At 33.0% G+C, this 72089-nt stretch overlaps 6 protein-coding genes and 1 long non-coding RNA gene across 19 annotated transcripts in view; 3 read left to right on the forward strand and 4 right to left on the reverse strand.

Annotated features, from left to right (window-relative positions):
* LOC107924219 (nuclear pore complex protein NUP62) overlaps nucleotides 1-2525 on the reverse strand; it is a 6414-nt gene extending 3889 nt beyond the window's left edge. Inside the window, exons 1-6 of one of the 2 annotated variants that reach the window (XM_041081229.1) lie at nucleotides 2351-2511; nucleotides 1687-2073; nucleotides 1510-1599; nucleotides 1180-1398; nucleotides 298-1059; nucleotides 1-52 (exon numbers count right to left, since the gene is read on the reverse strand). The exon at nucleotides 1-52 is cut by the window's left edge and continues 45 nt beyond it. In XM_041081229.1, the coding sequence (XP_040937163.1) occupies nucleotides 1-52; nucleotides 298-1059; nucleotides 1180-1398; nucleotides 1510-1599; nucleotides 1687-2073; nucleotides 2351-2378 (1538 nt within the window). In that variant the 5' untranslated portion in view covers nucleotides 2379-2511. Of the gene's footprint in view, nucleotides 53-297; nucleotides 1060-1179; nucleotides 1600-1686; nucleotides 2074-2350 lie in introns of both variants that reach the window. The other variant, XM_041081228.1, reaches the window with a different exon arrangement.
* A 15636-nt stretch (nucleotides 2526-18161) lies between these two features.
* On the forward strand, nucleotides 18162-22312 carry LOC107924480 (E3 ubiquitin-protein ligase RNF4). Of its 8 annotated transcripts, none has more exons than XM_016854949.2 (6): nucleotides 18162-18442; nucleotides 18956-19239; nucleotides 19356-19410; nucleotides 20237-20355; nucleotides 20564-20815; nucleotides 21118-22312. In XM_016854949.2, the coding sequence occupies exons 2-5, from the start codon at nucleotides 19009-19011 to the stop codon at nucleotides 20786-20788; spliced, it is 630 nt and encodes a 209-aa protein (XP_016710438.1). In that variant the 5' UTR covers nucleotides 18162-18442; nucleotides 18956-19008; the 3' UTR covers nucleotides 20789-20815; nucleotides 21118-22312. The 8 variants fall into 8 exon arrangements, with proteins under 8 accessions (XP_016710438.1, XP_016710441.1, XP_040937167.1 ...); XM_016854952.2 differs by having other exon boundaries at nucleotides 20258-20355; XM_041081233.1 differs by having other exon boundaries at nucleotides 18180-18442; nucleotides 20567-20815; nucleotides 21118-21369.
* Nucleotides 21254-29423, reverse strand: LOC107924479 (ethylene-responsive transcription factor-like protein At4g13040). Of its 5 annotated transcripts, none has more exons than XR_005904895.1 (8): nucleotides 28929-29423; nucleotides 28010-28117; nucleotides 27662-27792; nucleotides 26030-26114; nucleotides 24696-24876; nucleotides 23971-24092; nucleotides 23601-23881; nucleotides 21254-23498 (listed from the first exon to the last, which is right to left on the reverse strand). XR_005904895.1 is itself a non-coding variant. In XM_016854944.2 (7 exons), exons 2-7 carry the CDS (start codon nucleotides 28050-28052, stop codon nucleotides 23742-23744), a joined length of 702 nt encoding a protein of 233 aa, XP_016710433.1. In that variant the 5' UTR covers nucleotides 28053-28117; nucleotides 28929-29423; the 3' UTR covers nucleotides 23529-23741. The 5 variants fall into 5 exon arrangements, 3 of the variants coding, with proteins under 3 accessions (XP_016710433.1, XP_040937165.1, XP_040937164.1); XR_005904896.1 differs by having other exon boundaries at nucleotides 21254-23502; XM_016854944.2 differs by lacking the exon at nucleotides 21254-23498 and having other exon boundaries at nucleotides 23529-23881.
* A 13525-nt stretch (nucleotides 29424-42948) lies between these two features.
* On the forward strand, nucleotides 42949-44422 carry LOC107922992 (wound-induced basic protein). The gene is made up of 2 exons (XM_016853193.2): nucleotides 42949-43167; nucleotides 44071-44422. The coding sequence occupies exons 1-2, from the start codon at nucleotides 43100-43102 to the stop codon at nucleotides 44126-44128; spliced, it is 126 nt and encodes a 41-aa protein (XP_016708682.1). The 5' UTR covers nucleotides 42949-43099; the 3' UTR covers nucleotides 44129-44422.
* Nucleotides 44423-48781: 4359 nt separating this feature from the next.
* On the forward strand, nucleotides 48782-50633 carry LOC107924583 (uncharacterized). The gene has a single exon (XM_016855097.2). It carries the CDS (start codon nucleotides 49055-49057, stop codon nucleotides 50381-50383), a length of 1329 nt encoding a protein of 442 aa, XP_016710586.1. The 5' UTR covers nucleotides 48782-49054; the 3' UTR covers nucleotides 50384-50633.
* Nucleotides 50634-52802: 2169 nt separating this feature from the next.
* On the reverse strand, nucleotides 52803-53987 carry LOC121209781 (uncharacterized). The gene is made up of 3 exons (XR_005904897.1): nucleotides 53688-53987; nucleotides 53244-53389; nucleotides 52803-53153 (listed from the first exon to the last, which is right to left on the reverse strand). It is a non-coding gene; the product is annotated as an uncharacterized lncRNA (long non-coding RNA).
* Nucleotides 53988-61925: 7938 nt separating this feature from the next.
* On the reverse strand, nucleotides 61926-67305 carry LOC107924113 (nuclear transport factor 2). Its single transcript, XM_016854407.2, has 10 exons — nucleotides 67007-67305; nucleotides 66575-66645; nucleotides 66336-66473; nucleotides 65588-65876; nucleotides 65277-65500; nucleotides 64967-65150; nucleotides 64696-64817; nucleotides 64561-64620; nucleotides 62860-62923; nucleotides 61926-62457 (listed from the first exon to the last, which is right to left on the reverse strand). The coding sequence occupies exons 2-10, from the start codon at nucleotides 66629-66631 to the stop codon at nucleotides 62186-62188; spliced, it is 1410 nt and encodes a 469-aa protein (XP_016709896.1). The 5' UTR covers nucleotides 66632-66645; nucleotides 67007-67305; the 3' UTR covers nucleotides 61926-62185.
* Nucleotides 67306-72089: the final 4784 nt, after the last annotated feature.

A 72089-nucleotide genomic window follows, 5' to 3' on the forward strand; every position in this document is an offset into this window, starting at 1 on the left:
GTACTAATGGAAGTTGAAGTAGTTGAAGCAGAAGAACCGGAAGCAGTGAGACCTGCAGGATCAGAATTCACAATTGCATTAAGACTTCAATATATTATCACCATTACTTAATCTAGGCACTTTAGAATTCTATGAAGCGACTGATTACAGGATGAAAGCAATTTGGAGTAAGAACTTAATAATTATTAAAGGCAAAATATAATAAAATAATTATTAGAACTTAATGTAATATATATAAACACAAATTAAGCATTAAACAAACAAACCCAGAATATTGTAGTATATAATAAAACTCACTGAATACAGGAGCACTGGCAATGGATTGTGCTTGTGAGGATGAAGCAGGAGTGGATGGTTTTGTTGATAAAGAAAAGCCAGAGAAAGAACCAGAACTCCCAGATGCAGCGGCTGCATTTGTCACACCAAATCCAGTCAAAGAACTCACAGCAGCTGATGTAACAGCTGAACTAGCAGGTGCAGCTGATGAAGCTGTAGCAGAAGAAGACGAAGAACTTAAGTTAAAGGCTGGGAATGCTGGAGTTGAAGCAGTAGTAGTACTAGCTGCAGGGGTAGAAGCAGTTGTGGTTGTAACAGTCGAAAACAATGGCGCTGATGATGTTCCAAAAGACAAGGAAGCGGGTTTTGACACAGCAGAGCCAGACAATGTGGGTGCAGGTGTTGATGCTGAAGTTGCATTGCCAAATCCATATGCTGGTTGAGAGGCTGAAGGCGAGGCAAATGAGAAGCTTGAAGAGCTTGACGAAGAAGAAGCTGCTAAAGAAGGTGCTGTAGTAGAGGTGGATGCTGGTGTTGAACTAGCAGTGCTCTTCAAAAATGGTGAACTACCCCCAAAAGAGAATCCCGTAGAAGAAGCTGAGCTCGATGATGATAAGCTTGGAAAAGATGGAGTAGTAGCTGTAGCAGTAGAAGGTGAAGATAAAGAACCAAAAGAGCTCATAGCAGCAGTAGTGGTAGTAGTGGTAGCCGGTGCTTGTGAAGATGAAAATAGAGGGGAACCACTACTGGCTCCAAATGGGGATGAAGATGTCCCAAATGTCCCTGATAATTAAAAATTAAGGGAAAAAAAAAGGAGAAAAATGAAAATCTTGGTTAGCTTTACCAGATCAGAGAACAAAAGCAGATGAGACAACAACGAAGCAGGTTTTGACAGGGCAGAACCAGGGACTGTGGATGCTGATGATGACGACGAAGATGAAGCTGCATTGCCAATACCAAATGTAGGTTGAGAGGCTGAAGAAGGGAGGGAAAAAGAGAAGCCTGAAGAACTTGAAGAAGAAGAAGAAGCAGCTGTTAACGAAGGTGCTGTAGTAAAGGTTGCTGTTGTAGTCGAACTTTCAGTGCTCTTTCCAAAAGATGAACCACCCAGGAAGGAGAAACCTGTAGAATATGAGAAAGGTGAAGTGGTGGTAGAATTTGAAGCTGAGCTCGAAGACATGAAGCTTGAAAAATATGGGGCTGGGGCTGCCGCTGAAGATGAAGACGACGAACCAAAAGAGCTTGAAGTAGCTGCAGGTGAAGATGAAAATAAAGTTGAACCACTGCTGGCACCAAACGGGGAAGATGATGTCCCGACCTTTTCTGAGAAACAAAAATTGAAAAAAGGAAATGTTAGTATAAAGAGATTGAAGCAGATACAATAAAGAAGTAGATTTGACAATGCTACACCAGAGAATACGGATGCCGGAGATGATGATGAAGCTGGATTGCCAAATCCAAAGGAAGAAGATGGAGCAAAAGAGAAGCCTGAAGTGCTAGAAGAAGTAGAAGCTGCAGCAGTAGAGGCTGCTGTTGTATTCGAACTACCGCTGCTTGAAGAAAATGGCGAACCAACTGAGAAAGGGAACCCAGCAGCACCGAAAGGCGATGTAGTGGCTGAATTCGAAGCTGAACTTGACGAAAACAAGCCTGAAAACGATGGAGTTGTAACAGTAGTAGCAGTAGAAGCTGATGAAGACGAAGATGCAAAACTAAAAGGGCTAGTAGCAGATGAAGATGAAAATAGAGAAGAACCACTGCTGGCTCCAAATAGGGATGAAGATGTCCCAAACCCTCCTGAGAAATATAAATTTAACCCAAAAAGAATAGGTAACAATTTGTTAGTTTAATCAGATCAAAAAATAAGAGAATCAGTTACAATAGCGAAAATAATGAAGATACAAACATCAGTCACACCAAAAGATGGAAAAGAAAATGATATTATTCTTTGCTAAGCAATGTTGGCTGTTATAGTGTTAAGTAAAATACTAAATGAATTCCAAAATGTCCAGACAGATCTCATTGATATAAACTAAAAAAAGAAAATAAAAAGTAAGAAATTAAAGAAACAAACCCGAAGGATTGAAGGGATTATTGGCCATCTTCGTTTCCCGGACTCCGCAGTTTGGGGTGCAAAAACCAGCGGACACGGCGGTGGGTGAGAACTGAGATGAGAAAAGAAAACTGATTTGCAGGGACGAGAGAGAAGACTATTCAAATATATGAACCGGTTAAACCCTACATTTCTATTCGTAAAATACTCAGTTAGTCACCCAACTTTAAGGTGCTTTCATTTTGGTCACTTAAAAAGGAAAAGGAAATTTTTACAATTTTATCACCCAACTTTAAGGTGCTTTCATTTTGGTCACTTAAAAAGGAAAAGGAAATTTTTACAATTTTATCATCCAACTTTTAGGCTACTTTTATTTTTTATTACCCATGTTCTAAGTCACTTCCATTTTGGTCTGACAACAAATACTTTTTTAAGTATTTATCAATGTAAAAAAAGTATTAGACATTAAAAAAATTGTCAAATTGTAATTGTTCACCTCTATTGAGTATGTCTTATAATTTAATCAAATTTGAGAGATAATCTTTCAGTTAAATTTTGTTTATTTGTTTCAATCGAACTCTGATTAGTCTAGATTGTTTTATTATTATTTGACCTTCGAATTTAGCCTATTTTGAAGAGTGTTGTGTTTACATTATGAGTTTCAAGTTTTAAGGTTTAGTTTTTATCTCTATCTTTTATACTATTTGTTCTTTTACTATCATAGTAAAATTATATTTGCTCGTGATTTTGATAGTCTTTGGAGAGATTTTTTCACTTTAAATTCAAAATTAATAAAATAAATTATTGAAAATTGTTTATTCCTTACACGTGTCAATCGGTTTGTAAATATAATATTGAAATTAATTAAATTAATTTGTTTATCTCCTTCTAAATTTTAAAATTTTATTTTATGTTTTCAAATTAAAATAAACTCAAATAAATAATTTTTAATAATTGTATATGAAACTCAATTTTTTTATTATATAATCTTGAATCTTCCATTCTAACTTAAAAGTAAAAGGAAAAAATTATTGTTATTAATTTAATTAGTTAATTTTATTTTTCACTCCAAATAAGACCTCGAATAATTTTTCATTACTTCTTTACCCAAACGAAAAATAAGCACTTAATTTAATTAATTGTAAATATTTTTCTTTGCTTTTGGCTTAGCATGTAAGATTTAAATTATTATAATAAGAAGAAAATTAAGTTTCGTAGACAATTATTAAATACAAACTATATGAGTTGATTTGTAACAGTCCGTTTTCAGTGAAATCGGAACAGTGGTTTTGGGACCATAAATCCGAAGTCGGAAGAAAATTTATTTTAATATTATTTTATTAGTCTACATTATGATAGAAATATCGTATAAAAATTTCGTTAAGAAATTTTACTGTTTACATGCCTAGCTTGATAAAAATGACCAAATTGCATTAAGTGTAAAAGTTGAATTATAGTAGCTAAAGGTATCAAATAACTATGAAATTTAAAATTGGAGATCCTTATATGGCAAATAAACCATTTAGAGGAGTTAGTAGATAAGAATGATTATTCATCATTAGAATTCAGTAAATTATTAAGATTAATTTTGGAAAGTAAATGATAAAATGATGATAAATAAAATAAAATAAAACAATTTTTCATCATTTTCATCATCTTTCGTAAAACAAAAACATGGAAACACTAGCCATGGAATTTGAGTTCAACCAAGCTTATTTTGCTTAATTAGGTGAGTATTCCTGTCCCGTTTTAAATGATTTTTATATTTTCGAAATCATAATAGCTTAATCTAGCTATCTCGGGTATTAATTTGCAAAGTTATTAAAGTACCAGGGCTTTGCCATGGAGGAGTTTAGTTGAATTTTGAATTTTATGGTAGAAAATGAAAGGTTATTGTTAGATAGACTACTTTTGTAAAGAGAATTTTGATAAAATTACGATTTAGGGACTAAATTGAAAAGATAAAAAATTTATGAAAAAAATTTGAATTTTGCGAAATACATGGGCTGTTATTAATATGTATAAAAATAGACTAGGCTTGGAATAAGGATTAAATTGAATGAATTTCATTTTCCAAGCCTAGGAATAAAATCGTAATTAATTAAATGTATATGGGAAAATAGTAATTTTTCCAAATATGTGTGTTGGATTGAATTGAATATAAATTGTATTAAATTAAGTTAAATTCATTCGTATAGATCTGGATAGACCTAATATGAAATTAGATTGAGGAAAAGAAAAAATATCAGATTAGTAGGCTTTGTATATATGTACACTTGTTGAGATAAGTTCGTGTAACTAAATTGTATATTTGTATGATTTGAATTAAATATTTTTGTGTGGGTAATTTATATAAAATGCCATGTATATTATTGACCACATATTCAACAAGTAACGAGTCCCATTTGAACCTTAAAAATTCAAAGGATACAAATGACATGTCATTAGGGTTCTCAGATTGATTATGGTCCTGCATGTGTTGTGGACACACCACAGCTCTTATGAGCATCTTGATATTTGGCTTTCATGAGCTTCCCTATTAATGGCTCGCATGAGCTTCCCGATAATTGGCTCGCATGAGCTTTCCGATATATAATTCACATGAGCTTCCTGTTATATGGCTTGGAAGAGCTTACCGTTTACATACTCGTATAGGTATGCCTGTATATGAATTGATGAATTACAGATTTGTACACCTCGTGTGTACTACTCGTATATCCAACAATATTTTAAATGGTTCAACGGGCTAAATTCTGATATGAGATAATATAAGTTTGAAACAAACTATTACCTGCATATACATAAAGTACATGGAAATGATATTACTTGATATAATGAAGCATGAAATGATTGTTACATGTATGTGGAAGTTGTTCGATGACTTTGTTCATCCATGATGATAGGCTATTATATGTGCTTACATGGCTAACGTGTTGAAGATATGTGTTTAGGCTTTTGGCCAAGTTGATTGGAATATGTTTTGTATGCTTACCTTAAATGTAATTGAGTGGTAAGTAAAACTCCATGTTATACGAACTTACTAAGCTTAAATGCTTACTCTATTTTATTTTCCCTATTTTATAGTAATTCAGAAGCTCGATTTGGTTGGAAGCTGGTCAGAGTTACTTCACACTATCTATCAGCCTATTTCGGTATATATAGTAAATCAATTTTGGTTATAATGGCATGTATAGGTTAACTTAGCCATTGACGGCACATAAATGTTTTGATGAAACTAGCCATTTGAATGCCTTATGTGTAACGTCCCCTAACCCTATACCGTCACCGAAACAGGGTTACGAGACATTACCAGTCAGTACAGTCCAATTTCGGTCATTAATTAAAATAAATATTCACACACATCCTAGTTTTAAGATGTCGTCCCTTTAATGGGCCCTCGCGGTCCAATATGAACAATAAATTCAATTCGGGACTAATTTAGAATCACTACGAATTTTTAGTAAATTTTAAAATTCATACTACATACCATTGCCAACCATAATTTACTCATTTCATCAATACTTTTACAACCTAAATGACTCTCATTAAACATCTTGGGTACATGCCATTATCAATACTCAACATACTATACCTTAATGAATTCGGGATCGTCTTGGGATGCTGATTCAACTTACTATCTTTACTTAACCTGCGCACGGAAACAAACCGTACGCTGAGTATGGTATACTCAGTGGTATTTCTATAATCCGAACAATTAATAATATAACAAATACTTAATATCATAATAACAATTACAATTATTCAATTATTTATTCATAGATAAATTTCAACTACTTACCATATAAATTTTACACAAATCATATAATAAACGCAATAACATAATTGTTCAATTTTTAACTAAATCCATTATTATTTACTCCATTCTTTGACTTACTACTCGGTATAGCTTTCCTTAATTTACTCACAATTCAATATCATTAAACTATATTCAACTATACACTTATCAATCATATTCCATTTTAATTCATTTCAATAACAGTCAATTTCATTTATATCATATCAACTTACTATCCCTGATAGCTTTCAGTATATACATACGATTCATATATCTCAAATCACATTTCAATTCATCAAGTGGCATCATATATCATCAATTCAAACTCCAATCATTTCATGAACCTTTGGTTCATATTTTCAATTTCATATCTAAATTTTCAATTCTCAATTCAATTTCTCGTTTCATTTCAATAGCTTGATCAATCAAATTTATTCGATTTATCTTTCACTTATTTACCCCTATTAACAAACCCAGACTTTGACGGATACACGGATTCCAACCCAAACACATCAGTACGGCACATTGTGCCTAAAACGGTACATAGTACTTGATCAGTATACGACACATAAAGTGCCTAAAACGACACACGAGGTGCCTGATATGACACACGAGGTGCCTGAAATACGACACATAAAGTGCCTGATAGATAAAGCCGGCAAATCCCGTACACTTCCAGATCCTATGGCATGCCAATTATATCCGACTCAGCCCGACTAGTTAATAGGGTATTTCATTCACTTTCTCAATTTAATAATTCTTTCATCAATATCTCATTCCGATAATTACACATATTTACCCATTTTCACAATTCATACAATTTCATTCAATTCAACAAATATATTTCAATTATGCACATTAATTCATAAATCAATACAATTCAATTCACTTTTCAATACCAAATATTCAAATATCACAATCTCATATATTCATATCAATTTCCTCATATTTCCAATCAATATATTTTTCAATATAACATTCATTCAATATTCAAATTTCTACATAATCATATATATTATATAATTCAATCAATATAAATTCAATCAAAATAATTTCAATCAATATAAATTCAATAAATTCATCGCATACCAAAATCAATCCATTCCAATTGTAAAACATCATAATTCTAACACTAACAATTGCCATATGTATATAAATATAACAAATAATAGCTAAGTTCAGATTATAGAAATACAAACCGTAATTTTCGAGCTAACTCCCGTTGACTTTGTCTTGTCCTTTCTTAGCCGAGATTTCCGGTACCACATTGACTACGAAATTAATACAATTCATAATCATTAATACATTACTAATTCATATCTTGAGTTACAGAATTCTAAATTAAGATCCGCTAATTTCTCCTGAAACTAGACTCACAAATCTTCTTACAATAAAATTTTCAGAATTTTTTGTTTAGCCATTAAGTACAGTTTATTCTTTAAATTCACCCCTATTGCTGTCTGACAGTTTCGTCCCTTCTTCACTAAAAATTAATTATCTTACAGTACAGAACTCGGATAATATTCTCGTTGATTTATCCTGAAAATAGACTCATTAGGGATTCTAAACATATAACTTTAAGCCTCTAATTATTTTTCTTAAATTTTTGGTGATTTTCCAAAGTCAGAACAGGGGAACCCGAATTCATTCTGACCTTGTCTCACAAAATTCATTATATCTCATAATTTACAATTCAATTGCTTATATTGTTTCTTCTATAAGAAACTAGACTCAATAATCTTTAATTCCATATTTTACTCATCCTCTAATTTAATTTCTAAATTTTTTGGTGATTTTTCAAACTTAGACTACTGCTGCTGTCCAAAATAGTCTTAGTACAAAATGTTGATTTACTTTAATTACAATTTAATTCTAACTAAATTCACTTACTTTTCTATCTTAATTCATACTTTATTTCTACTCAATTTTTAACCAAACTTAGACATAATTATCTATTTTTCATCATAAAACCATAATTTCGAAATTCTTTCAATTTAGTCCTTAAAGCATAAAACTTATGAATCACTTTACAATTCAATCCTTATATCATTTTTAACTTGAATTTCTATCAATTTAGCCCTTAATTCATCATTTTATTTAACATGGACAATATCTAGAAATCTAATAACTATCAAAATATCAACTTAATTTCATCAAAACTTTGTTCTAAAACTTCTAAAACATCAAAATTAAGTAAAAAGGGCTTGATTGACTTACCTATTAAAGCTTAAAGCTTCAAACCTTCAATTTCCCTTTTCTCCCCTTCTTTCTTTCTTTTCTCCCGTGCTCTCTGTTTCGTTTCATTCTGTTTCTATTTCCTTTCATTTGCTTCTTTAGTTTATATATATAATATAATATAATATAATATAATATAATATAATATAATTAAAACATAAAGTATCTTTATTATATAATAATATAATAATATAATAATATACTAAACATAAAAAAAATCTTAAATTTTCTTCACGATAAACCGCCTCAATTTATACTTTTTGTATAATTGCCCTTTTAGTCCTTTTTATTTTCTTTTAATCTATAATTCAACTTTCACACTTTATTCAATTTGCTCCTTTTACTTAATTACTCTTAATTAAATTAAATTCACTTAATTAAACTCTAATTAACCACTCATTTTACTTTGTAAATATTTTTAATAAATATTTACGAATCCAATTTTCAGAAACGGAGACCCGAAAATACACTTTTTCGGTAACGGTAAAATTCGGGTCATTACATTATGTTAGTATATTTTGATGTGTATATAAGTGGTTTTATCATGTTTGAAGTGTGAGTTTGATTATGCATATATATATGCATTTGGTTATCTAGATAAATATGAATATTTGGTTGACATGTCTTTAAATTGTTATTTGAGGTGTCTAAGAGCACATTGGTTGTATGTGGTAACATGTCATGTTTAAGACATGATTTTGGCTTGTTTTGATTGATTTGTTATGGCTTAATGATGTCCAAAAATATTGATTTAGGTGGATGATAAATTGGGTAAGAAATATGGCTAGGAAAATGACATATTTTTGTCTACACGGGCAGAGACATGAGCGTGTGTCTCAACTATGTGTCCCCTGTATCTTAAATTAGCATAAAATAGAATGCTCACATGGCCTAGCACACGAGCGTCTAGCTTGGCCGTGTGACCCAAGTCAGAGAGCTCATAAGTTTATACACGGGCTGGGACACGACCGTGTGTCCCTATTTCGAATGCTCACACGGCTTAAGACACGAGCGTGTCTCTTGATCGTGTGAGACACATGGCCTAGCCACACGGTCATGTGTCCCATGCACATTTGAAAAATTTTAATGTTTTCCGAAAAATTCTTTAAGCACCCAATTTAGTCCCGACTTGTTTCTAATATGTATTTTGGGCCTTGAGGGCTCACATAAGGGACATTATGCTTGATTTTGATAAGTTTCTGATATGAGTGCTATATGATATGAAATATCTATTTATTTGTTTTGTAAATTTCAGTAATGCTCTGTAACTCTATTCCGGCGACGGATACGGGTTAGGAGTGTTACATGATTTCATTAAGTATAATATGGTAACATAAAATAAAATTTAAAATTTTATAAGGAGATTGAAATAATTAATTTTATTGATTTCAATATTATACGAACAAATTGATTAACGTTATTGAGGAATAAAATTTTTTTCTAACAATTTATTTAATTGATTTTGATGTTTTAAATTTTAAAATGTCTAGATTGATAAAAAAAATATCAATTTTTTGGCAATGGGATGAACAAATACAATTTAACAAAATTTTAATGCATCATTATAGTTTTTACTGTTTTTTTACTCGGATAAAGACTTAAAAAATTTTAGTGACCAAAATGAAAACGACTTAAAAATTAAATGATCAAAATAAAAATGTAAATATGATATGGACATGATCTTGTGTGTACAATTAGTCATTGTTAAGGACTTAATGTTTGAGTGAATAAAATGAAATTACCCTATAAGTTTAGTGATGAAATTGCAAGATTTTTTTTGAAATGACCAAAATGAAAGTACTTCAAAATTTTGATGACTAACTGGATAGTTTGCCCTGTTTATATTTACATGGATAGTTTTAGAAAAGAGAGAATAATATATATTAGGTTTAAATATGCCAATGCTCCCTATATTGTTTTGAAATTCAAAATTCAATGACCCTATTTTTTTTTAAATTAAAAATCTTGGTCCTTCCATCAATTTTGTTGTTAAAGAAGTTGACGTGATTGTTATAAAAAATGTAAAATATTTTTTTTAGCCTTTAAAATTTGCAATTTTTTTTTGTTACTTTGGTAGTTATTTTTAAAAGTAGCTAAACATTTACTAAAAAGTGTTTTTAAAGAAAATAAAATTTGTTTTATATTTTAATAAAAATATAAAAATTAAAAGAATATTTAAAATTAAAAATAAAAATATTTTTTAAATAATTTAAAGTTTAGAAAATATAAAAATTTCCAAAAAAATTCATAGATTATGTTTTTTACCCCATGAATGGTAGTAATCTCTCTCCAAAATTTAAGCTATTTGTTTGGTTAATATTAAATCAATTTTAAATATATATATATATGTTTTTAAAATTAGATTAATTATATATCAAAAAATGTGAAATTAATTATAAAAGATCATGCGAAAGTTTAAAATGGTGGTTCACCTTCCAACTATCTATAAAATATACTAAATTTTATCACACCCATAATGTGGATGGGCGAAAATATTTTATGTTAAAAAATATATCATTTTAACAAATTATTGTTGATAAAGTGGTAAGAGATTTTCATATAAATTTGTTGGCATTGTGTTTGATTCCTAGTAATGTTTTTCAATTATTCTATTTGAATATTATATAAAAAATACGAAAAGATAAAAATATTATTATAACAATATCAATTACCCTTTAAAATAAGGATGTTTTGGTAATTTTATAATTGAGTTGGTGTCGAGTTAACTTGTAACATTAATTTAGTCAACCAATTTATATATATTAATATTCTTATCACATGCGTATGCGTGTGAGCATGATGTATTTGGAATACACATGTGCATAATAATTGTGAAAGGGCATTTTTGTAATATATATAATATTAAAATAAAAAATTAAATTAATTTATTTATCATAGTGTTGTCATCAATTTTGAGTTGATTTCAGGTTAATTTGTGACACCAACTCATCAAATACATTATTAATATATATACATTTGACGGATGTAAAGAAGCGTGAATAATAAAACTAAAATGTATAAAAATTTTGTGATAAAGTTTTAGTTAAGTTGAATTTCATCACGTGCATATTTTTATTGTTTTTTTTAATAAAGAGATATTCTAAAATAAAATATTTTACTTTTAATATAATTTAATTTTTGCATTTGCATGTAGGGAAGTGTTGATACAATAAATTAATAAGGAGGAGAAAGTGATGGTGACTCGAGGGTTAATTTACCTATGAGGCTAAGGAAGAATGAGAATAGAGAGAGAATAAAGTAGAAGATTGGAGGCTTAGGGTTTTTTCGAAAGGAAGAATGATCGATCCCATGTTCCTCATGCTTCAATATATATATCGGGTCGTGTTATGTCACTGACAATACAAATGGTAGGTTTGTCTAGGTGGTCGGCTAGGTGGTAGATCCGTTGCATGTTAGTTATCGTCATGCATAGCATTATGTGGTCATATTCTGACATTCTCCTTACTGAGGTTGTACAAGATTGTTATACCTTAATGGTCCCTCAGTGGTCACTGTGGAGGGTATGTAGCAAGTGGCTAAAAGCGGGTTGTTTACAACGAATTGTTGGAAAAAAAATCCAATTCAAAAATGGTTTTCTTACACAATGTAAAATTAAAAATTTTGAAAAACGAGTTGGTTTGTGATATTTATATCAATAAACTTTTTCCCAAAATCTTAAATATTTTTTGGACTAGACGGATCCTAAATATTTTTGGCTTTCAATCGAATAACCTTCTTCGTTATTTTTATACCAAGAACTGTTTTGAGTGTAGGCTCGAACAAATTCGAATTAAATATAGAATTATAAATAATTTTCTTACTTTCAGTAGAAAAGTAAATCTCATTCCTACAGAAACACGTAGAATTGTTATTATTGAAAAATACAAATTATTCTTAAAAATAAATTCTCACTATTTTTTGGCAAAATAACAATATCTCAAAAGTTGTGTAACTTATTCTTTTTTTAGTCCTGTTGATGCCATCTATTTATAGGAAAAGAGTGAAACTCTAGTTGAATTAGTATAATGCATTTAAAGCTTATTTAATAGAAAAACAATGCTCTAACTGAACTAGGAGAGAGATGGGCTAATAGGGTGTTCTTCCTTTCATATGTGTTATGATGAGGATTCAGGTTTCTCTTGTATTGAGTCCGATTATATGTGCTTCTTGGACATTTAACCCAATATTTTATAATTTAATTCAACCCAATACATGTTTTTGTTTATATTTATCAAAATAAACATTATTTATTAAATTAAATTTTCAAATTAAATAATTTTCTCAACCCAATTCTAATTCCGTTAAAATCAGGACAACTTTTCTGTAGAAAATATATTTAGTTTCTACATTCAACGGATTCATAATAACCAATTAATTGAATTTCATTTTCGAACTTCAATTAATTAAATAATAATTCAAAAAATTTAAATTAATTCTCAGATATTTCCATATTTAGTAAGAAACTACATTCATTTTCTAATTAACTCATTTATCTAATTTTTGTCATTTCTACTCATTTCAGTTCATTTAATTTTTTATGTAATTCATTTCTAGTTTTAACAAGCTAGCGAATGGACCGATTTGATATATGTTATAATGACCCAATTTTTAGTGGCATGAAAATAGCGGTTTCGGGACATTATTTTCGTAAACTGAGCCCATAAATATTAAGTAGTGATATTTACGGAGTTAATGTGTAGATGATGTAACAACTCGATTTTTAGTGGTGCCAAAAATGATGATTCTGGAACCCTGTTCTCCGATGGTTGAACCCGTAAATATTATTAAATAATATTTACGAGTTTATTATAATGTTATACTGAATTTTGACAAAATATAATACTAATTGGATAGTTAGTTAAAGTACAAGTGGTTCGACCCTAAAGTTAGTGGTTTTGAAAAATGAGGTATAAGGACCTCGTTTCTGCAAGCTGAGCCTATAAGTATTTTTATTAAATATTTACGGAGTTTCTATATAGGTGATTTAAATTTTAATTTGAAAATTTTAGTGATTTGATGGATAATTAATGTATAATGACTAAATAGTAAAAACTGTAAAAATTGATTTCTATTGGTTTTATTTGATAATAGGGTTAAATAATATTTAGATAAGGCCTAAATGAAAATTAGACCATTTTATTTTGATAATGGGTTGAGAGATTATTTAAAATAATATTAAAAAAATATTTTTATAATAAAATATTTAATAAGTTAAGAAACATAAAGATGAATATTTTTCACTTCTTTTTTTCTCCATATCCGAACCTTAGAGGAGGAAAAAAGCTTGAGTTTCAAAATTTTCATTTCTTTGCATGGAAAGTAAAATTAAGCTCATTTTTCCATAAATTTTATGTTTTTGATATCGTGGTAGTTTAATTTAGTTAATTCGTGTGTTGATTTTCAAAACTGTTAAATTTTGAGATGTTTTCATTGTTGAATATTAAAACTTTTAGTGTTAAATTGATAAATTTGGTGTTTAGAGATGACTAGAGACTAAATTATAAAGTAAAATTTATTAGTTACGAGTACAAGGACTAAAGTGTAATTATTTCAAAATTAGCATGAAATTTCTGTAATTATAGATAATAGAGAGTTATAATAGGATGAAATAAAGTAATTGAAATTGATAAATTGTAATAAATTATTATATATTGGAGGTTAGTCGAGAAAAAAGAGAAATTATGCATTAATCCCTACTGTTTTGTGGTGGTTGTTTTCCCAAGAAAGTTCATATGGAACTTACTATAATATTTTATATTATGTTGAATTGTATACTATAATATTTTATATTATGTTGAATTGTATGATCATATTTATTAATTTATATGTATGTGAAATTTTAATGATTTATGGCATTAAAAAGGACTAAATAAAAAAATGTGAGATTTGTGATAAATACGAATAGATACAGAATATCGAATGGATGTAAAATTTGTTATACAAATGGATGATAAATACATGGTGATGTTATATGGTTTAAAGATGTATATGAATTGCTATTTGGAATATGTAAATGTATGTCTGAACTTAGTAAACAATTGAGATAAGAATGTCATGTTATTAAGATTCCAAAAAAGGACATGGGTTTTTGATCAAAGGTTGATTCGATGACTTGAGATCCGACATATGTTGTGGAATCTTTGAAGCTAGTGTTAGCAGCTTCGAACTAAACTGGTGTTAGCAATCGTGATCAAAAGCTAGTGTTAGTAGCCCGAATACGTAAACTTGTATAAACAAATGGGTGTTACAACCAATGATTAATTCGATGGCTTGAGATTCAATATTTGTTGCAGATCCTCTGAAGCTAGTGATAGTATTGTCGGACCAAGCTAGTGTTAGCAACTATGATCCAAAGCTAGTGTTAACATCCCGATAATGTCAGTATATGTGATCAAACTAGTTTTGTATATCTGAGCTTAAATTGCTTCAAACCTCTGAGAGGAAAATAGGAATTGAATATGACAATTTAATGCAAAATGAAACGATTGAGATATGTGATCATATTATATATTAATATGTTGCAAAGTGAATATGAATTGTATGTAACATGGATAAGAATTTAATATAATTGCTATGAATTGAATATGAATGTGATGACATATCTCATGCTATATGAATTGTTAGATATGTATATGTGACATGTTATATAAGTGCTTGATGTATAATCAAATTAACCTATTGATTGTTTTATTGAAATGTAAATGAAAGATATGGATGCCAAAGGATAGCATGATCATGCTAATGTCTTTTTAATTGATTCGTTGTTATATTATCAATGTAAGTTGTGTAATTTCAGTGAATTTATTAAACATATAACCAGCAAGTTAATATTTCTTTCATTTGCTTTGCACGCAAAAAACAATTGAGGATAATATACAAAGGGTATTAATGTACTTCATGAATAATGTTATTAAATTATTTTGTTCGAATAAATACAAATGCATATAGACAAAAATACTCTACTTAAGGTACCTGAGCCAACACAGTTGCCCTCTCAGTTGACTTGCGTGGGTTCGCAGGTGTCTGGTCATGAATGATTAGACAAAAGGGCACCATGAAGGGTGTGGCACGAAGGGCCACCCAAGAGCACCTAACTAGGCTCTTGCCAAGTCATTCTTCATTCTACCCCGTGTTACTGCTGAGATAGGGGTATAACATGAAGCTAACCTATTATAATTAGGACAAAAATAATAATAAAGGGTGTTGAAAAAGGATTTTATATAATTGGCATTGTAAAACATATTTTTTAGTATTATGTTATGATTTTATATTATTTATTAAAAAAATAAGCTTTTTTCAAACATCCGTTCAACATGAACTCAAACTATATGATTTTATCTTCAACTTCTAATATTGTATAAAAAATAAAAACTCTATTAATAGAGTCTAATTATAACATTTCCTACTACATTACAAGGGTATTTATCATCAATTACTTATATTTTTAAAGTATAAGTATATTGAAAATCATTGCATAAACATGCAACTTCTATTTTTTATTGTAAAAAAGATTAAAAGGTGGATTAAAAGACAGATAAAAGATAACCATTGAAAATAAAAATAAATGGAATGCAATATCAATGAGTCATTGTTGAACTAGGCGACAAAAACAAATAGAAAATAATATTGAAAGTAATTTATTTTTTCAAACCACTTAAGTGTTGTATTGGAAATCAATTGCAAACGTTCTTGTAAATGTTGAGCTGTCATCTAATAATTGGTGAAATATGTCAAGTAGGGAAAAGTTTAAAAGCTGAAAATTTCCGAAATTATTTTAAAACATTGCTAGTAATGTATGTGTTTGATTGTATATATTAACTAAAATATAAATTATATATTTATTAAAAAAATATTATAATATAAATGTATAATTTGAAAAATATTTATAGTTTGTATTATAATTCATATAAATTAAGAACAAAAAATAAATGTTTAAGGGTAAAAAAACCCCTGATAAAAACAAAAACAAAAAAAGTAATCAAGTCATTAAAAAATTCACCCTATTAAATCATTAATGACAAAAAAAAATTAATTAAGCCTTTTCGTTAATAAAAATTATCAGTTAATTAATTTAACCGTTAAATGTGCTGATATAGTTACATTAGTTATTTGTGTTAAATAATTGTTACATAATTGCAAAAAAAAAGTGATTACATTGGTTAAATACACATTTAGTAATATTTATATTAAAATACATTATATTTATTTTAAGTTGACAAATATAATAATCAACATGAAACAATAAAAAAAAATTAAAAATTTTACATGTAAGATGGTACATTCACAAATAACATCATCTAACCATAATCAAGCACAATGTAAGAAGGATAATAGATATAACAATTTTTAGCAATTAAACACATGATATGATAATATTTATTTCTTCATCTATCTATATTTTTACTTTTTGTGAATTCTCCATTTATCTGTTTAACACATTAGTATTATATAAAATCTGATTCTATTCGAAAAATTTGATAAAATTTTTAAATTTTGAATTAAATAGTTAGAGTTATTTGAATTAATCAAATTATTTGGATCAACTCGAATAAAAAATTAAGTTTTTCGATTTAACTCGAATATGAATTAAACAATTTGAGTTATCCGAAAATCAGAATAAGAAAAGGCAAAACTATGCCATTTTGATAAATATTTACCTTTTCTAACGTTAAAAGTTAAAATCATTAAGTTAAAAGGCAAAACCACGTTGTTTTGATAACTGTTTACTCAATAAGTTAAAAGGCAAAACTATTATATTGTTTACTAGTTAAATAATCGATTCATGTAAACGTAATATTGAGTATAAATAATAGAATTTGTTAACTCGACTCGACTTGACTCAAAATTTTTTGACTTGATTCGATCCAATTCGAAAAAAAATTAAATTGAGTTCGGTTGCTAAAATAAGATTCGTCAACTCGACTAATTAGAAATTTTTTGACTCGATCGAATACTCACCCTAAAAAGAGGCTTAAATTTTGCTTCTTATTATTTTTGAAAAGTGCTTTTGAGATCAAAATTAAATTTGAAGTCATAAATAATGCAAATCAGATAGCTTTTGAAGTTAAACGTGTTTTTGAACCAAAAGTAAAAACAATAGCAAGTTTTTTTTAGCTATTGCTAAAAATAAAAGTTAAATATGTTTTAGGTAATATTTATATTAGATATATAATTATTTTATTATTGAAATTTATATCAAATATATAACATCATATATTTAAATTTACAATGGTTTTATTTTAATATTATTTGAAATATAGATTATATACTCAAATTAGATTTTATAAATAATTAATATTAATTACTTACAAATATTTAAAAATTATTTTATACATGTAAAAATATTAATAATGAGTTATAATAAAATATTTGTTATATTATTTCTAAAATATCATCATATTAATAAATTTAAAAATTATTTACAACATCATGCCTAAAATGAAAAAATATTTTTTTGAAAACATTTTTCAAAAACAACTAATAACTCAATCAACTATTATATATAAAAGAAAGATCTATTTGTACTAGTGTGAAATTAAAGTGGTTCCATAATTTATTGATATAATTATACTTATTATACATGTAAATTTTTAAATCGATCGAATATTTCTATTATAAAATAAATAAATAAAATATTTTAATTTACATTAAACTTGATATGTACAATATATATTAATTGAACCCAAAATATGAGACTTGAATTATTAAAATATTAATGGTATAAAAAAATTACAATTTTAATATTACAGCGTGTAACTGAATTATTCCCAAATAAAAACAAAACTTTCAGTCAAAAAGGATAGCCAAGCGAACGCGGTTAGCAAAAGACTTGTGAGAGCGAGCGCTGCATATGTAAGCGAATACGTACCCGGGTCCAGGAAAATGAAGAGATATTGCCACGTGGAGTCTCACACCGACCGCGCAGCTTCTTTCCAATTGGAAAAATTTTCCCTTGTTTAAAAACCCTAGAGGCAATAAATCACCTCGATTCTTCCTTTTGCTTACTTTGATCCAAAAGATTTTTCCAATTCCTTTTTGGTAGAATTTTTTATTTCTCGATTCGATTTCGTCTGTGCTTCTTGGTATGGTATTTGATTTCATATACTCTCACTTATTAATCTGTTTTTTTTTTCCGATTCGATGTGTTGGTGTAGTGGTTCAAGTTTGAATTTTTTATTAAGTTTACGTCCTTTTTATAACAATGATTTTATGTTTTTACTAGAAAACTTAATATACAAACCTGAACTGGAATATGTTGATCAATTTGTTGCTAGTTGGACTCTTTGTTAGAAAGATTTTATTTTTTATGTTAAAAGTATTATTTTAGTTACTCATCCCATATCAAAAAATTTCAAAGAATGGATTCTGGATTTTTTTTTGTTTTCAAGTTCTAAATCACGAGGTTTGTTTGCTTTGGAGGTGTTGCTTTTCAGATTGAACTCTAGTGCGTAAATGTAATTAGCAAGTATATTAGACTATCAGTTGTCAGTTTAATTGTTTTTCTTAAGCACAGAAATCAAGTAATTGTTTGCTTTTAGTGAAAACATGAGAAGTATTTATCGTAAATTTACTGATGTGTTTTTAGCCTCTTTTAGGTTTATTGAGACTGCAGTCCTTGGATGGTACATTGAGAAATCATAAGCAGAGCATGAGCACTCTTGAGATAAGGGGGCCTTCTCTTAGGGGATATCGAAGGAGAAAGGCAGTGCTTGATCTGAATGCTCCACCCAGTGAAATCAGGGAGCAGGAGGGTACATCTCAACAGGCTGGGTATGAGGATCAAACGAATCAATCTGTACAGTCTGGTCCACCTGCAACCATTGATGTTGAGGCTATTGATGATGATGTAATTGAATCTTCTGCTAGAGCTTTTGCAGAGGTATGCTTCTCTTGTTTTGTTATGTTGTGTTTTCACCTTAAATTTACATGAAATCTGTTTTTATGGATAATTGGCATCATGCTGATTGTTATTAATTTACCTGGATTATATATCAGGCTCAGAACAATTCTAGGAGGAGCCGTGGAAGGACTGTGGTTGATGTTGATTCAGGTAGTTAACTTATGAGGAATTGGGGTTTTAGAATTTCTGTTTACATCAGTATTATGTGCACTGTCATACTCGTGTTGCATTTTGATTTACTACCTTTGTAAATTCATGCCATCAACATCTGAATGTTAAGGTTGATGTCCTGTGGGTTTCAATTCCTGTCTTGATTTAGGTGCTTCATTGTTCTTGTTGGTTTAGGGTCCTAGAGAAAATTTAGCTCACCCCCATAATTTTTGGACATAAGGAATTGCAATTCCTTTTTCATGTTTGAAATAAGACAAGTTAGAAACACATCAGTCACACTCCACTTAACTTAACATGGCATAATCGATGTGAAAATGCAGGTGATATATTATGTCCCTTGCAATTGATTAAAAGAAGCTGATGAATAAAAACACTTCTTTATCTAACTCAGATAATTGTAGTAAAATGGAAATAAAAGAGGAGATACTATTAGTAATTTTACTTTGCTATTTGCTGTCTGTATTTTATCAGTTTCCTGCTTTTACTGTATATAAAGAATTAGTGAGCATTGGGCAACCAACTCTTATAGGGTCTGTGATTAATAAAATAAAAGAGATTTTGTTAATTTATATACAATTCTCTGGTTTTTAATCAAGCTGTTTACCCTTATTCGGTGTTTGTGGCCTGTGAGTGGGATTTACTGAGGTAGACATTATTGCTTTTCAGTTTTGTAGCTAATCCAATCTTATGTTTTACTTGTGTGATTCCATAGGTCAACCAATTCATAGACTTTTGTTTCTTTATCTACTTCATTTATTTTTTGAAGTTAAAACCTTATATTACTCTGTGTTTTTAATTGTTGTAGCTCACATTTCTGCCCTTCCAGGCTGGTCAGCGAGGTCAAGTAATAACAATCAGAATATGCACAGAAGACTTCCTCCGAGCTCAAGCATTATTAATTTGGAAATCTCGCCACAGTCAATTGTAAGAACTCTATCTCTCAGCGCTTTGTTCAAAATATGTAAAGTATTTTGGAGGAAAACTGTACATATTTGCTGGTCATCATATCCAATACATTGTGACTGGAGTCTGGACATCTCTTTATTTTTTTACACGCTCTTGGGTTCTTATGGGTGCATCACTCGATTTCATTAAATTTCTTAATGTTTACACTTGCAAACCATTATATTAGCAGGTTGAGGAAATCACAAAGCCACAGCCACCTCCAAAGGAACCAACCTTCAATTGTCCAATTTGCATGGGTCCATTAACAGAGGAGATGTCAACAAGATGTGGGCATATTTTCTGCAAGGCATGCATTAAAGCTGCAATAACTACACAGGCAAAATGCCCAACTTGCAGGAAAAGAGTCACAGTGAAGGAACTAATTAGGGTCTTCCTGCCATCGGCCAGTTGAATAAAAATTTCATGCTCAACTAGTAACGTGCGTTTACTATTCTATTATCCTTTTTTAGGTTAAATTTTCATTTGCCAAAGAAAATAGGAAGAAAGGTTGTGAAATTGAATTATACATTGTGGAAGATGTGCATATCTACCTCATGTGCTTCGATGCCTTTTTTTTTTCATGGGTGCGGGTTTTGTTGAAATCGATGTCTGATATGCTACTCTGCTATTTTTCTTCTAAAGCATTTTGTTTGCGTTGACGATGGTTTTTTTTCCCCATCTTGATACTTTTCTTTAGCCTTTAAGGAGTGTGTTCTAATGGTGATTGTTATTTTATTTCAGGGATAATACAAACTGCCCTTGCAAAGATAAAAAAAAAAGGTCAATTCATCTGGTGGTGTCAGTGGAGCTAGTTTTTGGAATTTCTGACATGTGCAGTTCTAAAACTATGTTTTAGTGGACAATCTTTTTGATTTACTTGTTCAGGCTGGCTGAGCTTCATTGTTACTAAAATTTGTTATTAAGATTTTGCTGACTGGTATTCTAAGAACATTCTTTAAGGTGATTATATATAATTAGAATATTTTCACTAAATGTGCTGGAAATGTCAACTGTTATATTTAACATGATAGTATTATTATAAATGGTTTACTAATTAATCTTAAAAGAGTGATCCCGAATAAGTTCTAGTCTTACTGTGACCTTGTTCCAGCAACAGACGGGCTTGGGTTAAGCTGAATTGTCTTTGTTGACTTTATTATTAACGATCAAGAAAGGGTAGTGGATCACCCTTTTCCTCTTTCCTTCTCTTTTCGTTTTTCTTCAGAAACGTAGGGCTCTCTCGTTATAATTTGGTGGTTCAGTGGTTTTAAGGGTGGCTTTAGTGGTGGTAATGTTGGACGATTCTCTGCCTTCCTCTTGCAGAGAGGCTTGATGAAGCTCGTTTTGTGGCTTTTCTATCTTATCCTGCGACAGGGTGGTGGTTGCCGTGGAAGGTTCGGTCATGGCATGGCTTTAGAACTTCTGCAAGGCACCGTGGGCTTTTGCTTCAGTGTGACCTTGGATTTCCTGTTTCTCCTCTGCTCATTGTCCCTGACCTATCACAAAACGTGATTTGGTTGCCTGTGAGATAAAGGGGTCGGCGCCTATTTATTGAGAGTGTCCTGTTCTGAGGTTATTTTCGGTTGATCTTTCTATTGAGGAAGAAGAAGGTTTATGTATGGCTCCAGACAGTAAGAAGAGGAAGAGGCCAAACATTTTGGTGACAGGCAAAAAGCATTGGGGATTTGGTAAAGGAGAAAACTTGCACAACGGCTGGGACGTCCAACTCCACTGCCACATCATCATCAACGAAGACCTCGTAACTCCACTGCTTCCATTACTCTCTAACCATGTGTGTACGTGTGTGTATATATATATTCCTTGAAAAGTTGGTGCATGAGTAAATTGGACTGGGTCTCGAAGTTGTTTGTGTGGTGTTACTTTGATTCAGCGTCTCTTTTGTGTTAATTAATGGGATCTGTTTGTTGCGTTGTCATTAATGTTTAGTTTCTAGTCTTTAAGCTTGTAATTTGTTGTATTGTTTATTAGCGATCTTTGTTTTAGTTTCTAGTCTTCAATTAATGGCCTGGGTTTTGCTTTTTTTTAGACGATAATAATGTAAGTGTCCATTAAATAATTTCTTTAGCAGCAGCAGGCAAGCAATCATTTGATTCTAATGTGTTGAATTGGGAAAGGTCTGTGATGGAAGAAGGGGGAAACATTGTAGATTATCGCAAGTGCTCCAAACCTACAACAGTGTGTTATTTGATGGATTAAGAATAACCAATGTGTTGTCCTGCATGTGATTTGAGTTTCCAGTTAATTTACTTGACTGTTGTCTCAAAAACTCGTGATCGAGGAGGCTATAGAAAGCTACCCAGTGCAGAGGACAATGTTATAGCTCTAAAGAGTGAGGATATCACTCGAAATATCACGACTATAGTAGATTGTACTAGGGTTTGGCCCTAACGACATCTGCCCTCCCTATATGCTGCGTTCAATGAGGCTGGTTCGCTTTATTTGTATATTCTCTATTGTGTTGAGCCGAGCGAGCTTCATAAGTTCTTATTTCTAACATGACATCGTTTTGACTTTGGTTGTGTTCATCGATTATCTCATGGGATTGTACTAATATTTGATTGTTGGTTGAACAGAAGACTGCTGCTTATGTTCAGAATGTCTGTTTTGATTTTCATTAATAAACATAATGCTTGCCATTTCCAATTTGAAACTCTAAACCAGCAGCAATGCAAACATCTCTTCCACAGTTAATCGATTGCAAGAGTTGGATGGATTGATTATTAAGGAACTGCCACAGTTAATTAGAGCCTTTATTCACCAGAAGGCCTATATGTATTCCTTATTTCCAGTCCTTGAGATTGCATATTTTAGCTGCAAAAATTAAATTTTATTTCTTTTTTCTCATGTCCCCACCACAATTACGTATTTCGGTGCTTTGACTCATAAGAGTCGCACTAATAATCCTAGGTGATAGCCACCTGAGCATGAACCTCCCCATTAATGGCTGATGAAACCATAGACATGGGCTTAAACTAAACTAAACAAGGATTAATGCTTCTTGGAGCCTAACCATTCTGCAATTTTGCACTACACTTTGACAGCAACCATGACCTCTGAACAAATTAGGCACTATATAGCTTCATATTTGCAATGCCTTCCATCTGTCTAACAACCGGGAATCGTGATCAGGTGAAGATGCAACTAATATTTACTAGTAATTATTTGAATTCAAACTTAAAACACTGTAGATTATATATTATTACCAGAAGATAACGAGATCAAAATATCATTACTTGGCTGGCTCCAGTAGGGGCCCTTCCTACACACAAAAAATGGAGACCCCGCAACTAGAATTTAATTATTCGAACCAGATTATTCGGCCTCACTCTAAACACCTTTGTTTTTCATGAGGCTGAAGAGTCTGGTCCCATATCTTCTGAAGCTGAGAAGCTATTCTTGACAACTTGTTTGGTGTCCCACTCATCGTTCGCTGTTGTGGACACAGGCCTCTTCTGTGCTTCAACCTCGAGCCTTCGCTTGTATTCTGTAATCATTGTTGAAAATAAACCCATTGAATATTTAAATGTTAACAGTTTGGATAATAAGGATAGAACCTTAAAGAAAAGGGTTTACTTTTATTGGTAATTGAACGTCGAGTATATGCCAAAAACTCGTCCCACTTGAATTTCCTAAGCTCTTGCTTTTCCTCCTCGGGAAGGTCAATGTTCGGCTCCCTTCCACACATGAATGCAGCTCTACAGATAAAAAAAATCTACCAATGAGTTTCAAAATCCATTAGTCTATCCATCAAAATATATACTCAGTAAGTTGCATTACCAAAAAAAGGGTCGATCTAGAAATACATCTTAGCACATAAAGAAATGATAGAGTCCAGCTTTTTTTTACTTATAGTAGTCGACATAATAGAAAATAAAACCGATGAATATAAGGGGAATAATTGAGATATAAAACTGCCGGAAAAATGCAGCTCTTTACCATCCCTTTATTTCAGGAGGCTAGGAATCACATATACCTTCATAACTTTTTCACGCTTACCATCTGCTATTCTTTTGTAATTTGCATATGAATATCACTTTTGTTGTATATATCACCAATATACGTGAAGACTTTCAAAGAAATTTCTTAATAAAATGAGCAACAACTTTAATGAACAGGACTTGTTCTTTATAGCAAATCAATGTTCTTATCAGGCTCAGCTTAAAGATTTTTTGCAGTTCTATTGAACTATTGAATCAACCTTAATCCAAAACAGTAGAATTTGCATTACAAATAGTGATAAGAGATTCTAAAAATTGTAGTAGCAATCATTACAAGCAAGATAAAAGCCAGCTTATTACCTGTCATATAAACGGGCAGCTTCTTCTTGCGAACCCACTGTTCCTAAGTGAATCTGTTTCTTGTCAACTTTTATTGCTGCCTGCCATTTCATATTTTTGAAGTATACACCCCTCATCAGACATTGTTCTTGGTTTTGAAGATGCTTCCTCCTGTGTCGCTTTCTGTGTTTGATTGGTTGCCCTACATATAATAACATTGTTCATGGACATCATACAAAAATGTAGGAACTAAATTGGCTCCAGGTATCTGATTTTGATGCCAATGAGTAATGATATGTTTTATCTGGAAGCACCATGGCATGAACTCAGTTCAGAGATATAACATTTTCCTCTTTATTTTTAAGATACAAAAAGTGATAAAAACCATCTCTTCCTCAAATTGCTTCCATATTCATGTCAAGCATGGCATTCATCACAAGCAGTACTCTAAGATAGCCCCGAGAGGAGAATAAACAAAAACAGGATTCAAAAGAGAAAACAGACTCGGTTTTCCACATTAAATATCAGCGGATCAGATCATTTTCATAACTTCACATTGTTGATTCTCTAGGCAGCAGTGCCATGCTTCAACTGATGATGGCAAAACTATTGAACTTTAATGAACCAATTGTGCAATATTTTTTATTTTTCTTATTTTGCACAGAGATAAACTTATAGGATAGCCCCAAATTTGGGATACATGAACCAACTAGTGAGAGGTATATTGATGCAAGGATTGTTGGAAATGCTCCCGCCATGAGTCATTGCCTGTTCTGCGGGTCTGAGGGTTCGCCCTCACAGTTTTGTCCTCCGAGGAAAGGCACATTGATAGGGGAATGGTGGCCTTTCTTTATAAGGTCAGAATCCTAACTTTGACTGGTAGATGAGGGACTATTTTCTCCCTTGACACTGGTCCCATTAGTCAAGGGTGCCAATCCATTCCATCGCAATGGTGCCATCTGCAAGAATCTGTAGTGACCCCTCAACAAGGCAAGAACAGTATAGAAGAGAACAGAGGTGTCATTTTAATCTAGACTCCACCATCATAAATGCAAATAAGGCCATTTAAGTCTGAATAGACAACCATAACATAAACCCATTAGTGAGTATAAGCTAGAATTTCCAAATACTCAGGTTCCATTAATCCCAAAAGGGCATGAACAGCCAGCTGATGTATTCTTTCTGATCAGATGCAAATAGAATTTGATAAGCTGGAAACCTATTAATATCATCTTAATACACGTACAGTTTCAAAGAAAGAAAGAAAGACCAACACAAAACTATAAACAAGTAACAAGTTTTCCAGCTTTATTGATATTAACAAACATTTGGAACAGGTTTCTTAAGATACAAACCTGGAAAAGGTTGACTATGATGCTCTTTTGATGAACCAGAGCCAGAAACATTTGGTGATGCAAAGTCGACCTTAGCAATGCTTTTCTGAGAAGCAGCATCAAAGAGGTACATGCAAGTGTTAATTCTACTTCCAAAATAATAAAAATAGTAATAATGATTTGTCTATCACGACATTAAGAACCTTAATCATTTAACATATTTATAAAGAACTTCCAATTGGATGGCCGTGAGTTAAAATAACTTAAAAATAGCACAATAATATGAACTAAAAATTCAGAACAGAGAAGGGTTTACACAAACAATACAACAGATTTGGAAATGCAGACGGCTTTTATACCTTACAAGTGAAAGCAACTCTGAATCAAGAGTACAATGGACTAGTAAACCAAATATGGATGCGCTTAATGAGCATTTTAATTGACACTATTTACCCTGTGATTCTAGCTCAAAAGGAACCGCAATATACTGAACAAATTTTTAAAAAGAAAGGGTGCCTTAGAATGCAACGGCTTACCAAGCATCAACTATTCTCCATATTGGCAAGGAACCGAGGAATCCTTAGGATCATATACTTGGAAGCCACAAAATAAAATATATTATCATTCCCTATTGCATCTGTTCTAGTAAGCAGTGTTATCCTACATCTATTAAATCTTGTATTTCCTCTAGTCATTATGTTCAAGTTCAGGCATCCATCTTTTACCGTTAGGTTTTAGATTGGAAGCTTAACATGTTCTGTAAATTATGAGTGAAAAAAATAATTCTTTCTATTCAATGATTCATAATTACACTGATCCACCTTCTGAATCACTTCTTATAAACTATACATGCCTCCAACAGATGGTGGATATTCATTCAACTATAACTACTACACCAACCATGAAAATTCACCAACCACATGAAAGTATGCAGTTGACTGGGTACCATGAAAATACAGTTAGCAAAACACTGATGAAGATAGAATGCAATCTCTGCCAGTAATTATCAACTAAGGAGACACTATATCATGTTTGCATTATTGCATGTTACAAATCTTTCATAGAATATGAAATAGAGAGGATCCACTATAAAGGGGGAATAGTTCTTTCAAACTAACCATGATCTTTCTTTTTTCCCTTTTTTGTGGACAAAGGTGGATGAAATGACTCACTTCTAGAATTATTATATTGTGAAAAACACACCAGTAAATATATAATTATGGAAAAAACTAAGTTACAACACCGATTTAAGATTAGCAGAGATTTAAGAGGTGAGATATGAACTATGGTGGAAGATCCACAATGGTAATACTCTTTTTTATTCCCCTCTTCATGAACATGTACTAAACCTCACACCCCCCAAGCCCACCCTTGTGTGTACCATGCATGCTTGTCATTTAAAATAGCGGACACTGATAAATATGTAAAATTGGCCAATAGTTTGACATAAGATAGTGAGAAATTACTAAGGCAAGCATCCATGAACCAAGGGGAAAAGATAAAATTAATCTTTGCAAGCTGACAAGTAGATACAAAAAAGGTAAAAGAATAGTGATACAAAACCGATTCATATCAACACAACCAAGATGTCAAATTAAAACCGTTAGACCATTTAATACTGTATCCGGTAGCTTGCTAACAAAGCATTCTTACCCCATGCACGTGATTGATGAAATCTGAGGGCAAGGGATGCAGACTGACTGATTTCGCATTATGACTAGAATTTTCAGGTATATTTCCATTATCAAAAGCTCTAGGAAATGGAGTAAAAAAGGAACTCCTCCCTGCAAAAGGTCATCAAATTCAGTGAGTGGCATTGTTCAAGCATAACATAGAACCTGCTTATTTACATTCTATCTAACTCGTAATTTAATCAAACAAACTTACGTAGAAAATATAAAAGAAAATAATTGAAGGACATATGTGGTGAATTTCCCTACTCATTGCAATCAATAGAAGCAATTAATTTGCAATTTAAAGTACACCACAACCAAAGTTTACCAGAGCAGAGTCCCAGGAGCTTGCGTCTGCGTAAGCTCACCATGTCGGGAAATGCTTTAACCAGAAAACAATGGTTTAATTGGTAGCCCTTTGCATTTATCCCTATGTCTGCTTGTAAGATTACAAAAGATGGGCGTGTATCAGTAGAATAAACAATTTGAAAAAGACAAGCATCATATATAGCAAAATGAACAAGATGGCCGACAGAGATAGGAAACAGCATCATAAGTAAACAAAGATATCACATATCGTAGAGCAAAAGGATAGAAGGTCAACACATAAACTGAAGGCCATTAAAGCTATAAGTTAATACAAATACTGTACTCCGGACAAAGAATTCCGATGGCTGAATACCAGCCTTTCCCTCGTCATTACGTACGTCTCAGTTCAATTATGCCACACAGAAACTAAAATCTAAGCTCACTATGTACGAACTAAAATCTAGTCCTTTCTCACTTCAGGGGAAATTGTTTTCACTTCTAAAAGTTAACCAGGCTCCGGATAAGGGGGCCAGGTGACAATAAGCTTTTTATGTATAAATTAATTAATTAATTAATTCATCATAATTTGCATAAAGTAAAGCCAAAACTTTAATCATGTGAAACTAACAAAGCCGCCCAATGACTTTGCCTAAAAAGGATCCCAATTATCTCTCCCAAATAAGTCAACCCATCAACCTACCACCTCTCATGGAAGCAAATGCGGTGAAAAGAAAAAACAACTATAACACAGAACCCAAACCCCAAAATACACAAAAATCAAAGAGAAGAAAGAAACCCACAAACAAACCCAAAGCCTTTAAACCCTTCAAAGCGAAAAATGGCGATAACCCCATGACCAGGAAACGCAAAAGCCACCCATTACAAGAAGATAAACAACAAAAAAAGACGAGGCATTGTTTTTATCATTTGTTTGGTACCTGAGACAGAGAAAAAAAATAAAAGAATAAACAAGGTGATGATGGAGTCAGCGTAGAAACCGAGAGAAAAAGACAGGTTTTGTAAAGTTGACACTAAAATCTGGTGAAAAGAATATATGGATATATATAAACTGTGTTGTTGTGAAGGGACGAAAGGAAGATGGTGCTTGAAGAGAAGAGTGAAGGGAGAAAGAAAAGAGGAGTGTTTTGTTTATGAGAAGTTGGTAGTGGCTCTCATGAGTCATGCATCTACCACCACCTTTTTTTTCTGCATTTATGCTAATTTTTTAGTGGAAAAAAGGCTCCATTTTTATGGAAGGGTGGCGGAGCTGCTGCTGATTGCGTAAACAAGGGAAATGGAAATAATCAAAGAAGCAAAGGGCCAAATCCAAAGGCAAAAGTCTTTGTAATCTGTAGATATTAGAAGAGGAACGTATATGCTTGTATTTGTGTACTTTTTAATCACCTATGATTCCTCTATTGCCCCCTTTCCTTCTTTCTATGTTATAAACACTAAAATTCCCTTTTACATTTACTTTAATACCGTTTTACATAGACTATTATTGGTTTTTTAGGCAAATAATAAGATATGTTTCCAATTTAGGCGAAAAGTGATTTTTTTCATGGATTTTTTCCTTTCCTTTTTAATTTGAACCAGGTTGAATGTGTGTATTTTTAGCGTGAAAACAGGATCGAATTAAATTAGAAATTAACACTTGCCACAAAATATTCTCAATCATATCAGCAATCAAAAGAGGGGATGAGTACAAATCAACAACAGTTCTTGCTCATACAGTAAATCTGAAACACCTATTATTCTCTCTCAAAATATGCTTGCCTTCCAATCTTTATATGAGAATCCCGCAATCGGAAACTAGAGTTGATAGCAACTTCTTATATTTAGAGCATTATGAATCAAGCTTATTACAACTAAGTTTTTGCAAATCAAGTATCTCTGCTAGCTCTATACCCTTTTTGAGCCCCCATAGCTCTGCTTTTAAACTATTTGCATTTGGAATGTGTTTGTTGAAATATGTTAAGGAAAGTGTCCACTTCCTTCACCATTGGAATAAAACACCAACTTGCCATATTTGGAATATTTAAAATTTATTAAATCGTATTTTTGGGGTAAACTAAGATTATAGAATAAATTAAGCCCATCAATGAATATTAATTCATTTTTAGAAATTGATTTAGAAATTGGATCATTTATATCAACCGGATTAAAATTTTAAAAACTTTTCTGTCAACAATCTACTTCACCTTAGTTGTTAATATTATATTGTATTTAGCTATTTTAATTGTTGTTTAGAAGCGATTGTGATTGATTTTCGTTATGTTAGTAAGTCTCATAAAAAAACCTTATATAATTTAGAGACTTGTATAGGTTGATGTACTAAGACTCGAGAATTATTAGTGAAAGTGCATTTGTTATTGTCAAACCTTTGGGTTATAGTTTTACATACTAAGTTCTCAAGGTAAAAATTTAGAGGTGAAAGATCTAATGTTTGAGATATAAGAGTGATGTACTTCACCGGTTGTATTTGATTCAAGGGTAATAGATTTTTCTCATGAACTAGGCTCAACAAATATAGGAAATCAAATTGGATAAATAAACTTTGTTATTCCCTATTTATATTGTGTTTGTCGTATTTTTTGTAGAAGTGTCTACTTTTACAGTCACTTCTGCTCATACTTTGTTACTTGTATATTTCGTATCTTATAGACTTAGCAACTATTCTAAGTCAATGGTGTTAATAAGATCCTATGACCTACCTACCATTCTCATCTTGAATGAGTACCCAACACTCACTTTCTTCGGATTTGTTATGGCTGAGCCATTTGAATTTGGTTTGGCTCATCCTCTATTCGAAACTTGTCATCGTAGTTCCACCATTGTTAGCATGGTGCACTTCTTTGCCTTAGTGGTGAGTGCATGTCAGACACCTACATTCTTGAGGTAGTGCTAGATAACATTGGTGTTGATCGGGGTAGAATAGAAAACAATATTGTTTCCTGAAATCCATAATTCCCGAAGGAAAGAAAAAAGGTAAAGACTAGGTAGCGAAGGCCTAGACAACCAAGCATTAGATTGAAGGTTTCTAATAACCAATTCACCCAATCTTTGTTGTTCGAGCCTTCATTACATAGCTTATTCCATTAGTGATCACTAAGCGGGCAGCAGAAAATGTTCTCAATGTCTTCTTGATGGTCATCGTATAAGGGATAAGTCCGATCAGTGCCCATAACTCGCTTATGTAAAAGTGGCATTTGAGAATTAAATTTTATGTAAAGTTTAGAAATTTTATTAAAATCTAAAATTTATAAATTTTATCTTATTTAAGATTTAAATTAATTTTACTAAAATTTGAGATAAACATTATTATATAGAACTGATTTAATAAAGAGTGTGCTTCATAGTTTATACTTGTTATAAAAGAAAAACGGTTGTGAAAAGGAAGAAGAAAATATAAAAAATCGGCTCTAATAAACTTTAGTGTTATGATGAAATACTGTTATAGAATAGGGTGAATATTTGATATATTGACAGTATATATATTTTTAACTCCACAAGCAGAGTTATTAAATTACCATGTCTCAATTTTTTAAAAATTGTTACTATATTCTACATACAGTTGTCGTCAACTCAACTTTACTTGTGAAACTTTTAAATTTCACAAACAATTTACTATATGTTTTCTTTAAGACTAAGTATAATACAGTTAACAATTTTACTAAAAAAATCAATAAATAAATTAATAAACCAACATAAAATTAAATAATTTACATTTAACAAAACACATAATATTTTTATTATTAGGCGAAGAAAATATTGATAAAAGTTGTCTATTATTCATAAATTCTTTGGGTCAAAATATTATTCTTAAAAGTTGGTCAAATCAAAACTTTATTGTATATACAACATGGTATATGCCAAAACTGAAAAAAAGGATGATATAGCTTAATCATGAAAACGTGGGAAAGCTACTACATGTCTAACAAACTGATTTTGAATATATTAGACTTGGACCAACCTTAAAATTGTAACATCGAAAACTACCTTCCGTCATCTAGTATATTATTTTACCATTTAAAAAAAATTATTACAGTATTTAAAATATTATTGAAATTATTGGGGGTGTTTGAAGCCTAATTTACATTATTATTTAAGAATATGATTAAATTTCACACATTAATTTAATTATTAAAATATTAAAAATCAAATTTAAACAATCAATAAATATTATTATTGAATATTTTTAGTTTTTTTATACTTTTATATAAAATTTATAAAAAAAAATCCAAAATAAACATAAAGATAATGAAATTTAAACCTAAAATATTAAACATATAAAACTATTAATCTTTTAATATATAAACTTTTTTCATTAAATTTATTTTTTGAATGTTTACCTTATCCAAAATTTTCATGTTTGTTTGCATTTGGTACTATTTTGGATATTTGACAATTTTCTATTTCAATTTTATTGTTAATTATGATTAAATGTTATACTATTAAAATGGATGAATAATTTAATACAGGTCGTAATTTTATTGTTTATTTTTAAAGTATGGTGGTGAAAATTGAAGATATATTAGATGATGTGTCTATTAAGTATTCAGCATAAGTAGTATTCTAAAGTTGAAATATTTTTAATTTGATGTCTATTTACGTGATATATATTGTTTTTAGTGATCAATTTTTATAAAAAATAAATTATAGATTAAAACTTCATAATTATTTATTCTATAAAAAATAAAATTATGAAAACAAATAATATTTTCGTTGGATCCAGAAAAGAAAATGGAGGAGAATGATGTCATATCAAATGGTAGAGAAGAGGAGAGGAAAAGGGCAAAAAAGGGAAAGCATGGAAGCTATGAGAAATTATGATTGGTGAGGAGTGTGGGTTGGTTGGTTGGTACTTGGTAGCACCGACGATGCCTTGATTGGATGGGCCGCCTGCCATTAAATGTCCCCCCAACCTCACTCTTATGCCAGATTTCGTTTAAAAAATATATAATTCGGTTATTAATATTTTTGAAATATTTTTTTATCTTAACTGATTCACTGTGACACATTTTTAATTGATATAATAATAATTCTCATCTTTTATACTTTATATTAATTTCAACTTGATTTTATATAAAAATATAAAAAATTAGATTTTTTTTTAAATTTAAAAAATTCTAAAAATACAGAAAATTCATAAAAAAATTCAAAAATTGATAAAGTGAAAAGAAACAAGGGGAAATTGGTTTTTGATTATAAGAAAAGAAAAAGGAAAAGATTTAGTATCGAAAAATAATTGATATGGATTGAAATTTTGAATTATGTTTGAAAAAAAAATTTGTGGTATATTTTGTATATTTGTGGTTTAAAAAATGACATCAAAATTAATTTTACAAGTTTTTATAAGATTAACTATGGAAAAAAGTCATTTAATAGCATGAAATTCAACTTGATGATATTATTAGTTTGGTTTTGTTTTATTATTAATTTGTTATTGAATTCTATTGACCGATCAGTTTCATTCTTATGCCTCAATATTGAACAATCCTAAACTTTACTGCAACAGAATATTGAGTTTTCTTGTATAAACATTAGTTTTTAATCAAAAATAATTTCAAAAACATTAATAATCAAATTATATTTTTTTTAGTTAAAAGATCAAAACGAAAACTTATAAGTGAGTAATAATGTAGTTTACTACTTTTTTTATATTCTCTTTCTATGTATACAGGGTCGAAGTCAGAACAATTTTTTTTGAGGGGTCGAATGAAATTTTAATTTTTTTATAGTCTATATCTTTATAATTTTTAAACGACTAAATCAAATTTTTATAATTTTAGAAGGGCCAAAGTATAATTTTACTTTTACTAATTAAAAATTTTAAATTTTTTAAAGAGCCTAAATAACAATTTTTTATTTTTAAGGGGGGTTGGGGCACCTACCAGCCCCTTAGATTCGCCTCTGTATGTATATATAATGAGTGAAATTAAAAATTTTATGTCCATAGTCGAAATAAAATTTAAAAAAATAGACAGTTAAATGTTAAAAATTTTATATTATGACAATTTAAATTGAATTATTAGCTAAAAGTAAAAATTTCTTTTAATGAAGGGTTAAAAAGTTAAACTAAATTATTATTATTATTAAAGAGACTTTTAGACAATTATACCATTTAATCAAGGAGTCTATGGTCCTTTATATCCAGTTGACTACTTAGCTTCTAATCTATATATATATATATATATTTGTTTATTAGCTTCTAATGTTTTACGTATTTAATATATAATTAGTTTTTTAAATATTGTATTTTTAACTGTAGTAATTAACATAAAGTAATATTTATTATTTAAATTATTGAATATAATTAAAATATATTAGCTTATCAATTCAAATATTATAATAGAAAATTTTCAAATAATAAATAAAGCATTTTTAACATATTCAACATATTAATATAAAATTTAAATTTATTATTATATATTTTTGAAAATATTTATGTATTTTTATATTTTTATTTATTTTTTAAAAATTAGGATCAAATTGTGACCATTTGTAAATTTTGATGGTTAATTTTTTTAAAATTATGACTAAACCGATATAATATATACAAGTTTAAGGCTAAACTTATTATTTTACCGATTTTTTAAATACTATGTCACCCTCCTATTAGTACAATTAACAGAAAACATAGCATTTACTAACAAATAAATAAAAAAAAATTATTTGAGAACCCAATACAAAATCAATAAATTTATATAAAAAATCCTTACCACTCTACTAATAATCATCTATTTTGTGAGTTTAGTAGACTCAAAATACCCTCCACCTAATCGCATAATGAAATTTTTTTTTGAATGGAAACATCAAAGTTTTCATTAGAGATTGATAGTATCAGTCAAAATAACTTGGTGGATACAAGTAGGATAGTCGTCAATCCAATACAAATCATTGTCAAGAGTATTGCTAAATTTTGCAAGCTGATGGGTAGCCTTGTTGCCTTCCCGTCGGATATGGTTGATACTAAATTCAGCAAACTATTGCAGCAAGAATTTGGCCTTGTCAAGAATTGGTCCAATCTCAGAGAAATGTTCTTTACCATTCAATCCTTTCATAATCACTCTTGTATCACCTCCAATAATACCATAGGATAATCCCATGTTAATATCTATTTCAATGGCTTTAACAGCTGTAATAGCTTTCACAGTAGTAGCAGCATTTGCTGCAATTGGCAATTTCAGAGCTGCTGCACCGACCACAAATCCTTCAAAGTCTCTTAACACAACTCCTTCCCCTCCATTGTTGTTTGATGCCTTAAAACTAGCATCAAAATTAAAACTAGCATCAAAATTGACCTTAATAAAATTGGAGGTTGGACTTCTCCATTGGTAGAAAGGTGAAGAACCATAAGTTCTTTTGCTTCTCACATTTGCTTAAGTGAAATCCTTGTAGCAATTATTATTACTTTCAACAATTCTCACATCGATATCATTGGCAATGCGAAAAATGAAGCATTTCTCCAGTTCCATAATGTCTGATAGAATACTAGAATAGAAGGAGAAATATTCACAATGTAATGATCTATCTTATTTTCTTTAATTGGTTCATATACAAGCTTATACAGAGGAACCTTAACTGCTATTAACAAAATACCAACTTTTGTAACTGCTTAACCACTTAGCTAATTTAGCTAATTCATACACTAATTACATGTGTATTTAGATACTATAACATTCACCCAGTTTCCTCAAGTGAGACGACCGAAGAAAATGACAAAATCGAGTAAATATTGACACAGACAATAGTTTAGTGAGAATATCTGCCACTTGGTCACAGGCAGGAACTTCGCCAACTATCAATTCTCCACTTGCCACCTTTTTCCAAACAAAAAACAGATCAAGTTCAACATGTTTAAACTTGGAGTGCAAAACCGGATTAGCTGTAACAGCTACTGTACTAGAATTATCACATCACACTATCGGAGGATCAGCTGAACTGAGTTTTAATTCTATCAATAGAGAGACCAGCCAAGCAACATCGCTAGTGGCGTTGCTAAACTACGATATTCAGCCTCACCTGTAGACCGAGAAACAACTTGTTATTTCTGAGTACACACAGTATCTCGTAGTAGATTGACGATCATCAAAATCAAGTCCCCAATTTGCATCAGCATAACCAACCAAAGACAGCCGCTCAGACCATTGAAAAAGTAATCCATGAGAAAGAGTGCCACGTAAATACCAAAGAATACGTTTCAACGCTACCATATGCAGAGTAGTGGGAGCATACATAAATTGACACACCCTATTAACCGCATATGCAATATTAGGCCGAGTTAAAATGATATACTGAAGAGCACCGGCAAGACTACGACATTCAGTTGGATTAGCAAGACAGTTACCCCCATCCTTTGATAACACTGAAGAGCTTACCATTGGTGTATGAACACTTTTGGCATTAGACATAGAACTCTGTTCAAGAAGCTCTTGAATGTATTTGCACTGACACAAGTGAAGACTGTCAGAGGAAGATCTACTAACTTAATCACCAAAAAATAATGGAGATCACTCATATCCTTTAGAGCAAACTTATTGTGTAACTGTTGGACAAAATAACTTATTTCGTCAGATAAACTGTCAGTGATAACAACATCATCTACATAAACAAGCACATACAAAGTGTAGTCAGAAGAAGATCGAACAAACAACGAAGCATCTGATTTTGACAACATAAAACCAGTAGAAATAAGAAACTATTTTAACTTGTCAAACCAGGCACGAAGAGCTTGTCATAGGCCATACCAAGCTTTAGTCAGATGACACACCAATTTTTCACCATTTGAACCATGTTGCACAAAACTCGGAGGTTGCTACATATACACGTCATCAGTTAGATCACCATTCAGAAAGGCATTATTGACATCAACTTGCCGGAAGGGCCAATCCTTGGTCACAGCAACAGATAGGATGACTGGAATGGTAGCAGGTTTGACTACCGGACTGAGCGTCTCCTTTAAATCACAGCCAGGCACCTATGAACAGCCCTTGGCCACTAATCGTGCCTTCTGGCGGTTAATCGTCCCATCATGATTCTTCTTTATCTTAAACAACCACTTGCAACTAATCGCTTTCCGACTAGGAGGAAGAGAACAGAGCTCCTATGTAAAATTAGCTATTAATGCATCAAATTCAGCTTGAACAACTACACCCAGTCTGGATGAGCAATGGCCTTCTCAACAGAACTTGGCTCAACCTCAAAGTTGTCTGCGCATAAAGCTTTGGGTTTAAAAACACCAGCTTTAGACTGAGTCACCATAGCATGAGTATTGGTAGTAAGGACAGTAGGAACAGTAACTTGCTCAGGAGAAATAGTTGCAGTAGAAGAAATATCCTCCTCTTGGACAACAGTCCTTGAGTCATTTAACAAATTCACAGAATTATGTTGAGAAGCACCACACATAGCAGAAGAATCATGCGGATCGGATTCATCATTAGGACTTGCTAGTGAAACCCCAGTTGCAGGCGCAGAACGCACATGAGTTTCTCCAGTGGTAAAAGACCGAACAATAGGAACATACGTAGTAGTACTCAGAGACGTCTAACCACCGTTTGAAGAAGAGAGCGGAAACAAAAGTCGATTTTCATCAAAGACAACATGCCTAGAGACAATTATCTTACCATTTGTCGTTAAACAAAAATAACCTTTATGATGCGCCCTATACCCCAAAAACGTAGATGGCTGTGACCGAAACTCAAGCTTGTGTTTAACAAACGGACATAAGTATGGAAAACAACAACAACCAAACACTTTGAGATGATCATAAGTCGGTTCGCGATCAAACAAACTTTAATATGGGGATCGTCCTTTCAACACAGGAGTAGGCAATCGATTAATAAGATGTACTGCACTGCAAAACGTATAGCCCCAATACTTCATTGGTAAATTAGCCTGAGCCAGAAGAGTAAGACCAGTCTCCACAATATGTCTGTGTTTACGTTCAGCGACACCATTTTGCTCAGACTTGTGAGGGCAGGAAACATGATAAAGTATCCCCTGACTAACGAGAACAAACGAAAAGACACGAAACTCACCGCCCCAATCACTTTGAAATTTCTTAATGCACTTCCCAAACTGAGTGAGAACCATATTCTGAAATTGACCAAAACACTCTACGGCTTGAGATTTGCAACTTATCAGATACACCCAGGTAAACTGACTAGTCATGTCAATGAAAGAAACATAATACAAAATCCCTTCACATGGAACAACAACTGGGCCTCACAAATCAGAAACAACCAATTCAAACAAATCATCATACTCAGTATTAGAATAAGAAAAAGGCAATTTATGAGATTTTCCTTTTTGACATGTAACACAAACATTATCAAGATAACTTTTATTTACAATAATCTGAAATTTGTCTAGAACAGCTTTTACATTATTATGAGCAGGATGACCCAGCTTTTTATGCCACAAACTAAAAACATCATCACCTGTAGAAGAATCTTGAACAACCGTACTATGAACACATGGAGGCAAAACACTCGAACCCGCTGAGAACTGATATAGCCCATCACGAACTTGGCCCTGCATTAAGATTTCCTGTGTCTGGATGTCCTTAATCACACAATACGAATGGTGAAATTCAAAAAGCACATTGTTTTCAGTAGCAAACTTAGACACAGATAATAAAATTTTCTGAGCATATTCGAGAGATGTAGTAATTTCTTCTTCGTAGGAAAAATTGTACCCCTAATGGATGAAATTTTGGTAGATACCCCATTACCCATTAAGAGAGAAGAGTTACTTATATATGGAGTGGAGCCATGTAAATCCGAAGCATTCCTGCATACATGATGAGTAGCCCCTAAGTCTGGGCACCAGGACATGCTTCCTACCGGCAATGGAACATAAGAATCAGTAGAGTTAAAATTAGAGTCATATGCTGTAGCATCAGAATAATCCGAAGCGTGCAACTCAGGAAGCCTAGGGGGAAGCCCAACAAACTGAGACGAGTCATACGGAAACGAGTCAACACTAAACAAACGAGCACATGGTTTTGTCCGCCACGGGGCCTCATGAACAGTCTACCAAGATCTGTCAATACCAACACAATTAGCAGAGGGCTCAGGCACAAATTGACCATCAGTTGGGTGAGATCGAACCGATCCACTAGGCCCACGTGGCCTAGAAGTCATCTTACCATACGAACGACCCAAAGACTCATCATTAAATTGAAAACCCATAGCATTTCGTCCACTATCAAACTCACGCCCATTACCAAACGAATTTGGGCCAACATTATCACACTGTCCATTTCTATTTTGAACAAATGGATTCCCTGCATGTGGCCCACGTGGGACACCACTATCCATTCCATAATTCGACCACAAATAAGGCCTCCAAATTTGACCGTAAGTCCCCCAATTTTGACCAAAGATATTTTCACCTATTCGATCATCATCTCTCCCAAACCTGCTAGACGCAAAACCACCCCGTCGTGCTATCGGTGCATCGTTTGACGTTTGGTCGTCAAGATTGTAACCATAGTAGCACCTCTACGCGAGATGTCCATATCTACTATAGATTTGGCACTGGATTCGTGGACGGAACGAACGACCTCGACCACGAACAAATGAATGTCCTCCTCCACGAAACGGACCATCTGTCGACTGAAGTTGTGGCCCCTCTACAACGTTCGCAGCAACCAACAACTCTTGGGCTGACCGAATTTGTTGAGCTTCGCACTCAAGCAAAGCATCTACGATGCATTGAAACGGTAACGGTCCTGAGGAGAGTGACGCGGATGAAACAATAGCATCAAACTTAGAGGAGAGACCAGTAAGAAAAACTGCCGTTCGTTCGGCCTCCGAGATCTGAGATCCAGATGTTGCAAGAAGAGCGCACAAGCTGGTGATTTTATTCACATACGATCAAATAGAAAGGCTACCTTTTCGGAGAGAGTGAAGCTCATGACGCAACTATGATTACTTCGTGCTTAAATTGGTTACAAACAGATTATTCGCCATGATCCAGACTTCACGGGCAATCCGAACATCCGTAAATGAGGAAAAAAACGAAGAGCTTATCGTAGACAAAAGCCAGGAGGTAAGCAAACTGCCTTACTGATCAAAGATCAAAACAGACAGATTAACGACAAGGCTACCATTGAAGGATTGAATAAACCTCGTCGGAGCTGTCAATAATCCATTAAGTATACCAAACAAATCGTATTCACGAAGAATGAGCCGGATCTACTGTTGTCATTGAACGAACGAACCTTCATCCAGTTTGACAACCTCATGTCGAGGAAAGGACGTGACCACTCGATCACCAAGAAGCACCGAGCCACTAAGCTCAACAGAATCAGATTCGGCAGAATGCGTGGTAGCCATGCCCGAGAATCACCGAGCGACTGATACCATGATATAATACTAGAATAGAAGGATAAATATTTACAAGGTAATGATCTATCTTATTTTCTTTAATCGGTTCATATACAAGCTTATACAGAGAAGAGGAACCTTAACTGCTATTAACAAAAAACCAACTTTTGTAACTGCTTAACCACTTAGCTAATTTAGCTAATTCACACACTAATCACATGTGTATTTAGATACTATAACAATGTCCAAAAAAAATGAACCTGTCAAAATAATCTTTCTTCAATTCAATATTTCGTCAATTCACGAGCTGCAATTTCAATCCATTCCACTCCATTGTTAACGTCCTTATTGCAAATTTGATTCGAAAATCCATTTAAGGCCAATGCACTCTTTGCAATAGGGCATTTATGTAGGGCACGCATAATATCTTCTGACTTATTTCTAAATCTTAAATAAGCAAAACTTGCGCCTTGTATTCGTGCATTCAAAGCACAACCCGAGTGGAGAATATTATTGTACACTCTCTAACAAAAGATCTTGATTTTATTGCTCACATTCACTTTCCATATGCATTTTGCATGCAATTCTATGAGGTCCCAAGTCAAACTCGTTAACTGATTGAAGTAAACATCTATACCAACTTCAAACTGAGTAATTCCCATTAGCATTCCAATTCCAAATAAGTTTATCTTCAGCATTCTTATTCACCAACGAAATCTTGCAAATTGCTTCTGCTTCCTCTTTAGAAAACTCTCTCTTAATAAGGTTCTCCCTTCAAACCATTCGGCTTACATCAGTGAGTTCACAAACCTTAGACTCTTCGTTGAAGTTGGTACAAGGGGATAGAGCCAATGAATTTAATTCGGTTGGAATCCAAACATCTTCTTTAACTCGTGCGGTGAGACCATTTCTAATCCACCATCTAGCATCTTCTTTAACTTGGTTCCATAAAGGAACAATTCAGAAAGTATCTAGCTTTAAAAACTTTATGGCAAAGTGAGTTCTTGTTGCGAAGGAGACGCCATCTTTGTTTCGCTAAAAGAGAAAGGTTGAATAAATGCAAATCCCGAAACCCCATGTCCCCTATACTTTTTGGTTGACAAACATTGTTCCATTTGAGCCAAGATATTTCTTGGAACTGGTTGATGAGTAGCCTTCTCTCCTCAACTGAAACATACAAGAATTTGACCAATTTTGGTAATGTAAACCCATCTGTCAATTGGAAGTTGATTTGGAAGTGTAAGGCTCCTCAAAGAGTTCGTGTATTTCTATGGTTGTTGTGGCAAAATAAGATTCTGATTAATGGGGAACGGGCTCGACGACATATGACTAACGAAGGTCATTGTGTTCATTGTGGAAATTCCATTGAGACAAGCTTACATGCCATATGAGATTGTGAGTTCTCAAAAGTGGTTTGAAAGACAATGATTCCAATTCAGTCAGGAATATGTTCTTTTCAGCGAATCTGAATATATAGTTAACCACTAACTTGTTAACTCAAGAGGAATTGACTATAAAGGAGGAAAATTGGCCGATTTTGTTTGCAAAATTGTGTTGGCTATTATGGAAAAGCCAAAATAATTTCATTTTCAATAATAGTCATAGTAATGTTGATATTGTTGTAGGTACATGTTTAGCCTGGGCTGCAAGCTTTGTAAACTCAAAATCTTGTGAACTCCATTGCATTTAGATGGTGTCGGGTGATCATTGGAGACCGCAGGAGAAAGGGTAGGTTAAGTTGAATGTAGATAGTGCATTATTGGAAAGCAATAATACTGTTACGATTAGAGGAGTATTTAAAGACCATGATGCTAATTAGATGTGCGATTTTGCTATATGGATTGAAAAGTAATTAGTTTTCAATATTGAGGTAAGAGTTATATTAGAATGCCTCAATTTAGCTTGGGCGTTTGGTTTTAAGCAATTGGAGTTGGAGTGTGATTATACTTTAGTTGTGGAAACTATCTTAGCTGGTGACACGGGTACTAGTATGTTATCAGAGTTGCGTTTGATTAGTCAACTTTTATGTCAAAATTGACAGGTTCGATTTTGACACATCCCTAGGGAACTTAACAAAGAGATGATTGGATGGCTAAATCGGGAAGCAAGAACTATGATGAGATGCAAGTATATGAAGAGGCCTTAACCCTTATTACGAGAGCTTTTCGAGGTTGATCTTGATTCTATGGTTGTTACTTCTAATTAATTTGTCATCTTTGCAGTCACTTTCTAATTGTTTCTTGTTACCAAAAAAAAAAGGCAAATGATTGAAATGTTACAACCTAAAAACGTTATTGACCAAAATATAACATTTTATAGTTGAGAGGTAAAAAGAAAATTAACCAAAATTGAGTGATTATTTTTTTAATTTGATTTTAGTCTTTAGTTTTTATTTAACGTTTCTTTTGATAGAAAATATTAAAATTTTAAGTGTATGTTTCGCATTTGAAAAATAAAAATTATAAACGATCATAGTTTTTTTATGGTATGTTAAAATGTAAAAGAAAAACGTGGGACATTTTAATAATGTTGCTGACATTCAAATATTTTATTTTTAAAAGAACAAAAAAATTGATGGCGTCCATGAGAAAGCCCAAAGAGGGCCCGAATCTTTAACAGATATATAGGCAACGGCCCAACCATATAAAACGTGGTACCAGAAGACCCAAATCTAAATATAAAGGCGGTTTTCGAGACCCAAAACTAAAACGGCGAAGGCTAATTGATAAGCAGCGTGAGCAGAGAAAGCTAGCTAGGGTTTCTTTCCTTACAGAATGATTTACGACGTCAATTCTGCACTCTTCCGCTCATTCCTCAGCCAGAAGGGCGGCTCTGACAAAAGGTTCCTCTCTCTCTCTTCTCTCTCCATATATATATATGCATCTTTATCCTTTTCCATCCTAATTTATGTGTAAACTTGCTCCCGTGTTAGTTTAGTTTCAATGTTATTAACGTAAATGATTATATTCACTGGGAGTTGATGAAATGCTGACGTATTCTCTTTTCAAGATTTTTGTTTGCTATTTTAATGGGAATGTTGGTCAAAGGGGAAATTTTATCAAGTGCTTACTTTTGATTCCGGCGGAAACTTGGCCAGAAAAATGTTCACTAATTGTTTATTTCAATTATTTAGCATGTATTTTTCAACTATTCGATGAAAGCTAATTATTTTTTTTTGGGAAGATTGTGATTGCGAACAATGAGTATGATGTTTAGAATTAGATTCTTTGTGTTTATGTTGTTTGAACATATATAGAGAGGGCTTTATTTGCACTGGGCTTAGCTTGCTGGTTTGTTTTGTGATTGATTCTTATGAAATTAGGAGGATATGGTTGCTAATTGCTTTAGATGTCTCTAGCAGTTATGGTTACTGAAACTGCATCCAGTGGGCTCTATTCAATAACCTGCAACTTGCGACTTAGGAAGCTTTTATCAATCTCTCTAACACTCAGTGAAGCCTGTTTTATGGTCAGCTCTTTCCAGATACAACATTGAATTGTTTCTTTTATGGTTTATGTTCTCAATTTGGGGAAAGATTTGTTTGTCTTTCTAGTTTAGCTTGTTATGCTGTTTAAACAACTTGTTTCCTTTCTCATGCTTTGCCTTGTGCTACAAATGATGATTATGTGAGGTTTTCTAATGCGTCATTTGCCGTCTGCCTCACTGAAATCTTATTGTAAGAAAAGGTTTTTGTTCCGGTGAGATGCTTCTAATCAGTGGGTGTAACTTTTGCTTGGCTTTTCAGGAAAATGGAGGAGCAGAGACCCAAAGCAAGTGAGAACAAACCTGTTATGACAGAGTAACTGATGCTTTTTTTTAGTCTGCTTTAAGATAGGACAGGTTGGTTGTTGTTTTAGAATGGAAATTATTGTGGATGTTTCTAATTTCTATATTATAACAGTTTTTATTGTTTGATTTGGAATGACCATGTTCTTATCTGGCATTCAAGCTTCTATTTTCCTGATGTTATTTTAGTTCGTGCTGTAATATTCATAGATTTTTCTCTTTGCTGGGGGCATGATGTGGCAGTTTGGTCCCCTGTTGCTTCATTGTAATTTATGGAGCTATTATGAGTTTTATGACCATGTTGGCCCTTATTTTACTTGTTATTTATAGGGGAAGTATTGCTAATGTAGGGCCAAATCTTAGTTAATATTTCTGCATTAAGCCGATTCTCGAGATTGGAATTAAATTAAAACTTGCAAGGATTTCTTATAAACTAGCAATGTATGATCAAGTGTATAATGTTGATGATTGAAATGAACTATCCGATTTAAGACAGACATTAATGGCGGAGCGAGGGTAGCCTTATCCGTTACTACTTTTGTTACAAAGATGGGCTTTCTGTTGGTTTTATTCAAAAAAGGTAATAACCAGTAAATTTGACGTTCCGAGGTTCGGAGTTCAGTATGTGTGATATGTTTTAATACCCAAGGACGTATGGTTGATGATATGCCAAAGAATCGCCGTGTTTGTCAAAAAGCCCTTTGCGACAAAATGAGAAAATTCATTTCTTTTTTGGGATAAGCAATAAATTTGATATTTATGGTAAAACATGGAAAAATAGAAAGCGTGTAAAAAGAATTACAAAAATATTAGAGTGAGACAGAGAGTGGAAGGACAACAACAGACATATGGGTCCCCGTCAAGATGTGGAAAGAAGAGAAGTAAAGGTAGTATTGCATGCATGGCATGCACTTGAGTGCCGGTGCCTACCCATGTGCACACCCAATTCCACCCTCTTATTTTCAGAGAGTAAGTTATGGATGATATAAGATAGACGAAATCACTTGGAAGGATTATTATTATTACCTTATACACAATCTTGACTTGTTGCATTTCATAGTCATATGAGCTATAATTACATTTTAAAAGTTATCGACGTTAATTTAATATTTCAAAAACAAAATGGAATGGAGTAAAAAATGCATACATTAGCAAATGTTCATGAACTTCTTGAAATGATAATTCCTCCTAAATTTCAAATTATCCAGCTAATGAATAAGAAAAAACAAAACAAGAGTATATTATATAGTTGATCTGAAATGAATCAATCATTTGAAATATTTTCTTTTAGAAATCATTTGATACATTTTTTCAACTCCAAAAAAAAGGTAAAAAATAATGTATTTTTAGTTTATATTTTAAAAATTAAAAACTAAAAAAAAAAAGGAAACACAAGGATTTATTAACCTGGCCTGACTCCACTATAACAATAATATTTGTTATTAATTTTAGACAAGTGCTCCACAACACTGGTAAGTTGTTGACTCTCATCTCAGATGTGTATAATTGAAGTGGGCCGTTTTAATCTTAAACTCAAAGCTACCATAGTTTGAATCTACCATCTGTTAGTGTTAGGTATAATTAATGAAAATGAAAATTCTTGGTGAGATGAAACCAACTATAGAAATTGTAGTCCCCTCCCCCAATTTGTAATGTACCCAAAAAGATGTCTCATATTAGGTTTGTTAACCCTCTTTAACATTTATAGGTTCTGGGTTGGTTTCTCCTGTGTTTTTCTTTTTTAATCTGGCTTGTTAAGGTTTTGAGTGGACGAAAGATGTAGTATTTCAGACAGGCATATAAGTTACCCATAATTTCTCATTTAAAATAATGTACTCTCAAGTCTTCATACATAAAATCATTATTCAACTTCTTTATCTGTTTGTACAAGGGAACTTGAAGCCTTTATCTATTTTAACTGTAAGTTTGTCCAATCAATTATACTTAATTATTTCATAGAGAAAAAGCCGAACATTACTGTGAGAGAATGTAAACAGTGGTGTAGCTAGGGTAGAGTTTCGGTCCCTCTAAAATAGAAAACTTTTCATTTAAATCCTTTAAAATTTTAAATTAATAAAAGTAAAATTACTTTGCACCCCTTAAAAATGATAAAAAAATTGATTTAATCCTTTAAAAATTTTAAAAATATAGGCTATTAAAATGATAAAATTATATTTTTACTATCGTAAAAGTTATAATTTAATTTTTGCCCCCTAAAAAATTTTCAAGCTTCACCCCTGGATGTAAAATTAAAATAGTGTTATACATTTTCATAATTTATTGTACAAATATTAATATAATTGTATTTATTATACGTATAAATTTTTAAATCGATCCAATATTTCAATCATACTGATATATATTTAACAATTACTAGTTTTTTTTTACTTAAAACAAATAATTATGAATTTTCATTTTATTATAAACTTGATATTTAGAATCTAGATAAATAAAACATAGAATATGATAATTGAGTTGTTAAATATTAATAATAAAAAATATATAAAATTATTTTCATTTTACAATGTACTCCATCTCTCTCTATATAATATGTGAAATAGTTTGTGGAGCTCAACTAATAAATAGGAAGTTAATGCTTTAACGTAATCGAATTCATGTGTTCCTGTATTAACAATAATGCCTATACCAATCGAGTTAAGACTCAGTCTTTATATGTATATATATAAATGTAAATAAATAAATATAATTTTAAGATATTAATATTTTTATCAATAGGTTTGTTAATAATTAATCATTTTATTAGAAAATATTGATGCGGTATTTCTTTTACCTTTTATTTGATGATATCTATAAATCTATTGCTTAAAAACATTTGCTTTAATCCAAAATTATTTTTATCCCCATAATTATAATTTTTATTATCAATTTTTTTACTATAGTTGCCATCTTATAACATTTTCATTTAAAACTTTAATATATTAATATTTTAAATTATATTTGTATTTAACGGAAAGAAAAGAGTTAAACATAGGTAATTATGCATGAATTGCCAGTTATCAAAGTTGAAATTGTCCACCATTAATAGTTGGGTGCAATGATAAGACACCTTCTACTCTAAAAAGGAGAACAAAGATTCAAACATTGGAGACGACATCCTTAAAAAAGGCAGCCATAAAACTTGAACATGAAATAAATTTACCTCTATTAAGAAAATAGACTAAAATTACTCAAAAAATAGATTAGAATTAATTTCTTTAAGGTATCTTGTAATCTAATAAAAATGACTTGCTATAGTATAAACATGATTAACTTCGAAGGTAACCTAACTTCGGATCTTTGAAACAAGTTGTCTATTGGTTACTAAATAAATAATGAGAGATTGGTTATCCGACATTGAGTCAACAATTAGAACTAATTTATTAAAGGCATTCAAGTTATCCTTGCGTTAATGATCAAATTTATAAATCAAACGAAGATTTAACTTTGACTAGAGTTTCTTCTTGTTGATTTTATTTTATGATCTCTTTTTACTTTTGCTAAATTTTATTTTAGTTTTTAATTCTAAACCCTTTTTTTATTTTATTTTTGTTTTACTTGTTTATTAAAGAAATAAAAATATCACTCATCTCTGTGAGTACGACCCTACTTGTTGCTATCTACTAATTTTTATATTTTTCAGGTAGGTTATTATTTTATAGGTCTCGATAGCCTTACATAAATTAACCATTAATTATTAATGTGACAATCATAGAATGTGCCACTTGTGATAAAGATAACTCATTAACAATTAATATTTCCTTAAATAGCTTCAAATTTACTAATTAAGCCTTAACTTAATTGACATTGTTATTATTATAGTACAATTAAGATTTCATTAGTTTAAGCGTGTTTAAACTCATTTTTTCTCTAATTTAAAAATGGGAGAAAGATTATGGATATAAATAAACTTTGTATTAAAAAAATTTAAAATTCTTATTTTGGATAATATATATTTTTATACTCACATCATATACAATAAAAAAATGACATGTTACTTATTATAAACATGGGATATATCTTCCGTTTTTTAAGAAGTGCTAAAATAGAAAAAAAAATTAATGTTATATTCATACTATTTATAAAGTTTATTAAGTTAGTTTTATGAATTAATTAGACATTAATTTAATTGTGAGATGATTGAAAATTTAAAAAAAATAAAATTTTTAAATGCTGGTTGAATATTTTATATTGATTTTATATATAATTTTTTCTTAAACGTCCAGTTAGTATAAGTGTTATATTTTCTTAAACATTTATAATTGAGTAACACAATTTTGATAATATATATATATATATACACATATAACATCAATTCACACGACACAAGATTGCATTTCTAATACAAACCCATAAAATAAGTTTTTAGAATAAGCACCAGTGTCACTAAGCAATATGTATATATATATATATATTAAAGTGCTACAAATATAATTATATGGCGGAGTAAATTATAATATGAATTATTCATATAATTAGAAAGTAGAATTGAACAATTAAAAATATAAATAAATTAAAAATTAATATAATTCAAATTAAAATCAATAAATTAAGCCAATTCAAATTTAGGTATACAATCACGTAAAATGAATTTTGATCTCAAATATTCAATACCCAACTCGTTGGATAGCTGGTTTCATTATTAAGCGTTATAAGAAAGGGAGAATCACATCAATCACTGATCCGAAATGGAGATAATTGAAGGGGCCGGGGACAAGACAGGGAAAGTTTCTAAAGCGACTTTTGTTTTTCATATCAATGGCTACGGTAGTTACGCTCTTACTCTTTTTTATTTCTCTATCAATCTCTTCCCTTTATTCACGCCGCTCTCTCGCCCTCTCTTTCCAAAATTCTTCTCCAAGTCTTGGTTTCGTGTTAGAATGTTGTCATCCATCGCCATCTTCCATCTCTTACTTTGATACTCTCTCTCGTTTTCTTCACCAAAAATGTCTTTGGCTGCCCAGAAGCAACCTAAGGACTTGCCAAGTCTTCTCTTTTCTGACTTTATGCTCTTTTGTTCTTTCCTTCTCTCTCACCCTCTGTATTTCTCTTACTTCATCTTCTTCTCCCCTTACCTCTTCAAGGTTTTCTCTTTCCTTTCCCCTCTCTTCGTCACCACTGCCCTTTTACTTCTTGCCTTTCTTACTCTCACTCCCACATTTTTCAACCATGGTGGGGCTTTCCACCTCGACAGCTCACCGGATTCGAAGGCAAGTTTCCTGCTTACTGCCTACCGAACGCTTGTTGAAACGTTGAGGTCTAAAGTTGACGATGCTGAAAGCGATGGCTTTGGATGCTTCGAAGAGCTTGAAGCATTTAAGATCATGTTTGAAGCGTCGACTACTGTCGTCGAAACTTGTGAAAATCCAGATGATGTTTTGGCGGTGGAGTCCCAAGGAGAGTGCTTTCGAGCTGTTGAAGCTTCCATCGACCAAGGTCCGAGCTTTGAAAACGATGGTAGCTTAGGTATGGCTGAAACGTCGACGACGAGTACTGCTTTAGATGAAAAACCAGCAGAGATTAGGCGACCGGAAACGAATCAGGTAAAGGCGGTAGTGAAGATCTTTGAAGAATTTTTGCAGGAAAAAGATGGGGTTGAAAATTTGTCGTCCAAAAAGACAGACAAAGAGGTCAAGTCGCTATGCGTGGAGTCCAATAAAGGTGATGAACAAAAAGAAGAATTCATGAGAAGGGGATCCGAGGCCAATAAAGTAAGTGATCCTCCTAAAGTGATCAGTGCTGATAATGGATTTGAGCATGCTGCCAAAGCAGTGGTGAATGATTCCCCGAGAGTGAGAGGTGAATGGGGTAGTAAAAATGGAGACAATTATAACTACCAAATAATGGGATCAAATCTTGGCAACTTTGGGTCAATGAGGAAACAAAAGGAGTGGAAGAGGACATTGGCATGCAAACTTTTCGAAGAGAGACACTCACACAACGTTGCTGAGGGTACTGAAGGGATGGATTTGCTTTGGGAGGCATATGAAACTGACTCCCATTCCCATAATAAAGTAGAAATGAAAAGCAGCTCAAAGAAAGGAAAGAAAAGTGGCAACAACAAAGATTACTGCTACGATAATGATAATTATGATGAGGAGTATGAGGAAGAGTCCAATGGGCAATTGTGCTGCTTACAGGCTCTCAAGTTCTCAGCTGGGAAGATGAATTTGGGAATGGGAAGGCCTAACCTTGTCAAGATCTCAAAGGCCCTCAAAGGGATTGGATGGTTGCACCATGTTAGCAGCAGGCATGGCAAGAAAGGGTACCACTGAATTTTAGATTCCACTTTTTTCTTTTTTGTTAATTTAAGCTTGATGAGAATAGCGGATATATCATATATATATATCTATATATTTCTCTAACGATCACAGAGTAAATATGTTCTTTTGATTTCACATGAAATGTAACTTTTTCTTTTTCTTGTTCCCTATTTGTATGTGGTGGAACATCAAACAATATGCGGAAATCCAACTTTGAACATTTGATCATTTCCTATTGTTATGGCAAACAAATGATTTCCCATTTTCCTGCTCTGTTGGTGATTCTTTTATGCATGCTTTGGTCGAGTATCCATCAAGTGACCTTTGACATTGTTCATAAATTCTCGGGTTGGCATCTAAATTGAACAATTTGTAGTTATGAATCTTATTGAAAATTTTACATTTTTTTAGGAAAGGTCAGCTATTTTTAGAGAAGTTTTTTGAAAATCCAAGAATCCTTTAATAGGTCGATATGTTTACATGGTTGAACTGAGGTTTTGTCTTTTTACTCTATAAAAACCTTAATTGCTTTAAAAGACTACCTGAGGAGGCAATAAATTTACAACGTGAATGCATCTCACACAACCACCTACCAATAGAAATGATGGCCCTTTGCATAAAATAATTAAATCCTTATACCTGAAACCTTGAACATAATAAGCTTAAAGAAAGGTTTGTAAAACTGAAAGAATTATGAAATAGATTTTCAGGCTTTCAGCTACAGTTTATCAGATTCACTTGTTTTGACATGCTTGTGTCTTCGTAGACCAAAGATATTGTTTCAGTTCGACAAAGATATGGCAGTACGTAACATCTTCCTGTGGAGTTCAATTACTCGTTTGACATAAAAAAAAAAACAAAAAACAAAACTATAAAGATAGTCACGTAATTATTAATCTGTTTTTATTTTGGTCATTTAAGTCTAAAAATTTCTATTTTAGTCACTACTCCGTTAAATCACTAACAATGACTTTTTTTTAATTAGCATAATAACAAATTTAACCTTCCAATATTTATAAATTCTATCAATTTAGTCCTAATTCTAAAAAATTCAATAAATTTAACTCTCAACTTTACACATTATATCAATTTAGTTTTACTTCTTAAAAATTCAAAAAAAAAATTAAAATAAAATATTTAAGTTTATTTTTCGATAAAAATCATAAAATTTTATGAAAATACATATAAAATTATAAATAAATGAATAATCATTTTTCTCTTTTCTTGACATGATTTATTTATTAAAATAATACTATTATAAATAAAATATTTAAAAAAAAAACCCAAGAGCAAGACTTAAATCAAATTCAAAAATTTCCCTTTTTAGTTTATTTTATAAATAATAAATTTTATTATACTTTTGACCTCGCTCTTTAGTCCTCGTCAAATTTGCTAAGCATTGGGCACTATCTTCTTTAACTATCATTGACACCAATAACCATTACGACAAACTTCTCAATTTCCACATCCTCCATCATCACGTCATTGAACTAGGAATTGATTGTGGAGCTGTCGACATGACCTTCCATCTATTGGGTCTCCAAGGCCTTATTCTCACCTGTAGAATCCTCAATCACGCCTGCCCTCAAGCACAACCTGAAACTCAAACGCAAAAAACCCATTTTAGGCAACAACCTAAAAACATTGATTTTTATCATTTTCGACCTTATGTTGTAATTTTTGACCCGAGCTAAATATGATGGTCGTTAATGTTGAAACAAAGGGAAAAAATTGAATCTACGTAAAGTCTTCTTAATTGTCTAATAAATAATTTTCATGTTAGAAAATAAGAAAAATAGATATTTATTTATTTATAAATATTTTATATTTATTTATGTATTTTATAAATATTTTATTTAAAAGAGGAGTGACCAAGTTATTAAATTTCGAAAACACTAGTGACTAAAATAAAAAATTTTGAATTTGAGTACCCAAAACATAAATACGCTAATAGTTAAATGACTATTTATATAATTTACCCAAAAATGAGTCGGTACCCTCCTACTTATTACTAAAAACAGAAAGGTAGTGAATAATGAGGATGGGCAAAGAAATTAGAAAACTCAACCTCAAGCGTTTCGTTTATCTTAAATGTTCCTTGTCTTCACTCTTTAGCTGCCTGACAAGAATCATGTGCTTCGATTTAACATGCCCATGCTGTTCGGGTAAGGAATGAAATTGGTAGTGGCATACAATTCTCGTGGGCTGCAGAACAAAGCACCACCATTCATTTGGTTATGTGTACCCAAATGCGCCCAATTGATTGCTAGTTCATCATGGGAGCCTTCTTTGTTAACTATTGGAATTTGGGTGAGCTTTATATACACATTGTCTCTGAAGTTTTTTAATTTTACAAGTAGTTTATGCATCTAATTTTATTTATTTATTTATTATGTTCTAATATTACCCAAGTACACATGATAATTTTTAATTTTTTATTTGGTAAGATAAAAGAGGCCACAGGTCTAATACAAAGAAAGCAGTAGTAAGTGTAACAAAATGGTTTCCTAGTCTATCATCCTCCAGCATTGAAATTATAAATAAGAGCTAAATTGAAAGGCATCCCACCCAAGGTGTGTGCAGCTCTATTAGTCACTCGATAGAAATTAACCTTCCAGTTCCTTGTCAACAAATGCTTCACTCTACGTATCAAGGAATTATTCCTATCCGCTGCTGCTTCATCTTTACCAATATTTGGTTGTCGCTTTCCACAAGCACGCGGCTAGACCCTCTCTCCCATGCAGTCAACGATCCCATACCTTGACCTCCAGTGGACTAATCCCTGCAAGATGAATGACGCTTGAGGTCGAGAGATATAGTGTGCAAATCTGTTCCAATCCCAATTGCCTTTAATATTAGTCATATAACTCACCAGGGTATTATCCACCACTCCAGCCGAGGCAATCATGTGATTCTCGAGGGGTACCACTGTTGGTGTCCAATTGTCCTTCTAAAATCCAACTAGTTTCCCGTTACCGATTGTCCAATACATGACTTCTCGTATATCAGTCCAAATATCTGCAATCGAGCACAAAACAGAAGAGCACTAGAGCAGTTAGTACTATTTGGACATTTAAACTACTCAGATGGTGGTTCTAAAATTATTTTATTCTTATTTTGATTACTCTAATTTTTTTTTGTCAAATATAACACTTAGTAAATATTCTTGTTTTGATCACTAATATGTTAAAATTCAAACTAAAAGCTGACTAGGATATCACATTTTGTTGACTGTTATGCCAATGGTGTATATATTTTACAAGTCATTAAAGTAATTTAAAAAAAAAATCATTTAACGTTAGCTAAAATTTTTTACCTTCGTGGTAAAATCCCTAATTTTTTTGTTTTGTTTTGTTTCCTTTCTATTTGAATTCAAGGCAGAGAAGAAGGACAGAAATGGATGAAGCACATGCCATCACGATCTGCTACTGTGGAATGCTGGCAGCATTAAAGGCATTTTGGTCACGATAATCCCGGAAGAAGATTCTTTGCTTGCCGAAACTGTGGAATTTAATCAGTTCTTGTTCTTTTTTCGACCCTTTCATCCTCTGTTTCAGAATAAATAATTGTGCTTTCATCAAGAAAATGAACTACCGTTCTACCCAACTTATTTATCCTTGGAATCCATCTTGTATTGTTCAACTGTGCAGCTTGTTGAAAAATTTTAGTTCAAAAGCGATTTTCTTATACAACGAAAAATTAAAATTTTAAAAATTGAGTCGGTTTATTATATTTATAGTTATATTTATAGCTAAAAACTTTAAATCAAACTCACACTTGTATAGCAATTTTCAACAATAAGTGCGGTCTTAAGGTTTTTTTCCTCCAAAAATACTTAAGTTAGCCTAACCCCCAACAATAGAAGATCAAACATAATTCTTCAAAGGTGCTAACGAAGAACAAAGATGAACGAATTTGAATTATAAGATCAAGGTAACAGAAGAGCTAAGAACACAAGAGAAAATTTTGAGAGAATGCTCTCAAGAATTCTATTACTCAATGAATTGTTTACAATGAGGGGGAGATGCCTCTATTTATAGTTGAGGCCCCCCAAAATCAACTATATGGATTAAAGTACATCAATGGCTAAGATTAGAAGTTTCTACGAATCATATCTCTAAGATTACATTTATTATATATTCTAAGATTACAAGTTATCTCTAAGATTGCATATATTTGACTTGGTCTTACTTTGTAGATGAGCCTTCAATCTCTCTAAGCAATAGGTCAATTTGGTTGGGCCAAATAACCTCCCTTAAACATGACGGATCACATAATTGTGCCATGGTTGCAAGCTCCCATATACAACCCATGACATTCTCCCCCACCTATTTTAGCAATGCCCTCGTCGCGTCCTTCACATAAAACTAGTCTATCTTGCCTTGAAACTGCCAAAAGGCTCGGCATGTTTCCAACTTGCTTCACTGTTGGAAAGTCATTTCCATCACACTAAGTACTCATGCATCGGCCCATAGTTCTTCCGTCTGATCACACGATCTGCCTTGATACCTTCAACTTCACGATCGTACCCTCATTGGTACTCGTTCTAACTTGCCTCGATTTGGGTCCCTTTGGTCCTCATGGAATCGGTTAAGCATACTCATATGAAACACTGGGTGGACTTTAAGTTTTGTTGGCAACTCAAGCTTGTAGACCACCTTGCCTACTCTCTTCAAAACTCGAAAGGGTCCTCCATACCGTCGCACAAGCTTCTTATGCAAGCCATTATGTCGCAAAATCAAATGTAGTTTAGCAATGACTGCGTCACCAACTTGAAATTGCACATCCCTTTAATTTTGATCCGCCCACTTCTTATTGTGCTTGCTTGCCTTGTGTAGACAAGCTCTAGCTAAGTCATTTTCCTTTTTCCAATCCTTCTAAATCGATAAGCTATTGGATTTGGTCCAGTATAACGAGTCACAACAACATTAGGTATGAAATGTTGTTGTCCCATTACTATCTTGAACGGACTTTGATTCGTAGCCCCACTTCACTGCAAGTTGTAAGAAAATTGTGTCACATCCAACTTTGGCCAATCCCTTTGTGTGACATTCACATAGTGTCGAAGATACGTCTCCAACAACGCATTCACTCGTTCGGTTTGCTCGTTAACGGATGCATGCTAGTGGAGAAGTTCAAGTTCGAGCCCAGAGACTTGAACATCTCCGTCCAGAACCGGCTTGTAAATCGTCCATCTCGATCACTGATGATAGATAGTGGCATTCCCCAATATTTCACCAGTGTCTAAGGAACGAACGAGTTGCCTCCTCAGCAAGGCACTCCTTGGTTGCTGGAATGAGCGTTTCATACTTTGAAAACTTATCCACCACAACAAGAATACTTGCAAACCCATCAGATTTAGGCAAACCAATAAAAAAGTCCATGGATACACTCTCCCATGGTCTTTTTGGAATAGGTAAAGGTTGTAGTAAATCGATCGAAATCTTCATCTCAACCTTGTCTTGTTGGCATATTAGACAATTTTTCACATTAGTCTCTACATCATCACCCCTGTGAGGCCTATAGTAACGATCCTCCAAAAGGCCAAAGTTCTGACTTCCCAATTCTTCTAATTCTGGCGAGAACATACGATAGGAGGCCCTCACTGGTGGCTCTAAATTGGGCATTAACTCAATTATGTGATCCACCTCCCTCTTTGGTGGTAATTCTTTGGGCAACTTGGCAAGCATCACATCTTTGAAAGACTGCAATAGCTGGCTCACTTCTTTTAGAATTTCACCAACGGGCTAAAAGACTTCTTCGGCCTTTAATGTGGCTATGTAGGAGGCTTCATCTCTACAAACTCCTTAGGAAAATTGGACGTCCAATAATATTTTTCCTTCCATACCTCATTTCCTTTTCATTTGTACCATACATCAATGGTTTGGGTCCGATATCACCATATAACTACCAAAAGGAAAAATATTCATGCTAATCTGATCAAGAAAGCTTAATCCAACCACAAAGTCAAAGACATCAAGTGGTATAACTTTAATGGTGTATTTACCAACCCATTCACCAAGTTGGATCTCAATTACTTTGGCCACGCCCTCTATCTGAACACTTTTTGAATTGACGGTCTTGATCCAAACTAATTCCTTCTCTATTTTAAGCCCGAGATCACGAGTAATCTCTTTGGACATGAAAAAATCTAATGCACCTATGTCAACAACTGCATTCAATATTCTGCCCACCACAGTGATGTTTACAAATATTAGCTCGCGACTCATTTTGTCTCTGACACCTCCCAGTATCGAATTGAGATTTTTGGTACCTCATCTTCCTCGTCATTTGCTTCTATTGCAGAAAGAGCGGCATTTTTCAGACAATCATTGATCATATATAGACCATCACAATGTAAACAAGTTAAATGCCCCTTCTCCTTCCTATCCCACAGCCTTTAAGCCTTACCATCTCCATCTTTAGCAGACTTTTCTTTGTCTCCCCCACCATTACCTCTTAGTTTGAATTTAGGCTTGGAAGGTTCAAGCTTGTCTTTTCTTGGGCCCAGCTCAACAAAATATTCTACTATAGACATGGCTTAAATTATTGAACTTCTCAGCGTTGCAACTCTTGCTTTGCCCATGGCTTCAATCTATCCATAAAGGAAAAGAACGTCTCTTTCTCGCTAATTTCGGAGATTTGATGCATAAGTTCATGAAATTCCTGCACATACTCCCTCACTGTGCCTTGTTGCTTAAGTCGACGTAACTTTGTCTGAGCTTCATCCTCGGCATGCTCCGAATAAAACTGTGCTTTGAGCTCACTCTGGAAACTCCTCTCAAGTCCCAATTTCGATCTCACCACGTTTCATGTTTGTGGACCTACGACACCACCACAACGAAGCAACATTGGTGAAATACATAGCAGCAGTATTTACCTTAGTGGCATCGTCCATGATGCCTTTGGCACGGAAGTATTGCTCCACTCCCTACAGAAAATTGTCCACATCTCTTACGGACCTTATCCCCTTGAATTCTTTGGGCTTGGGAACATCCATACTCAATTTGAGTGCAACAACTAACCCTCCATTGCCCAAAGCAGCCTTGTAGATTGTGAGTTCACTCTTAAGCTCTGCAATCTCCTCTTTTAAAGTCGTCATCATAGCCTCTAGGGTATCATCTCTATCGGTCAGCTTGTTCTCAATGGAACCGAGAGACTCTGACACATAGTCCCTAAGCTGTTCCTTCATAGATTGCAGCCCATAGGTGAGTCCCCACTCAACTTCATCAAGCCTCTCTTTGGCGTCCCTCATGGACTCCTTGAGACTCACTACCCGATCTTCCAAAGCCGAAAGCATGTCCCTTGATCGACTAGCTTTTTTAACCCTTCCATGGGTCTTCATTAGCTCAACATATTCGGCAACTTCTTTCGACATCTTTCAAAGGTGCCTTCAAAACCTTAGCTCTGATACCAACTGTCACAGGCTTAGATTTTTGCCTCACAATCCTTGTGGCCTTAGAGGTTTTCTTTCTCTAAAAACACCTAAATCAACCTAACTCCCAGCAATCGAAGATCAAACCAAATTCTTCTAAGGCACCAATAAAGAACAAAGATGAATAATTTGAAATATAATAATAAAGTAAGAGGAGAGCTAAGAACACAAGAGAAAGTTTTGAGAGAATGCTCTCAGGAATTCTATTACTCAATGAATTATTTACAATGAGGGGGAGAGGCATCTATTTATAGTTAAGCATTTCCAAAATCAATGGTACGGATTAAAATACATCAATGGCTAGGATTAAAAGCTATCTACGAATCATATCTCTAAGATTACATTTATTATATCTTCTAAGATTACAAGTTATCTCTAAGATTGCATATCTTTGACTTGGTCTTACTTTGTATATGAGCTTTCAATCTCTCTAAGTAACGAGCCAATTTGGTTGGACCAAATAACCTCCATTGAACATGATGGATCACATAATTGTGCCATGGTTGGGGGCTCCCATGTGTAACCCATGACACTTAAATAACATTGTGGCCTTTTCCTCTACATTTCTTACAAGTCATGTGCATGCTTTTTCTCCACCATCTTTTAAGAGTCGTAGGGGCTTCATCTGTAGTCTTCTTTCTTGCTTTGTGTTGTCCGCCTAGTGGTGAAGAAGTAATGGTTTCATGCTAGATAACTGTTGCCCAAATTCTTATTCTAACACATATATCTAAACAATATTTCAAATGGAACAGGTTAGGGAATCACAATTTAAATTTTATTCTATATTTCCTTGGTGTCTGCTCAAACATTTATAATGTAAAATCATGAAAATGTAAAATAAAGTCACTAAAAGAGCAGATACTGTAACCCCCCACCGATTATCTTGCATCAAATCGAACACTAGACAAAAAATGCTTATGACTCGATTTGCTAACAACATTGTTTGGTGAAAACCAACATATAGTTTTTACCCATATCCCTTTTGCTAATCTAAAATAAAGGCATGCAACAATTGTCACTATTAGATACTCACCAATTTTAATTTCTCAACAGTTAACACTACCCTAAACAAACAATTCCAATCTAAAAAACAACCCTTTTTATTCATTATAATTCATGGTCTCCTACCACACCTAATTCCACCTATCAAACCTAATTATCATACACTATAGTCCAAAAATATGGAATCTCTCAAAAGCAACAATGTCACCTATACAAAGAGGGTCAATTTTATGTTTCAAAATTTTCCAACGTGATTATGAAACAACAAACCAAAATAATTAGTATACCCAAACAATACAAACATTCAAACCAGATTTTGAAACAACTTGCATAACCCAAAATCAAAACCTAATATACCCAAATAATACAAACATTGAAACTGGGTTTCATCAATTTTAACTTTACAAACCCTAAACTCTATACATATAAAATCCCTAAACTCAACAATATCTAAATGACCATACCAATTTTAAAAAGAAATTCACACTTACCATATATAACCGATGCATCCCCTTCAAACATTGTTACTCCACTCCATTGATGATTTCTATACTAATCTCTCTTCACTTTATCTCGAAATACAAATTTCATTCAAAAAAATTTACTATTAACAATCGATTCTAATAGTTTAGGGTTCTAAATCACTCTCAAATTCTCCCCAAAAAGTTATTCCGATGTTTTACCCAATTTTTTTTAATGTTTTCTTTTTTTTAATTGAAACGTCATCATTTGGCTATTTTAAATTTATTTATTTTTCTTAAATGTAATTTTTTTTTAATACATGACATCCTAATCAACTTTTCGTTTAGATTTCAACTGACCAGTGACCAAAACATAAACACTTACTAACGGCAATACTATATTTGACAAAAAAAAACTTTAGAATGATCGTCTAGATAGTTTACCGGTAATATTATATTTGGTCTATAGAACCATTACCCAAAAGGCTTCCTCATCTGCAACAATATTATAGCCGAGCCTAAGGGTAGATTTTTATTTGTTCTCAAACTTGCTTAATTCCCCATTCCCAAAGGCATACAATAGTTTCCTCAAGGGACTGGAGCAAGTTTCCGCTTTTGGCTTGTGGAGCCCCATGCAAACCCCTTTATACTTACCAAAATCATCTACCTTTAAGAACCCTCAATGTCCCAATCGGTTACTAATAGCCTCTGCCAAACTACCTTTGGTATTATGAGGAAAAAAAACACCCGAGTTTGTACGCACTCACCTATGGCCTGAAAAATAAACAAATTCCTCCAATGTTCGGTTAAGCATGTTAGTTTAATCCAAATCAACTTTACAAAAAATTAAATCTAGAAAGAATAAATGGGAGTTTATCAGTCCCCTTCTAACACGCTTGATGAGCTGCCAATTACCATTCGCCATTGCTTTATAAATAGCATGTCCAAGTCTCTTCATTTCAAGAACAAACAAATATGCAAAAAGTGGACAGCTTTGCCGAACACCCTGAGCTAGGGTGAAAGATTAGAAAAGAGCCCCATTTCATAGGATATGCATGCTAAAAAGGTCGTAATATAATGCATAATGGTAGTTATCAAATCTTGTAGAATACCAACCTCCATAAGCGAATCCTTAATAAAATCCCACCTAATGTGATTATAGGCTTTTTCTAGATTAACTTTAAGTGCCATCCACTTGTTTTGACCCTTGCTTGTTCTCATCAAGTGGATCACATCCTAAGCTATGAAGATTTTGTTAGTAATATTTCTCCAGGTAGACTTGATTAGGAGTTATTAGCTTAGGCATAATTGATCGTAATTTGTTGACCACTCTACTCAATATGATCTTATAAAAAAAAAGCAAAAGCTAATAAATTTGAATTGTGAGAGCGATTCAAGACTCACTTTGTTTTAAAGATTAATAAAATCTTCTTTTTAATTCATGGTCTACTTGCTTACCATTAAAGACTCGATAAACCATATCATAAACTAAATCTCCCATGATGTCCCACTGACTTCGAAATAACTGAGCATGAAATTCATCAATTTAAAGAGCTGTCAATAGCACCATGCCAAACAATGCGGACATCACCTCCTCTCAGTAAATCTATATCGGATGAAAACAGAAAGTCAGAAAATAGCCTCTCAAAAGGAACCTCCTATTAACATGACTCTCAGTGAAATTGAGATTACAAAAGAAACTAATGACCTCAGCTTCAAAAATGCGGTCGTCATAGCACCATTCACCGTCAGACAATTTAAGAGCTCTAACCTTGTTCAATTTTCTCCTAGGGTTGGGTTACGAAAACATTTGATATTGCGGTGTCCAACCATGAGCCATTCGCTTCGATTTCTGCCTCCAAAGAGTCTTTATATAGCAAAATATTTTCAAACCCTCCTCTCAATTTGGCCCCTATCTTTTGCAGGTTGTTAGAATAGAGAGTATCCATAGCTTTTTGAATCCCTTCCATCGAGCAACAATATTCCTTTTCCCGAGCAAAGATGTACCCAAAGATCAATTTATCACATTCTCACCAAGTTAGTAAAATCTCGAATCTCGAATAGACTTGCTGCAGGTAGCTCCCCCTCCCCCGGGGTCCCGTCTTGAAGGAATCTACCCTTGGGATTGCATACTTTTATCACTTTATATTTAGAACTCTACCGTTGCAATTACAATTAATTGCAATATTTAAGCTCTTAAATTATTAGTCTGCAAACACAATGATCCATGTTACCGTTAGTCGACAGTGTAGTGCTTTCCTTTTTCCTCTACTAGCATAGCACTTTCACCTTATCCTCTGACTGTTTGAACTTTCTCTTTTTTTGTTTTTCCTTTTCCCATTCCGACTGTTGGAACTTCGAATTACGACCGCTCTGCGTTCATTAGATGGGTTCATCATTATAAACAAATTAATGAAGTAAACGGTTAGATCACAAAAATATATTCCAACTCCAGAAGATCAGCAATCTAGTTAAGTAAACCGCTACGCAAGGGTGATCGATGCAAAAATGACAATCCATCAAACAAAATTTTTATATGGATGCATTTTTATATGGATGCGCTTTCTAAGTCCAAAAACCCAGGAAAGCAGTCATGAACTATTATTAATTCACCTACATCTTCCAAAAAACGATCCAAAATGACAAATCATTTCAGTTGGACTAAAAACATGAATTTAATCTATTATCCAGGCAAAGACCATACCTTTCAGTAAAAATCTCTCCCTATTATATATTTATAGAATGACAAAATGGACAAAAGGGGAAGTTGAAAAAAAAAACCTAAACAAATCTCAGATGCACTCCTCTGCCAAGCAGTCAGTTCTTTCCACTAAATGCTACGCAACAATTTGATACATCACTACTACAAACAAACTGCATGCTATCTTTTGACTACTCCCCTCTGGATTACTTTCTTCAAGCAGGGGCAGATACCCTAGGTGCCACATTCTTTGTTGATGCATTAAAAGTTGCTTCACCAGAGCGGCTCACACGGCCACCGTTACCCCCCATGTGCTCACCCCTCTGATATCCATCACCTCCACGGCTGGAATATCCTCCTCTATTGCTGCTCCTGTTTCCAAATTCACCCCGGCTATAACCCCTTCCACCACCATAGTTTCCACGCCCCCTTGCTCCCTCATTTCTATATCCAGCCCCAGAAACAGATGAAGACTTCCCTTTGTTCCCTGTAAGTGAAACTGTCTTAAAACATGCAACATATATTCACCCAAAGGTTTAGGGTCCATGTTCTTGACTAACTCAGTAACTCTGGAATCTGGATAAATTGCAAAAGTTGTTTTTCTTTTAGACCATTTACATCAAATCAAGAAAAGAAAACATCAGTCCGATGCCAAGAACCAAAGAGTTCAAATGTGACACAATGAAAAGACAGCTCCATTGTTCACATAATCATAGTTGAGCAAAGCAGAAGCTCATTTCTAATTCCTCTAACAACCATGAAGTGGCTTGTATTGCTAAAGTGAATGATCTCTATATTCCAGCCAATAACTCCATATGGTAACCTTTTACCAAATAGTATAGATAATTTAATATGATTTTGAGTGAAGTTAACAATAAAACCAACTTACCTCGGGAGGTAGACCGCTTTTCTTCAACAACTGCTTTGCGTCCACCAATATTAATAGGCGAAGCCTGAAAGATATTTCAAAAATAAACATAACATTTAAACCTGAACAGAAGAAATTAATAAATGCAGCAGGAAAGAATCATCTAATGCTGGGAGATAAACAGAGTCTTGTAACATTGCACTCTTGGTTATAGGAGAGGCATGTCAAAAATCACATCATGAATTAAGCTCCAACTTGAAACAGATCAAGTGAGCATAAACCAAAAAATAAAGATCCAATACCATAACATTTATGTTTGCATTCTTTTATGCAAAAATAAAATTTAACATGCACCTTCATTATTATATAGACAACAGAAGATAACTTCAAAAAAACCGATATTTATCCAAAATAACACTAAAACCTTTTGATAACTTCAGTAGCCAAACTAATTACTCCACAAGAGATGTACAATTGAAAAAACTCCACATCCGAAACAGGGAACACGACATTTTACAATTTTGAATTGGCTAAATTGGTTGAAAACGCCTATATTGGGAGCTTAATGCAAATGTCAAAGTCAAAGAAAAAGGAAGGGTCAATACTGCTGTTTTTCAAATATGAGAGGCTACTTCAAAGGTCCCATACAGGGTAGAGATCGTAAGAAGCAACTAGAATGGAAGCATTGCCAAACCTTACATAATTCACAATTGAGGTATAGCAGAAAGTTAATTGACAAAAGTAATCACATGGAAATGCCACAGATCATTTATCCAAAACCTATTAGCAGTTGGTAATAAAATTCACAAGTCTCAATCTATAATGGGGAAAAGGATCAATGGCTTAGGAATTCCTAGAAATCTTGTAGCCATTCCCCTAATCATTTAGCTAACTCCAGGCTTTCTCCAATGTTCCACCAAGCTTCTATCATTCTTTAATGGACTTTAAACCCCATTACTTGAGAACTGCTACAATACTTCTCTTACCAACAGACCTACCATAAACTCATATGTTTTAGCCTTTAGCCTTCCACCACAGAGGCTCCTACTGCTTATCAACAAAAAACAACTGAATTAGTTCCACAACCTAATCTTCATGTCTCCCTAAATCACCACAGTTGTTCCACATCCAAGCTTCTAATCTTTCTGCATATGAGGACATGGATCAACCTTCCCTACATACCTCAAAAGCATGTACTATTCTATATTGGACAAGTCTCCTGAGGCACAAAGTGGACAGTTATGAAATCATACGAGTGAAAAGGAACTCACAGCAATGCAGCACCAGTGTTCCTCTAGAAGCAGCTAATTACCAATCCCTCTTCATCTACTAGCAATCTAAAAATAACACCTTTTCCTCATTTCTAATAAATTCTAAAGTCCATTTTCTAACAGAATAACAGCCATTCACTTAAAGTTAGGTGCACTCATATCTTCAGTTAAGAAATTTTCAAGAGATCAATACAGAAGCCTTATCATTAGCTGGAGGAAAACATCTATGCTTGGCAAAAGCAAGTTCTAGTGCAAAAGTTGTCACCACCCAAAAGCCTTATCATTTGCTGTGAAGCAAAACATGTATGCATGACCAAAGCAAGGTTAGTGCAAAAACTGTTACCAGCCATACTATGATATGAACTCCAAAGAATGGAACAAATAGCACCATGTTGAAAAATGAAAACTAATGAAAAGCTGTCAACACAGGAATTGAGAAAACTTGAAATACCTCTATAGCACTTTGCACAGAACTTGCCATTTCAAATTCCACAAAACCAAAACAGAACCCCTGTAGTGAATAAAGAAAATGTTAATTGACTATGCATGCACAAAATTATACATTGAAAAATGAGCTCACATCTACCTTCTGACTTCGAACTTGAATACCACCACTCTTAATAGGTCCAAACTTCTTAAATTCAATCTCCAGCATGCTAGGTGTAGCATTCAAAGGCAGACCTTTGACATAGATAGAGGGACCCTCAGCTGTCCACAATTAAAAGGAATATGCAAGTAAATCATGTGTGATGGTCCATTGATACGAAAATAAAAAAATAATCAACATAATGCAAATAACAAATAAACGGCACACTAACTATTTGAAAGCTATGCAATAATGAAAAAAACAAGGATACCCTCTGCATCTTGATTATTCCCATTTTCAGTAACATTGTTGCTAGAAACCTGAGCATCAGAGGCAGGCATCGGAGCAGAAGGTGGTGCAGCAATTCGTGGATGCTCCTGGCTCTTAACTGCAGACTTCACAGGGGATTGTGTAGGTGCTGATACAGGGACTGCATTCTCTTTCAAAACCTTTAACTACAGAAATGATAGATGAGGCTAAATCAGTAATCTTAAAACTGACCATATATGAAAAGAAAAATAACAAGTAATCTCAAAACTATTAGATGTCTAATAAGCTGCATTATGGTACTCAGTATTTACAATAGACGCATATGACTTCTTTGGCAGTTCCTCCATTTCGGGCTTAGAATCAGAAACCATCTTTGAATCATCAGGAATCTCATCAACAACCTCAGCCACTGGTGATTCCTCTTCCTCAATAGAGCCATCTCCATTCTCGGAAGAATTGTACACTTCTGGTCCATTACATTCTTCAGGCAATGCAGCCGGTTGCTCAATGTGATTCTCTGGAACAGGAGAATGGCCTGCAGTCAAATATGAATATCAATAGGAGAACATCATTATAATTCTCTATGTCAGGAGTCAGTCGCAGACTCTGGATTTCAGATTACCTTGCTCATGAGTAAGAGAAGCCTCAAAACCATTAACTGGGTCCTGGCCCCCAGGTTGATGTTTCGTATCATCGACGAATCTAAAAACATCATTTAAAACGAAATAGCCCTTGTCTTGAGGTGCCAAGAAGAAACTCTGAGTGAATTTCCTCTTCACTTTGTCCTTTCCAGTTAAATACCCAGTCACAAGAACAAGTACTCCTCCATTGTGAGAGTCTTGTGCGTCTACAGTTGTTATTTCTGCAGTGAATTCTCCATAACCAAGTGAGAGTATCTTCTCATTGATGGCCTGGTCCACAAAATGAAGCACAATTTCAGACCTATCATTTTGACTCCTCTAAGGCATTAAATATCTGGAAATTACATCAAGACTTCAGAGAATGAAAAAAAAAAGTTTCTAAGCCCCAATACAACCAACAGTATAAAAGTTGAAGAACAAAGTTGGTTATGCAACCAAAATTAGAAATTTCTATTATTGAACAGTTTGCCATTTAGAAAAAAGTCCAATTGTTGTACATGCCCTGGGTTTCTATTTTTGCACAAATAGAACCACAACTAGAGTAAGTTTTTACATTACAAACCAAGTAAACCTGGACTTACTAATACATGGCTTTGAAAAGGGCAAAAACATGGTTTGCAGAAAAATTTGAAGAGAAACATAATGACTACAGAACACGCACATTTAAAAGGTTTGACCGGGACAAACACACATGCATGAAAGAGACAGAGTGACAGACAGAAAACTCACTTGCATTGTAGTTGTAATACTCATGCCGCCATTTTCTTCAGGGCGGCCAAGTTTGCTGCTATCATGGTAAAACCGGTGAACCAACTCAGGGGATTGATGTAAGATAAGGTAGTATTGATGAACAAAGGCATTACCGACCTAAACCATCAACAATGGAGAGCAAAACTTAACTTTAAAAAAAATAATCACCAAACACATAGACCCACAACAAAAAAAAAAAGGGCAGGTGAGGAACATACAACATCGGAAGTAGGAGTAGCAATTCCAGCAGGGACTTGTTGTTCTACAGATGCCATTGCCGATTTGAAGCCTGCAAAACAACAAAATCTAAATTAAAATACTACTCAAAACCCTAAACCCAAATATCTAACCCCGACCAAATGTCCAAAGGCATAAATCTTTTTCCCCAGTAAATAACCACGAAGAATTCCAACTTATACCTGCTGAACAAGTGAGTATATCATAGGAAAACTTTCCGCTAAAACAAACAGAACCACGAGATCCACGAAACAGTAAGTTTACAGTTAAAATTCAGCATAATCATATTCCTGGGAAAATTTAAGCATCTTTTGTTTCGCCTAACCCAAAAATCGTCTTTGATCTAAGATATATACATTAAAGCAACCAAACAAGAAATAAAAATAAAAAAGTTTAAATTTGCGATAGTTTACCTGAGCTTTTAGATTCTTATCGCAAGAACAAAAAGAAAAGAGAGGTGAGAGAGAAGAGACTATTAGGTTATGATTTTCCTTATTTGGATTTGAATTCAGATGGCTTCTTCTTATGTTCTGATTAATCTTTCTCTCACTCTCACCCCTCTTTTGTGGAGAGGGGGTTGTTTGGCGGGTTTTAGGGTTTTTTATGAGGTTGAAGAGCCGCAGACAGACCGAGGACCAAGAGAGCACTCCTCTGCACCAGGATTTTTTATATTTATACTCCGTAAGGAAAATAAAAATAAAAAAGAGTTAAAAAAGCATATTGGCTTTTGTATTCTTACTCTTTATTCTGATTTCTCCAAAAATTAATCCATTTAACTAATAATTTAATTGTTTTTTAAATAATTAGAGTGAGAAAAACGATTAATTGATTTAACTTAAAATAAATAAAGTTTTTTTTCTGTAGAAAAGGATAGCATTAAGCGATTATATTAGATAAAACCATAATCAAGAGTAAAAAGACATGTTGCGATATCTTCCCAATAAGTTAATAACCAAAGTCGATCGGGATCTAAAAAAACATATCAAAGAGCTACTTGTATTAGCACACTTAGTCATGTGATCAGCAACACTATTAAGAGTTCTCGAGATATGTCGAATACGAATCACCCATTTTCGACACAAAACTTGATGTAACAGCCACAATTCCACTAAACTACTATTAGCTCCTCCACCAGACAAAAGTAATTCAACCAATAAGGCATTATCACACTCACTTCAACTTTTCGAAACCCTTATCCCAAGCTAAGAATAACCCTTCCAACATCGCTCTTGTTTCAACTTTAAAGGCTGACTCGTGACTGAAACTCATCGCATAGCCACATAATCAATTTGCATTTAAATCTCTAAAAACACCCCCAATAAAAGCCCTTCATTCCAAATTCGACATAGCTCCATTAGAATTGAGTTTTATCCAACCCGTTACAGGAGGAGTCCAACTCAAAAGACTCATCGTGGTCCCCAAGGATTTCATCTGCATATACAAATCTCGATAACTCTTAGCCTACATGTTGTAACACCCTTAACCCGTATCCGTCTCCGGAATCCAACCCGTTGTAGGAGGAGTCCAACTCGAAAGACTCATCATGGTCCCCAAGGATTTCATCTGCACATACAAATCCCAATAACTTTTAGCCCACATGTTGTAACACCCTTAACCCGTATCCGTCGCCGGAACAAGGTTACAGAGCATTACCGAAATTTACAGAATAAATAAACAAATATTTCATATCATATAGCATTCATATCAGAAACCAATCGAAATCAAGCATAATGTCCCTTATGTGAGCCCTCGAGGCCCAAAATACACATTAGAAACAAGTCAGAACTAAATTGAGTACTTAAGGAATTTTTTAGAAAACATTAAAAAATTTCAAATTTGCTGAGGACACACGTCCGTGTGGGCATTCGGAATAGGGGTACACGACCGTATCCCAGCTCATGTTCATATCTGTGTAACTCTCTGACTTGAATCACACGGCCAAGCCACACGTCCGTGTACTAGGCCGTGTGAGCATAGTAACTTGCAATTTTAATAAGATACAGAGGACACACGGCTGTGTCTCTGCCCGTGTGGACAAAAATAGTTCATTTTCAAGCCACATTTCTCACCCAACTTGTCATCAACCTATCTCAACATTTTTGGACATATTCAAATCAAGCCAAAATCAAGTTTTATACTTGACATATCACCACATATATCCAAGTATCCAAACTTACCAAATTAACAAAATACACATATATGCATATTTGTACCAAACATACTATCTCAAACCAATCTTCAAGATGCTTATAAATATCTCATCATTCAACTATACCAAACACACATTAATCATGATAAGGCCATATATATACATGTCAAAATATATTAAACACAAGTCATTCTAATGGCTAGTCTCAACAAGATAATTTTATGCCAACATTCATGCTATTATTACCAAAAAGGTCGATGGATAATGTGAATCAAATCTGACCAGCTTCCAATCAAAACGAGCTTCCGAGTTACTATAAAACAGGGAAAATAAAACAGAGTAAATATTTAAGCTTAGTAAGTTTGTATTGTAACACCCCTAATCCGTATCTGATGCTAGAACAGGGTTACAGAGCATTACTATACTTATAAATTATATAATCAAACATTTCATAATCAAATACCATTCAAATCAAAAACCACTCAAAAACATTCATACAATCTCTAATACGAGCCCTCGAGGCCTCAAATAGATATTGAAAGTGGTTCGAGACTAAACCAAGTACTCAAGGAATTTTTAAAAAAAAATATTAAAAATTTTCAAAGTGTAGGTGACACACGCCCGTGTGGCCAGGCCGTGTGTCTCACATGGCCAAGAGACACGCCCATGTCTCAAGCCGTGTAGGCATTCGAAATGGGGTCACACAGTTGTGTCCCAGCCCGTGTCCAACCCTATGTAACTCACTGACTTGGGTCACACAACCAACCATACACCCATGTGCCAAGCCGTGTACCCTTTAAAATGGCTTCACACACTCGTATGCCAGGCCATGTGCTAGGCTGTGTGAAAACTGAAGGGTATATTGACTTGTGCCATATGGCCAAGCCACATGTCCGTGTGCTAGGCCGTGTGAAGCTACTGACTTGGTTTTTATAGAAGTGCCAGGGACACACACCCGTGTGGACAAAAATAGGCCATATTCCTCACCCACATTGGTATCAACCTATACACATCAATTTGCACATAACCAAGGCATAAATAGGCATTCAAAACCAACCAATATCAAGTTTATAACATGTAATATCCACACATACAACATGATATCCATAAGCACATTCACTTGACCACTTTAACACATATCAAACATACTTCCAAAGTCTACCTAGATGGTCAAATACATATATGAGACATTATGCCTAAAGCCTAGCATGCATACTCATCTCAATTCCAACCATTTAGTACCAAAACACATTTGCGCAAGCACGGCATTCATATAGCAATTACATACCACATATCATAAGGCCATTTATATATATATATATATACATACTAAAATATATGACCAATTTACAAGCCAAATCAAATGGCCAAAACTTAACAAGACATATAGGCCATATTAGCAAAAAATACCTATACATGTCATTTAGCCCAAAATATAAAGTCTAAAGTACCAAAATGATTGTTTGATAGTGTGACACAATCTCCGATGACTTCCAAATCGAGCGAACTTCCGAACCGAGCGAGCTTCCGAAATACTGTAAATTACGGAAAATAAACAGAGTAAGCAATTAAGCTTAGTAAGTTCGTTTTACTAAAATATAACTTACCATTCATCCATAATTTAGATAAGCATAATTAAAACGTAGGAAATTTCTAATTGGCCTTAAGCCAAACACATAAGCACAATCATGTTAGCCATATATGAATTTAACAATTTAAATTACTTTCCATATTACACACGAATACCTGTACTAGTTCATATTGAACTCGTATAACCTCGTATAATCACTATATCCGTTGAACCAATTGGAATATTATCGGATACTCAGGTATCTCGCACACTAAGTGCCAATACGTTGTCAAAACCACCTCTATGTCATATCTCATATAGAGATACTCACTCTCGAGCCATCAATGGGTCTGCTCACACAAGCTGTAAGTCAAGACATAGTTACATGGTGCTGCTCACACAAGCTGTAAAGTATCCGCAACACATGCCGAAAAACTCAGCCACTGGTAAGACGTGCGAGACCAGCACCCAAAAACATGGTAACCTCTAATGACATGTCATTTGTATTTTATCTATTCCTAAGGTTTAACCGGGATTCATACATTGTCGATGCCTCGTCAATAACTTCTGTGGTGTCATATCATCACAATTATACTACTTAAGCATTTAAAACACATATAATTTAATGCTTATTGTAAGGATCCGATACTCACAGGTACCGAAAAATGTATTTTTGGGTCTCTGTTTTCGTAAAACGGATTTGTAAATATTTATTAAAAATATTTACAAGTTAGTTGTGTGATTAATTAGGTTTTGGCTAGGTGAATTAGCTTGAATTAAGGGTAATTAGGTGTAAGGATTAAATTAAATAAAGGAAGAAAGTTTAATGATAGATTAGAGAAAAGTGAAGGGACTAAATAAGCAATTAAACCTAAATTGACAAGTGGATGGTGTATATGATGACATGTGTTAAAACAAAATTCCTATATTAAATTATATTATATATATTTACTTATTATTTAAGTAATTATTACTATATTATTATATTATTATATTATATTAGTATAATTAAATAAATGAATGAAACAAATAAATAAAGAAATGAGAATAGAAAATGAAATAGAAAAGAACAGAATAGAAAACAAATAGGAGAGAAAAAGGGAGAAAAGAAAAAGAGAAAGAAGAGAAGGAGAAATTTAGGGATTTCAAAGGTTCAAGCTCAAATTGGTTAGTCAATTTAGTCCATTTTCTTGTAAATTTTATGTTTTTAGAATCCTAATATTAAATACTACTTAATCTATGTTGAAATTTTGAAAAATATTGAATTTTTAGATGTTGTTCATGTTGAATAATTTAAGTATTTGGGACTAAATTGATAGAATTTTAAGTTAGAAATGAAAAAGAGATTGAATTGTAAAATAAAGTATAAGTTTTGAGTTATAGGGACTAAATTGAGAAAATTTTGAAATTTAGGGATTTAAGTGAAATTAGAGAGTTGAATTTAGTCTAAAGTGGGAATTGAATGAAAAAATAAATTTAGTTTTGAAGAAATAAAGTTAGTCTCGATTTAGGGACTAAATTGAAATTTAGGTAAAAGTTGAATAAAAAAAATTAAATATTCAATGTGAAATTGTGTGTATTGATGATTTTTCATTGTTTCAATTTCCGTAGCTAACGTTGTGCCAGAAAATTCGGCAAAGAAGGTAAAAGAAAAAGTCAACGAGGAGTAGCTCAGAAAATTACGGTTTGTATTTTTATAATCTAAATTTAATTATTAAAATTATTATACTTTTATTTCTTGTATATGGTAAGTATGGAAGGTGAGACTTATTGCGTT

The sequence above is a fragment of the Gossypium hirsutum genome, chromosome A11 (assembly GCF_007990345.1).
Source record: "Gossypium hirsutum isolate 1008001.06 chromosome A11, Gossypium_hirsutum_v2.1, whole genome shotgun sequence".
NCBI lineage: Eukaryota > Viridiplantae > Streptophyta > Magnoliopsida > Malvales > Malvaceae > Gossypium > Gossypium hirsutum.

Excerpts from the sequence above, each read along its gene's own strand:
- LOC107924480 (XM_016854949.2), top strand. The coding sequence starts at position 19,009 with ATGAGCACTCTTGAGATAAGGGGGCCTTCTCTTAGGGGATATCGAAGG. Across the intron at positions 19,240-19,355 it reads CTGCTAGAGCTTTTGCAGAG|GCTCAGAACAATTCTAGGAG; the intron begins GTATGCTTCTCT and ends ATTATATATCAG. Across the intron at positions 20,356-20,563 it reads AAATCTCGCCACAGTCAATT|CAGGTTGAGGAAATCACAAA; the intron begins GTAAGAACTCTA and ends CCATTATATTAG.
- LOC107924583 (XM_016855097.2), top strand. The coding sequence starts at position 49,055 with ATGTCTTTGGCTGCCCAGAAGCAACCTAAGGACTTGCCAAGTCTTCTC.
- LOC107922992 (XM_016853193.2), top strand. The coding sequence starts at position 43,100 with ATGATTTACGACGTCAATTCTGCACTCTTCCGCTCATTCCTCAGCCAG. Across the intron at positions 43,168-44,070 it reads AAGGGCGGCTCTGACAAAAG|GAAAATGGAGGAGCAGAGAC; the intron begins GTTCCTCTCTCT and ends TTGGCTTTTCAG.
- LOC107924479 (XM_016854944.2), bottom strand. The coding sequence starts at position 28,052 with ATGGTGAGCTTACGCAGACGCAAGCTCCTGGGACTCTGCTCTG. Across the intron at positions 27,793-28,009 it reads GCTCCTGGGACTCTGCTCTG|GGAGGAGTTCCTTTTTTACT; the intron begins GTAAACTTTGGT and ends GACCTTTTGCAG. Across the intron at positions 24,093-24,695 it reads GCTGCCCGTTTATATGACAG|AGCTGCATTCATGTGTGGAA; the intron begins GTAATAAGCTGG and ends TTTTATCTGTAG.
- LOC107924113 (XM_016854407.2), bottom strand. The coding sequence starts at position 66,631 with ATGGCATCTGTAGAACAACAAGTCCCTGCTGGAATTGCTACTCCTACT. Across the intron at positions 65,501-65,587 it reads TTCTCTTACTCATGAGCAAG|GCCATTCTCCTGTTCCAGAG; the intron begins GTAATCTGAAAT and ends ATTTGACTGCAG. Across the intron at positions 64,621-64,695 it reads TTCAAGTTCGAAGTCAGAAG|GGGTTCTGTTTTGGTTTTGT; the intron begins GTAGATGTGAGC and ends TATTCACTACAG.